The sequence below is a fragment of the Peromyscus eremicus genome, chromosome 2 (genome assembly GCF_949786415.1).
Source record: "Peromyscus eremicus chromosome 2, PerEre_H2_v1, whole genome shotgun sequence".
Lineage (NCBI taxonomy): Eukaryota > Metazoa > Chordata > Mammalia > Rodentia > Cricetidae > Peromyscus > Peromyscus eremicus.
The window spans coordinates 98,740,628-98,812,716 of NC_081417.1; the positions used below are offsets into that span (position 1 = coordinate 98,740,628).

General features: G+C 39.8%; 1 protein-coding gene across 5 annotated transcripts; it reads right to left on the bottom strand.

Moving 5' to 3' along the window:
• Positions 1-2,709: 2,709 nt before the first annotated feature.
• Positions 2,710-42,572, bottom strand: Psip1 (PC4 and SRSF1 interacting protein 1). Of its 5 annotated transcripts, XM_059254486.1 has the most exons (16): positions 42,433-42,572; positions 41,861-42,079; positions 38,470-38,546; positions 26,937-27,075; positions 24,132-24,236; positions 22,461-22,523; positions 16,329-16,425; positions 15,161-15,236; positions 12,882-13,107; positions 10,693-10,811; positions 8,085-8,140; positions 7,353-7,423; positions 7,047-7,148; positions 6,729-6,942; positions 5,204-5,315; positions 2,710-3,473 (listed from the first exon to the last, which is right to left on the bottom strand). In XM_059254486.1, exons 2-16 carry the CDS (start codon positions 41,930-41,932, stop codon positions 3,413-3,415), a joined length of 1,590 nt encoding a protein of 529 aa, XP_059110469.1. In that variant the 5' UTR covers positions 41,933-42,079; positions 42,433-42,572; the 3' UTR covers positions 2,710-3,412. The 5 variants fall into 5 exon arrangements, with proteins under 5 accessions (XP_059110469.1, XP_059110470.1, XP_059110471.1 ...); XM_059254487.1 differs by lacking the exons at positions 2,710-3,473; positions 5,204-5,315; positions 6,729-6,942; ... (1 more) ...; positions 7,353-7,423; positions 8,085-8,140 and adding an exon at positions 8,887-9,388 and having other exon boundaries at positions 42,433-42,568; XM_059254488.1 differs by lacking the exons at positions 2,710-3,473; positions 5,204-5,315; positions 6,729-6,942; ... (1 more) ...; positions 7,353-7,423; positions 8,085-8,140 and adding an exon at positions 8,887-9,443 and having other exon boundaries at positions 42,433-42,567.
• Positions 42,573-72,089: the final 29,517 nt, after the last annotated feature.

Here is a 72,089-nt window from a genome sequence, read left to right on the forward strand (position 1 = left end):
TCATAATACTTTTGAGCATGTGAAAATCAGTAAGAAGAAAGAAAATCGTTTCAGTTCAGTGCTTCCATTCTTCTGTCCCCTTGCTGTAACAATCATAGTTACATTTCTAATTCAGAGCTATAGAAAAACAAAAACTGCTAAACAGATTTTATCAAAATATTTTGTGGAAAATTTTAGGGTAGAAAATGAACATTTATAATAATAATAATATAAAATAGGCTTTTAACCATTACTTTCTCTGTCCTAGGTTTAATTTAAATTCAGCTGAATCTTCTCTAGATGGCTGCAGAACAGATAATTATCTTATAAATAAACCAATGAAGCCTACACATCTGTTTAAGATTGTGAAGTTTAAAAGAAGGTGAAGCATGTATCGTGGACTTAAATGTCACAAATCCAATTATGGCGACTAACATGGAGATGACAAGTGCCTGCATGTGGTATGTCTAGAAGTATTCTTGTTTCGCCAACACAGGGTACCATTTACTCACCAGGGCTAACGTACTATGTGACTAAGTTTCTTACTTTCCTGTATTGAATGGTGTTAACATTAAGTACACTGAGAATTCTTCTGCAGAATCATACATTCATAATGAAAGATTTACTCAATATCTTGATAAATATAGCAGTTCATGTGGGTCTTGTTCATACCAAGAAGTTAGTTATCCCTAATACATGTGTAATGCCAATTACCTCATTTTAATAGACAAAGATGACATAAGAGATAAACATTACTGTATGGAATCCTTATTGTTTATTAAGAATGCTATTCTTCCTTTTTTTACCAAAAGTTCACACCTTCCATTTCATTGATGGTGGAAATGAGGAAATGCTAACCAGGTTACTGCAATTATCAACTATATAGGTATCCCAACTAGTTCACATAAAAAGAATTTCAACTTTATATTAACAAGTATAAAGCCCCTGACTTCAGTTTTTGTTATGCCAATATCAATCTCTTAATACAACATAATAAATTTCACGTATCACTCTAAGGACAGAGGTAAATATGAATGGCACAACCTTATCAGTGAACGTCCCTGTGGATATACCTGTACAAGATCACTGTATAGAAAATGGCTGTTTCTTTAAGCATCTTGCTTATGCTTCACAGTTCTTTTAAAGATAACTATACCTTGTAATTTCACAGAATGGGCAGTCATACCTAGTATTTATTGGCGAATTACTCAATGCAAATTTAAGGATATTTTGCTATTTGCGGTAGATAGTCCATGCTCTGACCAATGGAATAAAGTTTGTTAACTGAAGCCTTTGCTCTGCATACAGGAGTAGATGGCAGACTCCATCTTCACCTGGCATTTTTAATCAGGTAAGTGGATATGAATAGCAACATTTTTAGTGTACCACATCACCATCTTAGTAAAAATCTATCATGCTATAGAATTCCTAGTTAGAATAGCAAATGTGGTCTAATGAGCTCTGGTCAAATTGTTTATACATACAGACTTGCAATCAGAATCTCTCATTAAGGTGGAATATCCAAGCAGCTGAGAAAACTAACATTCAAAATAGGTATCTATGCATGCATGTTACACAGACACACTGTACACAGCAGAGGTGGCTATCACATTGAATAGATCTCTCACTTCAGCTGTAGTTTTGTTTACAGAGTTTTGAGAGTGATAGCTTGCCTGTGAATTACTTACAACAGATAATTCCAAGATTAAAAAGAAGGCAGCTGTGCTTCAAAAGAACATACATGGTCAAAGCCAGACAGCTTACCCAAGAAGGGACCTAAACTGACAGTGCTGCTAACATTCTGAGGTGGAATATTCTAGAGCTGCTTCAGGAAGCTAACACCTGTGCTTAGGGAAGAAAGGAGAAGTCAACACAAGGCAAGTAACAGTGCTTTCCTGAGCTTACTACTGCATAGATCCTGAGCCCCTAACAGGATCTCGGTGACGGCTAAGGAGGACACTACTTTCTTAGCAGGAAATCAACAATTCTTTCAGTAACTCTTCTCAATTAGCAGTAATAATAATTTACTAATAGAGTTTGGTAGAAAACAACTTTAATTAAAACAAGTTTACACATTTGACACTTATGGCTTAACTAGAATAATTTTTGTCCAAGTTAAAAACATACTAAGGACAAAACAGAAGACTGGTGTATATATAATGTACAGCATTGCCCACAACAGTAGAGAGCAAAAGTCCAATTATTGAATAATTCAAAATCCTTTACATAAGTGAAAATAATTATCTGGGAAGTCAAGATCATATATAATCACACCACACACAAACACTGGTCTTACGTCACTTTCCCATTAAATTTCAAAGCATAGTGATGAACCTTTCTTCCTCCTGGAAGCCAATAACTGACGTGATTACGTGATACCTTTGAAATGTTATTCCATAATTTAACAGGCTATCTAGTTACTACCTTGGAGCAACTGATGTTTCTACCTTTTATTTTCCTAATCCTGTGATGTCTGATACAGAAACTAAATACAAGTCTCATTCTAATATGGCCCTGTTTGCAATGAAATTAGTTTCCTTATTTATATTTAACGCTTATAAGCATCATGGATTGATTACAATTTAAAAAAAAAAAACCTACGTAGATAGACTTTAATGCATGTGACCTTCTTAATGAGTGTAAGATTAAAAACAATTTTATGTTTTTGTGATTAGTAGCTATAAAGGATTATAGATGAACTTCATATATATATATATATATATATATATATATATATATATATATATACTCAGTCTGTTCTCTTTAGTACTGACTCCACTGAATTCCCAGCCCTAAAACTAAATGACTTGCCAAAGTTAAGAAATTTGTACCTTCTAAAACAATCAGTTGGACATCTAGTTGTCATACAGACTACACATTATTAGAAAGAAGCAAGCTAATGCAGCACACAATAGATTGAGGTTAAAGTTAACTTCTGATAAAAAGGAGTGAGTGCTTAGAAGTCACATTCATTTTATCAACCATAAAAATGCTCCACTTCTAAAAAACCCACAAACAGTGAAAAGACAGTCTGGTAAATCCAAGATTTGTAAAAACTATGCACAAAACCCACGGTACTTGGGAGAAGAGGAACAATTTACACAAGGAGCAGTTTTAAAATGTAACTGGCCTACTACCACATGGACACACACTCTCTAACTGTAATACACTAGTCATGTCTATAAAGCGGGTGAACCTTTCTAAGTAGGTTTCCCTCACATTTGAACTAGATGATGGAGCTGTTAATACTGCACACGGAAAATAAGCAATAAGTTTTACTTTTACACAAACATAAAGGGATTTTCTTCCCCCAAACTACTTAAACATCAAAACCTATGCTTATAAAAATTTAACCCTTTCAGCAGCCTAAGGATTTCAAATGAAGCCACTCACAACAGACTTCACATCATCTTTACACCCCACGTCTGCCAACTTAGTTATCAAGTGGTGACTCCTTCAGAGATAGTTCGGCCTCTCTCTCTTCTCCAGGGGACCTAAAACAAAGGGAGAAATGAAAGCTGTCACAAGACTTGAGGGTTTTCTTTTGAATAAAAAGGGCTTTAAATCCTATTTAAGAAAAAAAAAAAGTCCTATTTAAAAAAAATGAAATCACAAAACACTTGTGACATATGTTAAAGTAATGCATAGATCTGGGGAGATAACCCAAGGAGGCATCTAACTTTAAACAGAATTTGTATCTGTGATGACAACATAAAATAAGAACTAGACAATGTAGTATAAAATAGTGATACTTGCGATTTAATGTTCTAACAATTTAAGAAAGTGCGAAGAAAATTCAAAGAAAACTAGTTTTCTTTCAGAGTTCCTACTGAGATCCATTTTCCTGAGAAAATATAGGGGTAATAATTATACAATCTGTAATCCCAAACAGACTACGGCTGGAGAACTGCTACAAATTCAAGGCTGACCTGGGCAATGTAGGGAAACCTTGTCTCTATAAACCATTTTAGGATGTTGGGGATGAGACAGGGTCTCACTATGTAACCTTCTATTTTCTGGTGCCAGGGTTCATTGAACTCAGCCTTAGCTAAGAGCACTACTACTAAACACCTCCAGTTCTTCCTACTGTCTTTTATTTCCTTAAATAAATGGGAGTGTTCTTTCTACGTGTTCCCCTGCACACATCAGAAGTGGGTAGCAGATCTCATAGATGGTTGTGAGCCACCATGAGGATGCTGGGAACTGAATTCAGGACCTGTGGAAGAGCAGCCAGTGCTCTGAGCCACCTTTCCAGCCCCTCCTGCCTTTTTTATTCATGACTTTAAAAAAAGAAAATTAATGAGGCTGATATAATGGCACCCATCTTTAATCAAAGCACTCTAGAGGCAGACTTCTCTGTGGGTTCAAGACTAGCCTAGTTTACATAGCAAATTTCATGACAGACAGGGATACAAAGTACAGAGTGAGATCTTGTCTATTACTGGGCATAGAGCTCAGGGATCCAGTGTTTCCCTAGCATAGTTAAGTCTTAGGAAAAAGTCTGGGGCAGTATTATTGTGCTAAGATCATGAGTTTAAAAAAAGCCAGGCGTGGTGGTGAATAACTTTAATCTCAGCACTTGGGAGGCAGAGGCAGGTGGATCTCTCTGAGTTTGAGGCCAGCCTGGTCTACAAAGCGAGTTCCAGGACAGCCAAGTCTATACAGAGAGAAATCCTGTCTTGAACCCCACCCCCAACCCCCAAAAAAGGGACGGATGGTGGTTGCATACACCTTTAATCCCAGCACTTGGGAGACAGGCATACGAGTTTGAGGCCAGCATGATCTACAGACCAAGTTCTAGGACAGCCAGAGCAACACAGAGAAACCCTGTAAGGGGGGGAAGGGGGGGCAGAGAGGGGATGGATTTTTTTTTTTTTTGAGCCAAGTACAATGGTACACCTCTGTAGTCCCGACAACTGGGAAAGCCGAGGCAGGAGGCTCTCTAGAGCTCAGGAGTTTGTAGCCAGACTGAGCAAAAAACCATGACCCTTCAAAATTGTCCTATTATTTTTGTATGAGTGTTCTTCCTGAACCTGCTTCTGTGTGCCATGTGAAGGTCTGGTGCCTGAAAGCCAGAAATGGGTAATGGGTCCTCTGGAACTGGAGGTAGGACAGTTGTGAGCCGCTCTATGGGTGCTGGGGATCAAACCAAGTCCACTAAAGGAGTGCTCTTAACATCTGAGCCATTTCTCCAGCCCCACATTACTTGTCTTACTGCCCTTACTTTTTCTTACTGCTGGCCTCATGGCTGTCTTTGCTGTCTTCGTTACTGTCACCATTGTGTTGTGGATGACTACTGTCTTGAGTGTCAGATCCTCCATTTAAGGTCTTTGAACCTTTAGAATACAAAAACTGTTAGCGCATACAAAATAATACACTAAATTATCTTCAATATTCAAGGTCAAAGCATGGCCCTTACATTCCTAGCACTTCAGCCTTTTGATGAATTTCAGGGTTAGGTTTGAAGTCATTTCAAAAAAAGAGGAATGAAAAATGTAATGTTAACTTGTGTCATTCAAAGGCTAGAGTAGCTAAGGCACAACAAGAACCAAGTTTTGTTTTCTAAGTGGATAGAGGACTTGAATTACTAATCTCATTACATTACATTTAGGGAAACTGAGTGGTAGAACTTTTTAGTCACTAGCATGTAGCTTTTTTGGGGGGGGGAGAGAATTATATTTTGTATTAATAGTATTTTAGAGCATAAAGTGCTCAAAATATCCAATTGACATGACTGGGCATTTTCCTGTAAAATCTACTAATAAACTGGTCTTTACCACAAGCAATGGCAGTTATGGTGTTATGGAATTGGAGGCCTCTATTCTAAGAATCCTCAGTAGGTAAATTCTAAACTACAGTGGAATTATAGTTCTGGACTATAATTATGTCTGGAATTTGTTTTTTTAAATACATCTGGGTTGGCAAAAGGCTATACGAGACCACAACATGCATATATTTAGCACTCCTTTATCCAACATATTTGGACCCAGCAGTGTTATATCTTGACTACAAGACTCAATTTCATGTGCATCTAAAACACAATACCTGAAGACAGTTTTATACATAGGTACATCAGGTGTCAGCCATCCACTTGGATTGTCTGATCAACTGTCATCACTCTTATTCCTGACTCCATTTAGATGCTACTGATAAATGACTGTTTTCTTATAATACAGTAGAATACAGCTTATATCCACACATAAGCACTCAACAGTTAAAAGTTATATAATGTTACTTTAACACAGTACACAACAATCTCAGGGTAACTAAGCAACACTGAAAATCTGTAGGTTGTGATGAGAAAAAAATAAGCAGCATCTTTGCCTCCAACCTCAAAGCAGCAACTCTGGTTGTATACCTAGTGTACATTGTAATTTTGGCAAAAAGAAAAGGGTGGAGGGTTGGTTCTCTAGAAGACATTCTGATGGACACCTTTTAAAAACTTTCCCTAAAACTTAACTGTCATTAACAATGTCTTGCTGCTCTGCTCCTTCAAACACCCAATGTAACATTCTTACCAGGTTGTGTACAAGTACTGTGTTAATGTCGTTTCCACTGTTACTAATAATCACCTTGACTAAGAAACATGTCAGCTGTTCCAGAGCCAGTGACTATACAATGCAACCTCATTACTGATAAAGGTTTCAGTGTCTACTTTTGCTAACATATGTAACAAAGCCTTTACAGCAGCAGTTAGTCCTGGCAAACACTGAGAAGCAGAAACCCAGCTAAAAGTTACAAGCACATACCGGTTTGTTCTTTTTCTAGCTTTTTGTTTGGCCCTTTCTTTCCTTGGTCTTTGGTTTTATTTGCTTCCTCATGCTGTCTTTGTTCAGCAAGAGATTTGTTCAGCACTTGGGTGATGACCGAATCCCCTTCACCAACCAAAAACATATTCTTAAACTTGTTATATAACATTGTGGACTTTTCCATGATAACTTGACTAACTTTGAACCGCCGTATCTGAGAAAACAATAGTCAGAATTAGTTTCTGTAAATGATTTACTTACACTTTCTTTAAAGAACTGAGAAAAGATGTTAGATTTACAGGTCTTGAAGCCACTTACTTTCTTCAGGGTTGTGATCATCTCTGTGTGTTTCTGAGCTTGTTGCATTGTTACCTGAAGTGAAGCAAGTTCATCCAGTGCCTCAATGCATCTGTTCACATCCTTCATGACAAAACAGCAATTTCATAACTGTTAATTACCAAAACAGCTAAATAATCTACTTTTGAAGATTTTTTAAAGCTCTTAAGGTAGTAGGTACAAAATGGCCAGGTATTGTTCCTTTTATTTTAAACTTACACACTAGTCATGTGAGAAAATATATAAAGCTATTAAAGCAGTGCATTTTAAATGAGGTTGAACACTTACTAGATTATCAATTTTGAGTGAATTTTTAATTTCAGCATGTATCCTTTGAAGTCGAGAATCCATTGATGTTTCTATAAATTGAAATATGTGAAAAACAGTAAATAGTTTTTCCCCCACACCGTATCTCTGTACAGTCTAACAAATAAATGGTGGTTATGAAGTAATCTTTAAGAAGCCCATATAGATGAATAGTATAAAAAGTTACTAAATTTAATATATGGTCTGGAGAAGAAACACGCAGCATAAAAGCACAAAATTACTACCATGCTGCATTTGTTTTCAAACTCCTCTGTCTTAGATGATGAACTCCTATATGTCAGGTCTTAACTCCTGTTTTACCTTATCCATTAACTGCAAGGTATTTATCAAAATGGGCAAACCTCCAGTGCTTATCAAGATTGCAAAACTGACACCAAATAAGCATTAAAATATAAAGACATTAGCAAGGTCACTTTTAATTGCTTAAAATGCAATTTAAGATAGAATCCATCAGACTTGAAAAATTATGTTTGTAGGATGTAAGAACATGAGATGGAATTCAAAAAAATATTTTAATCTATGTACTTTGGTCTTTTAAGCCAGGGTCTCACTTTGTACCCCTGGTTACCCTGGAACTTGTGGTTCTCCTGGCTCTGCCTCCTTAAATGCTTGGATTACAGGCATGTGCCATCACACCCAGCTTCCATAGACTGTCTGTGTCATTTGTATGTCTTAGAAAGTAAAGTAACTAACCTCGCTTCTTCTCCACTTTCTTAACTTCTGGCTTCTTTCCTTCATCTTTATTCTGCCTATCAAATGTTAACACAAATATTTCAAAACACTGGAACTTTGTGACTAAGGTTAGCAGATGCCCATATTCCCCTATGTAAAGGTTTAAAATATGTTCCTTAAAAATAATAAATCAGCCTACAACACAGGACACTGACTAATTTCTAGAACTATGCAGCTCTACAGCATTTGCATAAGTACAGGCAAAACTCAAACATGCTAAGTTAGCCTTAGCATGTTAGTATAACTTTGAAGCAGTCACAGTGAAATGTGACGCTAAAAATCCAATTTCAAGATCACTGGACAAACAAGCCACAATGGGAAGAGAACACCTATAAATGCTAAATGAATTTTTATCAAATTCTTTTCTTATAATTATTTTTGAGAGCTATTAAAGTAGACCAATTAAGTTGTTCCCCACATCTCCAACAGGTAGGTAATTGGAGAGACTTTGAAATTCGCTTCAGTAATGATTAGACCTGCTTTAAGCTGATACTATGGATTTTATTTTAAAATTGGAGAGGATGCCATCATCATCAAACTAAATGACATCCACTAATATTTACATACCATTTCATAAATGAAAAAGAACCATATTACTAAGATTAATAAAAATAACCTTTCAACTTAGAAATTTTAATTTCTAGTACCTTGGCTTGGCATTCAGGCCTTATTATGAACCAATTAAAATAGACAAGAACAAAAAATACCTAAAAATCAGTTTTTTTTAAAAAAAACTTTATTTTAAAATTTTGGTTACAGTTCATTTTTTTTTACTTAACAAGTCTAATGTTTAATCTCTCAGGATTAAAAAAAAAAACAAGACTAAAGAATTTAACAACAAAAGAATGTCAAGGGAAGGGGCACAACTGCCCCATTTTTCAAGAACGTAATAGCTATTCCAGTTTAACACCTAGCTTCAAAACAAAATGAGTTTTCATATTTTCTATAGAAGAAATAATGTACAACCACCATCTTCATCTATGTTTGTTATAACTTTCAAACACAAAGCTTCATTTTAAGCTTGGTTTAAAAAAAAAAAAAGGCAGGAATGATGGCCACCTTAATATGTAGTGTGTACCTTACAGGATATTTTGTTAACAATCATAACACAGTTAATGCCATTAGTAATGAAGTCCTCAATTTAGAATCTGGAACATTTCTTCCGTCAAGGGGGGGAAGGGGAAATTCAGTCCAATGAGTCTGTCTCAAGATCTTCATCGCTTGTATGCTCCACTTGTATTCTCTTTTCAGTTACTGGATTAATGCTTTGAGCCCAAAATGAGATATATTTTTTATTACTGTAGATTACATGTTGTTTGGCTGGGAATACAATACAATAAACTTTATTTTGCATAATGCATTTCACACAAGTTGCATCTGAAATGCTTTACAGAGCAAAACTGTCCAAGTACAAAGTTTTGTAATAACAGGAGAAGGAAAGAAAACACAAATATTAGAATTTGAGAAAGTTACATTGGAGGACATTCAAAAGAAACTAATATACAAAAAGATTATCTTGAGATTCTGAAGAAGGATTGGGCTAGATTTACTAAGCAACAACTAGTTTATGCCTTAAGTCAGGGAGCACAGTTAAAAGCAAAAACAGTCACAGTTATGCAGTGGAGAGAAAGGACAGGAATAACGGCATTTACAGATGTGCCCATGGTCTGGCACTTTAATCACTTTTAAACTCCCTCAAGCAGCTAAACTGCTATGTATCCTACAAACCACTACAGAAGCAGAGACAATGTATCTGTAAAGTTGTTCAGCTTGCAGATGCATCATAAAAGCAAAAGAAAACTGTTTTTACTATTTGCCACACTGTCTTATTGACCTACAACATGTTTTCAAAATCATCTCACTCACTAGCAATAAAAAGCCCAGTATTCTGATACTTTATAAACCAGGGAAAGTGACAGTCTAAAAGAGTCTAATGATAAACTAGGAAAGAACTGTATAATAAAGACATGAAGCCTAATTATCATAGCAATGACTACTCCTTGTACTTATAAAATGATTGTATACAATAAAGGAGGAAGAAATCCCTCATGGTAAATATATATTGTTTCCAAGTGTCAAAATGTAATTCAAACTTAATTCATAATGTACACATCAAATGTAAGCCCTGCCAGCCTTTGGGTTTCTTTCTGTTGGCTTCCTGGTTTCCAAGTGTGCCTTTGTTATTTTTACTGATTTCTACACAGGCTTGCTGGTGGAATGATAAATATTAATAGTTACTACATTCTTTCTCCACCAATATTTTCATCCTTCTATGTTTAACATGTTATACAGATAGATAGAAGTACTTTGTAAAGCACTAACAAAACCTAACTGTACTTTCACTTTAAATTACAAAACAGTCCACCGGAGGACTACCTCAGTGAATTTCATCCTCTAAGAAAATACTAGAGCCTGAAATAGCTCATTCAGAAGGTTTTATTCCTAATATGGGAAGTTGCTTCAAAAGGCTTCATGAAGTCTGGAAAATGAGAGTCTACTTAAAAACTTTCAAACTAGTCTTAAAACAAGAAACCAACCTAAGATTTATAGAACTGAAAAGAACACTTACTGCTCAGTTTCCATTTGTTCCTCTTGCTTGCGTTTCCGTTCTGCAGCTTCTTTCTCATGTTGGCCTTTCAGCATGTTCCTCCTGTGAGCACTCTGGAAGTTTCTTCCACCCTTCCTCTTCTGTGGATTTGAGAATCAGGATGGACTTAGTTCACTCTCAAGTCAGTGATTCCTGACTAATTAATCGTGGTAAGAAAAAAAAAAACTACCCTTGAGAACATGAACACAGCTCGACTCTTCTCTGACTATGGATATGAGTCTACTACTCTCCTGTACCACAGTTATTTTAACTTGAACACTGCGAAGCTACTGAATAAAAATTTTGGCCTTGAGCATGGTATGGTAGCACACACCTTTAATCTCAGCACTTGGGAGACAAGAGGCAGTCCCTGTGAGTTAAAGGCCAGCCTGGTCTACAAAGCAAGTTACAGATCAGCCAAGGTTGAATAGTTAGACCCTGTCTTAAACCTATCCCTTCCCCCCAAAATTAAAACTTGGTTTCTAAAATATTCAGACAAATCAGATATAAAAGCCCATATTTAAACAATTCAGGGCAATTAAAATTTATATGTTTTCACAGATACAGCTTATAAGATGTAATGGCATCCAAATAAAATTACACTTTATAAAGTGTACAATGGGAAAAGCTTAAAATTTTGTGTATAAATGCACCCCTCCTGTGTCTTTGCTGATCACGGTCATCTGGGTTATCTACAATCTCTGTTTACATAGCTGGGTTAGAAGTATGTCTAATTCCTAGAAATTATAAGGTCAAGATAAAATTTAGGATATAAAAGAAAGTTTCACATAAGCCTTTTATATTAGGTAACAGAATTCTACTGGGAAAGATAAAAACCATGTAAACTTTCATAAAAGTAAATGTTCACAGCATAAGAATTATACTATGTATTAAGAGGCAAGGAATCTCTGATTTTGAAGACAGCCAGGACTGCTGCACAGAGAAACTCTATCTTGGGAAAAAACAAACAAAAAACAAAGAAGGCCTTTTAAAAACTAAATAACTTGCAAGGCATGGTGGTAAACACTTTTAATCCCAGCACTCAGGAGTCAGAGGCAGGTAGATCTGTGAGTTCGAGGCCAGCCTGGAGTTCAGAGCGAGTTCCAGGTCAGGGCTACACAAAGAAACCTTATCTTGAAAACAAAAAAAATTCCTAAACTAAGAAACAAAATTACAAAATATTTGGGGAAATAGCTCCTGAGTTAAATGCTTTATGTTCAAGAATAAGGACCTGGCTCCAAATCCCTACCAACCACGTACAAGCTGGGTATAACTGCACACATCTGTAACACCTGTGCTTGGGGTGACTGGGATGGGGAACAATAGGAAAAAAAAGTAGATAAAAAGCTGGCTAGCCAGCTAGTCTAGTTTCAGATTCAGTGAGACACTGTCTGGGCTTAACAGGTAACAATGTTGAGAGCGCTGACCGCTCTTGTAGAGGACCCAGCCTCAACTTCTAGCACCTACTACAATCCATATCTCCAGTTCGTCTGACTTTTAAGGATACCAGCACACACATGATGCACACACATACATGCAGGCAGTTTTCACACATGAAAGATAAAATATAAAAATTAATGCTGGAGGGTGGTGGTGAACACCTTTAATTCCAGCACTCAGAAGGCAGGTGGACTCTGAGTTCGAGGCCAGCCTGGTCTACAGAGCAAGTTCCAGGACACACAGGGCTACTTACATGAAGAAACCCTGTCTTAACATCACCACCACCAACCCCCACGGCCAAAAAATTAGTCTAAGGTGGAGTGAGCTAGGGAGATTGTTCAATAGTTAAAGTGCCTAGTATGCAAGCAAGAGGACCAGAGTCTGTATCCCCAAAACTCAAAAATTCTAGATAACTGTAGCTGGCCGACCTATAATTAAAGCCTTTGTAGGCAAATACAAGTGATCCCCAGAGCAAACTGGCTGCCAAGATTAGGGAAGTGGGGAGCTCTGGGTTTGCTTGATAAACGCTTCTTAAAGAATCAAGTTGAGAGCAACTGAGAAAGATTACACACAACCCTGGGCCTCTACACCCAAATGCACATACAAACCACACAGAAACACACAGAATAAAGCTAGCACCAAAAGGAGGACACCTGATGTCCTCAGTGCGCTACCTTGCATATACACAAATATACCACACAATTGAGGGGAGTCTGAATGTCATTTTCTACCTTTTCACCTTCTTGATCATCTTCCTCTTCGGAATCAGAGGTTGATGTAACCCCTGGTTTAGCTAAATTTTTCCGTTTAGAGTCCACTTCTTTCTTCCCCTCTTTCTTATCTGGTTCTTTTCTTGGCTTATCCTCTTCCTTTTGACCTTCTTCATCCTTTTTAAGCTGCTTTTTAGGTTGTTTTTCCTCTGGCCCCTTTTTTTTCCCTTTGTCTTCATCAATAACCCTATGTTAGAGCACAGCAATGGAAGGTGAACAATTCATTTATACTTTTTCTGTTTTGAAAGACTTATTTGTATTTATTCATGTGTATGTATGTGTGGAGGTAAATACTCCTTCCTTTAACAGCTGAGCCATCTCTTAAGCCTTCATTTATACTCATTCCCAAACAAATATTTCAGGGGGGAAAAAAATCATAGCCAATTGTTATGTAAAATAAAATCTAAAACATAAAAGATGGTATATGTCATCCTATCATAAAATGGAATTCTACAACAAATATTATAAGATACAAAATTATAGTAGCACCAGGTCAATAAGATGTGATCTCCCTCAGTTTTCCAATTTGCTTTTAATGTAACTTTTTTGTTTAAAAAGGAGATTTTATTCTTCTAGAGGGCCCAGGTTCATTCCCGAGTACCCACATGACAACCCAGCCCCCATTTAATAGAATTATACTTTACTTTACATATTTATAAGAATATTTGTTTTAGGGACTGGAGAGATGGCTCACTGTTTAAGAGTACTGACTGCTCTTCCAGAAGACTCGGGTTCAATTCCCAGCACCCACATGGCAGCTCACAACTGTCTGTAACTCCAGCTCCAGGGAATCTGACACAGATATACGTGCAGGCAAAACGCCAATGAACATAAAATAAAAAAAAAGAGTATTTGTTTCACAAATACAATCACAGTCATTTGTGGGGATTGAAAAGCATATAATGGTAAATATCTCACGAGTTACTTTTATTAAGCAAATGATCATAGAAACCATGAAATTAACACACCGACTCCTTGTGGAATAGTGACTGTAAACAGACTGCCACTATTTTTTAACTGGCAAGTAAAAATTATATATATTAAGTATATATGTAAATATATGTGCTATTTCAACATTAATGAATCAATCAGGCTATTTAACACAGCATTTAATAACCTTAAAATTTGAAGTTTTCAAATATATTAAGCAGACACACACGTTACAAGTGTGTCTGCTCTACTGCCATTTTTTGTTGGTTTCCCCTTTGAGAATATCCTAACAACTAGCTTGGAAATAAAGGTCTTCTGTTATATTTTGGTTAAAAAGTACAGCCCTCCAATAGTACTCCATAACCAACAATCCTTGACATAGTCAGTTGAGTTGTGAACACATGGCTTGGTGTTGAAGAGTACTTGGTTGCTCTTGTAGAAAACTACGGCTTTGGTTCCCAAGCCAACCTCAGGTGGCTCACCATCGTAAACTTAAGCTCCAGTAGATCTGATACCCAGTCTGACTCTAAGAGCACCTATGTATACATACATGTGTACATAGCACACACAGTGTTGATTAAAAAATAAATCAGTAAATTAAACAAAACAGGGTTTCTCTGTGTAGCCCTGGCTGGCCTTGAACTCATAGAGATCACCTGCCTCTGCCTCCCAAATGCTGGGATTAAAGTCATGGCCACCATGCCACTTCTTAGTAAATCCATCCTTAATTGAGCTTTCCCTACAAAACCTTTAGATACAATCATCATTTCCTAAATATTCCATCCCTTCTCAAGTTTTTCCAAAAAAGCCAAAGGGAACAGGATTTGTAAGAAAAGATGACAAAGGGAAAAAGGAAAAACAAAAACAAAAACAAAAAAAAACCCCAAAAAAACCCCACTTCCTTGGTAACTAAATATCATTCTAAAATTAACTTTTACACTCTTTTAAAGAACTTGTTATACAGAACAGAAAAAAGTCTGAGGACACTACTTCAGATATAATCTGCCCAGAAATCTCTTCAGCAATCTACCCTGCCCAATTTCTCCTTTTAGCCTACATTACCAAAGTTTGTTATCATACACCACAAAAAAAGCTTAACCAAATAACCAGATTTTGAATCCCAAGAAATCTTTACCATTTACACAAATTCTTCAATCTCCATAATTTTCAGAAACAAAATAGCAATACAAATACTATGTAAGACACAAAAAAAACAAAACAACAACAAAAAAAACTGTTAAAAACAAAAAGTATTTTCTACTTATTTACAAAGGGCTCAATAACTAATTTTATATTAAAAATAAACTCACAGGTCACTCTCTGAAGCACAAGGCTGTTTTACCACTTTAGGTCTGCCTCTTGGTTTTGGAATCTTGACTTCAGTAGCTAATTTTCATATAGGAAAAAAAAAAAGACAAATTTCCCTTTTAAATGCAAAGCTTATGTAGAATACAATGTTGCATAATACACAACAGTATTATTTAAGGGCATAACTAGTGACCCCATGCATCAGGAAAATTTCCATTTGTCCTTATGTTTCACAGATTAAAACTGGGAAGAGTAGAGGAAGGGGAAACTGCAGTTCATACGTAATGTATGAGAAGACAATAAGTTTAAAAGTACATATCTTTTTTAAAAAAGCATTTTTCATTGCTGTTTAAACAAATGTCACAAAACAACTTTAAAAGTATCACTCATTCAGAATTCATATTTCTATCACAATAGTTTATGTATACTTTACATACATCTTTGGAACTTGTATCAGTATTCCCCAAGATCTTTATCATCACCAGTTTGATCCATTAATATTACAAAACATGTAAATAGATTTTAATTTTTCTTTCCAAATTGGACTATCCCCTTAAAAGTTTTCTGTAAGGATCCTATTATGATGTAGGAAAAAAAAAAACCAGCTCTATTTTCAGCATTCTACTCTGTATTATGAAAAACAACTCAACATTATCTCCAAATTGTTAAGTCAATACTTAACAAATATCCTATCAAAATGCAGTAATTTTAAAGTGAAAAAAAAAAATTAAAAAGCCCACTATTCAAGGTAATTTAAGCTCACCAGCTTCATTTAGCAGTATAAGTCAAGTCACAATTATTTCAAACTTAGTAAGTAGCTGTATCCAGCAGAAACCATTTCTTTCTCCTTTGATACTGTCATTTCATACAGCCTCACATCTGCATGACATTTTCTCAAAGGCATGTAGCACATACTGCGGTAGTCCTGTAAGACTGCATGTCCTAGTGACACCAGAGAGCTTAGTTTGTGTAAGTATACAATACTGTTCACACAGTGAAACTGCCTAATGACTAATTTCTCAAGCCTCATCTATATCCATGTTTAAAGTGAGACATGACTGTCTTTAATCAACTGCTGTTCATATTATTCCAAAACACTTGAGCCAGCAATGTTTTAATGGACGGAATATTAATAACAAGCCAAAAAGTATTTAAGGATTAAGGATCTACCTGCAGGTCGTCCTCTCTTAGGACTTGCTTTCAAGTTAGCAGAAGCTGTTGCTGCAGCCACCATTCCTGCTTCTTCAGTTTCCACTTGTTTTTCAGCCTGAATCACAAAAATTTAATTAACTTATATTAGCAAGACCTTGCCACTCCAAAATAACATAAACAGCATTAATTTCGATGATTTTTATTACTTTTGAACAATCAACTTACAAGTATCATCTCACTTTTTCCAATCATCTTTTTTAAATTTCCCATTTGAAAAAATAAGGCTAACATTTCTTGATACAATGTGAGAACCAAAGTATAATGCAGTTATGCTGTAACAAATCACATTGCTACTTCTAATTCATTAACTTTGCTAATATACATATACTTCATCTTTCAACTGAGACAGACATCTGATGCTCTCCTATAGAAGTTACTTTTATTTTCTCATAGAAAGCTTTCCAAACTACAAGGCTGAAAAGTTAATGGGCCCAAATGAGAATCAGTTTTTACTGATTTTATTTTAGGAAAATAAAAGAACCACATATTAGATAGGAAATGAAATCATGAGGAAATAGACGGTGGTGATTATCATCACAAAGAGAGGTACAAACCTAGAAAGAAATTCAATTGAAGGACCTAAGAACAGTAAAGAGTCACTTGGACTTCAGTATTAACTGTGCCAAAGAAAAAGCAAGAATTTATCCAAAAGCATATAGAACCCAATTCAATAAATTAAAAAAATTCAAAATATTTACTTTTGGTCCTGAGTAAGAAACAGCATTCCTTTTTTTTAAAAAACTTTTTGAGGGGAGAGGCAGAGAAATACAGCCCAGAAACCCAGACCAGCCTTAAAAACTCTTTCTTCCCGCCTCAGCCTCCGAAGTTGCCTTCCCTCTGTGATTACAGGAATCACCACCAAGCCCAGTTCCATCAGGATGCCCAGGATGGATGATAAGGATAGCCATCTCTAAGAATTTATGCATAATGCACTCAAAATATTAAAACTGATGAAGGTTACCCTTCTGATTGTTCTCAGAAACAAAAAAATTCTGCATTAAGAGCTATGTTAAGATTGAGCCAGATCTCTGTAAGTTTGAGGCCAGGCTGGTCTACAAAGCTACAAACAGTTCCAGGACAGGTAGCAGCTATTACACAGAAAAACTCTGTCTTGGGGAAAAACAAAAATGCATGAGATCATGCTGCCCTATTCCAAATCTGATCCTGCAATTCCATGTTAAGGAACTAGATGGCTGTATTTCCATAAAGCTCCACAGGTGCCAAAGGTTAAACTCTTCCTACTGATGACTTAATAATAAAAGGTACTTCAAAGTTAGGTTCAAACAGATCAATCAGCTCTTCAGGGCAAAAAGAACTTATCCTTTCTGCATTTGAAATAAGTTGAAAGCAAGTAAGAATTACAGGTACATGGATCATTTGGGAACATACCAACAGACAGTAAATGACATATTCATGACTATTTAATATAGTAAAAAAGATAACTCTAATACTAAACCAAGATTGGTCCTACCATGGATATTTTATGACTATTAGTGCAAAAGCATGCAAGTAAAAGCCATTACTCATGAAAATATTTTGACCAGAGAAAGGACTGATTCAGTTATTTGAAATATATGCATGAATATTTTTAATGTTCACATTCTAGATTTTACTTATAATTTTAGTATCTGACTGAAGCCTCTAACGCTGGATTCATTCTTTCTCATTATTATCACGATTTTCAGCTGTACTATCTTTTCTCTTTCCTAGCGCCATTCCATATGCATTATGGATCCACTATTCATAGCCCTTTTGATGACTTTGCTACATCTGTTTCACAAATCCCAGAAGAAGGTTACTAAACTGATGAGCCCTAGGAGGCAGGGTGGGATGGGGTACAAACATGAAATAATTTCCTTTAAAATTGGCATCTTAAATCTGGTGTTAATCCTTTGACCTTCTACTACAAGCCCTGAATAGCTAACATAAACTTTCAGTCACTTATCCATTGAACTAAAGTCTTGATCTAACTGAATGGGGGAGAAGGAGAAATACAGCTAGAAAGAATTCCCTTGATTTCCAATTGCCTTAAGTCAAAGTGAGCACATCTCTTCCTTCTTAAATCAATCCCTTTAACTATCAATTTTTCCTAGTTTTGCTAGGAAAAATGGAAAGATTTTTACTGTTATTTCAGATTAAATGTTTCCCTTTATATGCACTGTTATAGTACTTCTTTTGTTTCTCGAGATTTGAAATATATAGTACCATTAAACATTTATTCTCCAATCTACTTCATCTCATTTCTGTCCCTAGCACTTACCTCAATGAAACTGAAATCTCCTGAATAGGCTAATTACCAAACATCTCACTAGATCCTTTGTACTGGGCACTGTTGTTAACTCCCTCCCTTATTCAAATTCTTCTCTCCGTTGCTTATAGACAACTTCTGGTTCCTCTTGATGGTTCTTCCAGTCACCATTTTGAAAAGGCACCTTCCCTCATTTCTATTATATACCATTCCAATTCTAGTTTCTGCATCTACCTCCTCTAACATTTTACCTTTATACCAGTGGTTGTATCTTTTCCCTCTTTTGTACTATTATCATAGGTATTATCAACTTTTTCTTCTGACCCCAAACCAATATGTCTGTGTCCATATCTAGTATACAGTCACTCAAGCAAACACGTTGGAGGCTTCCTACATTCTGCTCCATTCTCTTTACCATCTTATTTCAATCAGCTATCATTTAAACTTCTGAAAGTATTCTAAATTCCATCTCTCATACTAACAAAAATAAATAACTTGATATAAGGTCTGTGTCTTTGGAATTTAATGCTAATTCCTTACAAAGGCCTTTCATGACCTACTATGATCATACTAGGCCACTGTTACATCCCCTCACCTTAACAGGCAATTAAACAAATACCCAATACTTATATAAGTTACATGTACATTATGCTATAGTCTATTAGATATATGAAAATATTGTCTTAAAAAGAACAATGCACATACCTCAACTTGGGGATACTTAATAGGGATGGGCATGTAACTCAGTGATGGACCTCTTGCCCAGCATGTGCAAGCACTGGCTGAGTCCCAGCACCACAAAACAAAAACACTCATTGGTTTAAAAGTGCTAGCAAACAGGGCTTTGGGTATTCACTCAGGGGTAAAGTTTCTGCTTATAACATGTTGAAAGCCCCAGGTTTGAGCAACACACACACAAAAAAAATTCTAACAACTCACCTATGCCGTCAGTAAGCCATATTACCAAATAGACAGCCTTACCTTGGTGTTGATGGCTACAACTTAATCAGCATGGTAGAGTTATTAAAGGTAGAAGAGGTGTGGCAATGTCTTAAAATGAGGCAAAAAAAAGGAAATCTGTCCCATCAACTGATTTATTCCATGCACAAAATGTTTCTTTGTACTATGCAGTGATTGTTTTTTAATATTTTACCCTACATACAGACTTTTCAAAATTGCAGTCAGCTTTCTCAAAATCTGCTGCTGCTTTATGAGTCATTTAATATCCTAAATCCTTTAGTGTCATTTCAACATTTATAGTATCTTCACCAGGAGGAGACTCTACCATGAAATCACTTTCACTGCTCATGCACAAGTGTTAATTTATTCACAGGTATGAAAATATTCTGTCTATTTGTACATTTCCATTACATCACAGCACCTGGAGAACCAGGTGCATTGTCACTGAACAACTTTAGAAAGTAGTCTTTTTTCCCCAGAGCAGTACTCCACAGTGGGACTAAGACATTCAGCAAACCATGTGAACAGCTGCCATCCAGGCTTTCTTGTTTCATTTAAAATGAAGAATCAAGGTTCATTTGGTTTAAGTCCTAAATGTCCTAGGGTTTTCAAAATGGGTTCATATTTAAGTAACTAGTAGTTCCAGACCCTAATGATCAGTAGTCTGTCTTCTGAGGTTTTGAATACAGACACTGATTATTCCTAGATGGCATTTTCTTCCAAAGTAAGGCTGTTTACACTTAAGATTTCATTGAGCGTGGTCACATTCTTCAGTTATCTTAGCTACATCTGGGTAACTTAATGGAGCTTCTCCATCAGCACCTGCTATGCTACTTCCTGTAGCTTTATGTTGTGGAGGCAGCTTCTTGCTTTGTATCTCATGAACTGACCCAGGATAGCTTCATCTGTTCATCTGTACTTTTTTCACTTCCCCCAGCCTTGTTGTGGATTGGGCTTTGGCTTACAGCAGCATTCTGACTGGCTTAATCTTCTATCTTGACCATTAACACTTTCGCCTTAGCAGCAGTGAATCTGTTGCACTTTATCATTCCAGCATTCACTTGAGCAGCATTCTGAATTTTGTAGAGAACTTTTCCTTTGTATCTGCATTCACAATGTGGCTTACAAGCCCAAGAAGCTCAGTTTTCAGCATACTTCAGCCTTTAACATGCCCTGCTTACTAAGGTTAATCATTTATAGTTTTTAGTTCAAAGAGACCTGTCTGTGAGGTTTTCCACATGAAGACCTAGAGGCCTTTTACAAACAGACTAATCTCAGTATTATTCTAAGACCAAGATTGGCCCATAGGGGAGCAGTCATTAATTTATCAATTAAGGATGCTATCTTATATTAAGCAATATATGGTACCTTTTAAGCAATTTGTGGTACCTCAAAAAATTATCAAAGATCATTAGACCAAAGTAACAAATATAACAAAATTTACGAACAGAATAGCGAAACATGACACAAAGTAAACACATATTGTTGGAAAGACTAGCTCTGCAGAGTTGTCACAAACCTTTATAAAACAATAGGTGGGCCAAGCATGGTGGTGCATGCCTTTAACCCCAGCACTCCGGAAGCAGAGGCAGGCAGATCTCTGTGAGTTTGAGGCCAGCATGGTCTACATAATGAGTTCCAGAGCACCCAGGGATATACAAAAAGACCTGTCTCAAAAAAGACAAAAGAAAAAAAAAAACAAAAAACAAAAACCACCACCACAACAAAAACACTGTATGGCAAGTGCAATACAGCAAAGCTCAAGAAAATTAAGCATTCCTGTTTTTTTCTATTTTGATTTAAAAAAAAAAAAATCAACAAGAAACCTGTTTCATTTGTTCACTATGCCAGTGAAGTCAGTTCTAAATTTCTGACTTTCTCACTGATCTGATCTCACTTCCCTAATACAATTTCCTGTCATCACACTGTCTTAAAAAGGGAGTCATGTAACACTGTAACATTTTAAACGATTCAGTGATTTCCCATAATTTCATTTCTTCAGAAAAACATTGTAGTTTTATTGTCATTTCCATCCAACTTTAAAGCCTATCAATAATAAAATATGCATCGCAAGTCTTGAAACTCCTCTGTATGTGTCTGAATAGATACCCTCAGATGACCTGCTCCGTTATTTGCTTGCCCCTTGTTTAAAACTGTACACCAGAGGACAAAAAGCCACTGTAATTGTTTTCTTCTATTACTTCCTAAGACATTAAATTCTTGACTTCATTTCTGTCTTTGGCATACAAATGTCTAGGATGTAATAACCTGGTCAGAGAAAGGTGTGAACAAAACCTAACCCTGAATTCAAAGCCGCCGAACTACCTGGGCTCTATCTACTGTTACCCCACTCACTTCTCACAACAGTAACTAGCACAATGGACAACAGTCACGTGTGAGAATTGAAGAATCAGGAATTGACGATTTCACTGCATTAAATAACCAAGAATGTGATTATATACTTTTCATTTCACAGAGAAAATGAGGCCTGGCGGTGGTGACACACGCCTTTAATCCCAGCACTCAGGTGGAAGATCTCTGTGAGTTGAGGCCAGCCTGGTCTACAGAGCGAGTTACAGGAAAGGCTTCAAAGCAACACAGAGAAACCCTGTCTTGAAAAACCAAAAGAGAAAAAAAAAAAGGAAAATGAGGCAGAAGGTTGAAAGGAGTGAAAATTGTTTCACTTTACTCTTTCATCATTCAGCTTAACTTAAGGATGCCATAATTTTATCACCAAGAAAAAAACTTCACTAAAGTAACCAGCTTAGCCTTTAAAAATGAAAGGGCATAGATCGGGTGTGAATAAGGTTTCCTTATCTCCATTCTTCCTCAGTTTAAGTAAAGTTTCTTTTAAAATTCTTATGGTGTATTAAAGAAATTACCTTTCTCTTTCTTCCTCGCCTGGCAGCTTTTGGAGTGGTTATGTCAACTGCTTTAGTCACATCCTAAAACACAAAACAAAAGCAGGCAAAACTAGCAAAAACCACAAGTGAAACTGAATATATTATACAAGAGTGTGTAAGAAATTTTCTTTCTTTTTTTTTTTTTTGGTTTTCGAGACAGGGTTTCTCTGTGTAGCTTTGCGCCTTTCCTGGGACTCACTTGGTAGCCCAGGCTGGCCTCGAACTCACAGAGATCCGCCTGGCTCTGCCTCCCGAGTGCTGGGATTAAAGGCGTGCGCCACCACCGCCCGGCTAGAAATTTTCTTAAACTAAGTCACAACCATGGTTCACTGATAGTGCAGGATGAAATCTCTTATTACTCCAACCTTTGGAAGCAAGTCTTACTATTATAGTGACAACAATTAGTATCTTCAGAAAAAAAAAAATCTCATGGAATACCTGCTGCTATTTTCAGAGGTTTAAATATGAATGGCCTCCATAGGATCATATATTTGAATGCTTAGTCATCAAGTGTGGCACTACTTGAGAAGGAACAGGAGGTGTGGCCTTGGTGGAGAAAGAGTGTCACCCAGGATGGGCTTTGAAGTCTCAGAAGCTCAAACCAGGCCTAGTGTCTCTCATTCTTCCTGCTGCCTGCAGATCTAGATATAAAACTCTCAGCTACTTCTCCAGCACCATGCTCCCCGTCATGGAACTGTAACTAAGTCACAATTCAATACTTTCTTTTGTAAGAGATGCCTTAGTTGTGATGTCTCTTCATAGCAATAGAGCAATGACCAAAACAGCCTACAATGGCTGAGAATCTCTACTCAAATAATGATGCGAGCAGGAATAAATCGGGTTTAAATGTTTTCAGTCTAATGTTTTTTAAGCACTTCCAGCCCACAATACTTTATTTTTGGTTTGGTTTTGAAATTTATTTTCATTTTTGGTGTTTTGCCTGCATCTATGCCTGTGTGAGGGTGTTGGGTCTACTGGAACTGGAGGAGTTAGATAGTTGTGAGCCGCCATGTGGGTGCTGGGAATTGAACCAGGGTCCTCTGGAAGAGCAGTCAGTACTCTTAGCCACGGAGCCATCTCTCCAGGTCCATTTTTTTTTTTAAAAGAAAAAAACAGTATCTCTAATAAACAGTAACCTACCTTATAGTTACACCTGTTTTGAACATAAAAACAATTTCAAATGAAAACTTCCATCCAAAGACTAGAGAGAAAGTTTAGTGGTTAAAAAAAATTGCTAGTCTTTACAGGGCTCATGTTCAGTTACCAGGACATGGAGGCTTACAACCATTTTTAACTCCAGTTCCAGGGTATCCAATGCCCTCCACAGGCAACAGGAATGCATCAAGTGCACAAGCATAGATATAGGAAATCTAAAAACTATTTGAAAACATGCATATTAAAGATGCATAAGTTATTTTATATAAAGTTGTAATATTTGAGGAAATTAAGCTGTTTTCATTCACTTTTCAAATAATTCAAAGATTACTTCCTAATTTGCCAGTCAACTGACTTTATAATTTCTTTCTTGCAATAACCGTAAAATCCACAGGCAGTATGAGACAGCCCCATGCCTATTCCTCCCTTACAGTATATGCAATAACTACTATCTATAAATACATTTTCTTAGATCAGAAAAGATATAAAACATACTTCATTGCTGGCTTTTTCTTCATGATCAGTATCTTCCTTTGAAACACTAGTTTCTTTTTCTTCAACTTCAACATCAGATGATGCATTTGACTGTTTAGTTGATGCCTATGAAGAATAAATTATTAATTTCTAAAAAATGGCTTACCCAACTTGAAATTTTTCTACTCATGCAAAACAAAAACTTACATAGTTAAGGGAGTACCCCAATTTCTGTTGCAAAGGGTATTTAATATATAGAATTTTTAGAATTTAAAGCAGGGAGTGTTGCTACTGTATTCCCAGCATTTTAGGTAGGAAGATGGCTACAAGTTTGAGACTACCCTAAGCTAAACAACTTGTAAGCAAGCTAGGATATGGAGTGACACCTTGCCTCAGAAAATTTTAAAACGGCAAATTAAAATAATCCGTTTTGGTAAGACATAGTGGCACTCAGGAGAGTGAGGCAGGTGAATTCTAAGTTGGAGGCCAGACTGAGCTTTACATCAACACAGTAGGAAAGCTGGAGGTGGGAGGTCTATCATCACCTAAAATACTACTGAAGATTGAACATGCCTAATCAGAAATCCAAACGTTTCCAAAATCCACAACTTTTTGATCATCAATTCTTTTGTAAAGGAACAAAATAATGTAAAATCTCCTTGAATATTACTCCTAACACTACACAATGTTTTAAGTCACAGTGGCCAGATTTCTTCGTTTTTCTTGGTTTTGTTGTTGTTGTTTGTTTTTGTTTTTCAAGACAGGGTTTCTCTGTAGCTTTGGAGCCTATCCTGGAATTTGCTCTGTAAACCAGCCTGGCCTCGAACTCACAGAAATCCATCCGCCTGCCTCTGCTTCCCAAGTGCTTGGATTAAAGGTGTGCGCTGCCACCACCACCCAGCTGTTTTGAACTCTATCAGACATCAGTTGATCACACTGTAAGGACGGACTGAGGCAGTAACATGATACTATGTACAGAAGCAATTACAGGATACTATGTGGAGTACCATAACATATACTAACTAGATGTTAAGACCATCTAAAGAAGGCTTGGTATAACAAGGGAAGATATCAAAACTCTACAGAACATCTAAAAATTTGCCAAAGGCAATAAACAGTATGGCATGTAAAAAAACATCAGATTTTTTTTATTTTTTTGCCCCCCACCCCACCCACAGGTTTCTCTGTGTAGCTTTGGCTGTCCTGGAAATCACTCTGTAGATCAGGCTGGCCTCAAAGTCAGAAATCCACCTGGCTCTGCTCCCTGAGAGCTGTAATTAAAGGCATACAGCACCACACCAGCTTCATCGTCAGTTTTAAGAGTTGAATAATGGTCACTTTTTTAAGAGTGATTCATACTTTTCCAGTTTTTTGCTACCTAGAGCTTTAAAAAGTTTCTTGTTGATGAATTAAAAAGTGAACCATAGTTTCATAAACATCTCCTTTGGCAGTTCTCTGGCCCTAGTATAAATAGTGGTGCTTTTTTTTTCTTTGTTTTCCAAGACAAGTTTTCTCTGTGCAGAGAAACTTACTATCCTGAAACTTACTCTATAGACTAGGCTGGCCTTGAACTCACAGAGATCCACCTGCCTCTGCTTCCCAAGTGCTGGCATTAAAGACGTGTGCCACCATTGCCCAGCTATAGTGGCTCATTTTACCTAAGTTCTAAAGCTTTTGAATATTCACAAGTGCAACTGGCAATATAGGAACACATTATTAAAACAGCATGGGGAACATAGATGGTTTAGCAGGTGAAGGGACTTGCTGAGCAAGCCCAACACCAGCATGGTAAAGTGGATAGAGAACCAATGCCACAAAGTTGTACTCTGACCACTACACATGCATACATTATGCATACACCCATATAAACACAAAATAAGTAAAATTTAAAAAATCTGTATCTGTACCATGACAGGAAAAAAATGTAAGAAAAACAATCATTTCTGTTACAGAATAAAAACTGAACAAACATGGAGTGGTGGCACATGCCTTTAATCCCAGCATTTGAGATACAGCGGTGGGCAAATCTCTGAGTTTGAAACTAGCCTAGTCTGCAAAAGAAGTTCCAGGACAGGCAGGGCTATACAGAGAAACCTTGAAAATAGAAAAAAGGAAAATAGAACAAACCATGTACAAAGCAAACCACTCTATGAAAATGTAATGCCACATATAAATTAAAAGCTCTGGCAATAGGCTGTTTAGAATTGGTAGGAAAAAAATTAATAGGTAGAATTTCCACTGGGGCTATAAATACTGTTACATATTAAATTCATGAGGTCCATTCTAGTAACATTCTACAAATCTGTAAAAAAGTAAAGGGCATATGCTTTAAGTTTACAAAACGATTAGGTCATTGAGATAGCTCAGCTTACACTAAAGGTGTCTGATGTTCATTGATGCATGCCTGCTGACCTGAGTTCCATCCACAGAACCATGTAAAGGTGAATGGAGAACTTCACAAAGATGTACTTGACCGCCACACAAGCACTATAGTGTACGTCCCCACACATATCAAACTTGTAATAATAAAAAAATTTTAGAGCCCTGAATCTAACAAGACATTGAATTATGGCTTTAAATTCAATAATAGTTTAAATGAACTTTACTGTCAATCAAAAAAAGCTAAGCAGCCAAGTTCTTCCCAATTTTTGAGATCTATTTAGTCATTCAATTAGGAATAAATTTAGACACAAAATGTCAACGTTCAACCAAAAAAGAGCACAACAATCTGAAACTTATAAGGTACTTTAATTGGATGTGTATTTTACAATGACAATATTTTTCCTCTAACACTAAATAATAGTAAATTTTAATAGAATGACTCACCTGTTGACTTGAAAATTTCACCTTTGGATTGTTATCTATCTCCCATAATCCTTCATTAAAACCTTTTCGTTTATTTGGTTTGCCATACTTTTCCTTATTTTCTGAGTAAGGAAAGATGTCCTTTGGTCCTAAAAAAGCACTGTAACAGAAAGAAGAAAGTGCAAAGCAACCTCCATTAAATATGTATTAGGCTACTAGGTAACACGTGCCAATAAACTTTATATATACAAACTAGTTTCTTGTATTTTGTTGTTTTTCAACCCAGGGTTTCTCTGTGTAGCCTGGGTGACCTAGAACTTATTGGGTAGACCAGGCTGGCCACAAACTCAAGAGATCTGCCTGCCTCTGCCTATCTAGTGCTGGGATTAAATGGGTGCACCATCATAGCCAGCTCATACAAACTAGTTCTAATTCCTAGTGATCTCATTAGTGAGAGCAACTTCACCAGGGTAAGAAGGTAAGAATGCTCTTACTAGAAACGTTCTTCAGGTGCTGCTTACTTACAAATTTTCCCTGTGTATGTGGGGGGTGGGAGTGGAGATAAGAGGAAATCTATACAAAGTCATATCTAATGCCAAACCCTATTTTTCTTTTATAGCATTAATGATTGATTGGCAAGCTCTCTACCACCAAGTTACACTCCCAGCCTAGAAATACTTTTATAAAATCCACTAACAATTACCCAGATCCATAATTCTATTTTTAAAGTTGCACAAAAAATGAAATGTATTTAACATCACTGACTGGTTGTACACTTAAAAATAGCTAAAATAGCACATGCACTTAATCCCAGCACTCAGGAGGCAGAGGCAAGCAGATGGATCTTTCTGAGTTTGAGGCCAGCCTGGTCTACAGAGCAAGTCGCAGGACAGCTAGGGCTACACAGAGAAACCCTGTCTCAAACAACCAACCAACCAAACATAAAAGGCTAAACTAGACTAGGGAGATGGTTCAGTGGGCCTGAGTTTGAATCCCCAGAACCCATATACAGTTAAATGGGGCAGCTCAGTTATCTCTCATCCCAGTGCCCTATGGTGAAAGGAGAGGAAGACAGAAGAATCCTCCAAAGTTAAAAGGCTAGTCTGGCATATGCAGCACAAAAACATAACCCCAGAAAGATGCTGTCTCAAACAAGGCAGAGAGAAGGGACCAACACCGCAGGTTTTCCTGGCCTCCAGACAAAGGCCAGAGTACCACAGAGTGTCTGTACTCAAATACATATAATGATGGTAATAATAAATGATTTAAATATAATTAATAATACCATGTATATTTCAAAATAACTAAAAGGGATTTCAAAGGGTCTTACCAAAGAAACAGATAATTGATGCTACTTACCATGACTTCCTCCACTGTATAATATTCACATATCAAAGAACCACACTGTATCCCAGAAACGTCAACAATTATGTTAATAAAAACCTGGCTATTTTCCACAACAAACTTAAACAAGATTAGTATTAAGCATTTAAATGCATCAAAATGTGTTCATTTCAACATCTGGCACATTACATAATTCCTAAAAGTATCAACAAAGCATGTCATATAAATGTATGTTTAAAAAGGAATAGGGCTGGGTGGTGGTGGTGGTGGTGTGCGCCTTTAATCCCAGCAATCGAGAGGCAGAGCCAGGCAGATCTCTGTAAGTTGTAACTCGCCTGGTCTACAAAGCGAGTTCCAGGACAACTGGGACGGTTACACAGAGAAACCCTGTCTCAAAAAAAAAAAAAAGTGTTACGAAATTCATTTATTCAGTCAGGCATGGTGGTTCACACCTGTGATCCCAGCACTTGGGAAGTGCGAGCAAGAGGAGTAAGAGTTCAAGGCCATCCTTAGCTACTAAGCAAGTTTAAGTCCAGCCTGGGCTACATGAAATTCTGTTCAAAAAATAGTTTTCCTCAATGATGGAATCAGACATCACCTTTTATTCATTCACATGTACAGTCAGTCAGTCAACTCTTATCCTTGACAGAAAAAGTAAGTGAATATAAACTAATACCTCTTCAAAGTACACACATGATTAAATTCCTGTAATCAAAACATTTTCAAAATCCAGTCAAATACCTAGCCTTCATTAATGTGTGTTTCAGTTTAAAGACGGCTTATTTAGGCCAGGTCAGTGGTGGTGCATGCCTTTAATCCCAGTACTCAAGAGGCAAAGACAGGCGAATCTCTTTCAGTTTGAAGCCAGCCTGGTCTATAGAGTGAGTTCTAGGACAGCCAGAAATGTTACAAAGAGGAACTCTATCCTAAAAAACCAAAAGATAGCTTATTTAATGATTACTGGTAATTTTTTAACATTAAATTCATAGCCAAAGCTTATTTAACATGGATTTAATCTAAAATAAAGCATAGCCTTCAAGCACTTAGAAACCACTAAACAGCATTTTATTACTGTAAGACTAGTTTAAAAATCAAAATGACTCTAGAACACACAAAACTCCATTCAACCAGACAGACTATAATGTTTTTGTAGTATGAGCTGAAATAAGAACATTATTTTAATTAGGAATGTTTGTATCAGATACTTTTTTTGCTCATTTGGTCATATCTATGTGGTCTGTGGTTACACTAAATTTCAAAGTGATCGAGCAATTAAAAAATAATAATCTGCACCAGGTGTAGTGGCAGATGCCTTTAATTCTAGCACTTGGGAGTCAGAGGCAGGAAGATCTTATAGCCAGAGCTACATAATGAGACCCTGTTTCAAAACCCCAAAGTAAATAAAAATCCATGAATAATGAGCATTAACTGTTTTAATGTACTTAGACCCACTCTTCAAGATATCCCTTTTATCTCCCTACATGTTCTTTAGAAAGTCTGTCAATTTGGAGCTGAAGGGATAATGACTCGGTGGTTAAGAGCACTTGCTGCTCTTGCAGAGAACCCAAGTTCAGTTCCCAGTAATCACACAGTAGCTCACAACTGTTTCAGCTCCAGTTCTAGGGGACCCAATGCCAATCCCAATTTGCAAACACCCATACCCAGAAAATAAAAATCTATCTAAATAAAAAGGTACATCAACTCTGTAAAGATGGGCACAGTATGACTGACTGCTCTGCTATGATGGTTATACACAAGTATTTTACTCAAAGCAAATACTGTTTATTTCTTCAAAAATGTTTAATATATCCAACGAATTACTTCTCTGCTGAAATTCTATACTAAAGAACTAATAAAGTTATCCCTGGTAGAGTATTGCACAAAATTTTCATGAAAATGATTCTTGGTAGGTGGGAGGTGGTGGTGTACGCCTTTGAGTTCAAGGCCAGCCTGGTCTACAGAGCGAGTACTAGGACGGCCAGGGTTACCCAGAGAAACCCTATCTGGGGGAGGTGAAGGAGGGGGAGAGAGAATGACATTGCTGGATGTAATCTTAAACTGGGAAATATAGCATATTTTTAAAATTTTGTATCTTTAAATATAGAAATAAAGTTAAAAACAGTTAAACAGAGGCCAGGCATCGTGGATGGCACAGGGGTTTATAATCTATAACTCTAGTTCCAGGGGATCTGATGCCTTTTTCTGGCTTCCATGGGTACTGCACACATGTAGTGCACATACATGCAGGCAAAACACATATACACTATTTTAAAATAAAGTCTTAAAAAAAAGCCTCAGTACTAAGTAGTATGAAGATTAGTGATATGGGATTGAGTCAGTGTTTGGACATTGCCTAGTATGTGACACTTAAGTTTAATCTTTTTTTGGGGGGGGGGGTGAAACAGGGCTTCTCTTTTTACCCTGGCTGTCCTGGAACTCCTCTGTAGAGCAGCATGCCACTTTCACAGAAATAGTTAAAAATTTACAGCCTTTCCTTCTACTTGGTTAGTGTTTAAACTTAAATTCTGCTGCTTTCTAAAAGTGCTACCGTCCCTTTGATCCCTCCAACCTCACAGACCTTTATAAACCTAAATAACTCATAACTCTACAAAGGTTTTTTTTTGTTTTATTAATTCCATGTAGATGTTGGGGAAGGGGTAGCTGTGCATGTGAGTACAGTACCCAGATGTCAGAAGAGGACATCAGATTCCCTGGAACTCTACAAAGGTTTTTTTTCTTGTTTTATTAATTCCATGTAGATGTTGGGGAAGGGGTAGCTGTGCATGTGAGTACAGTACCCAGATGTCAGAAGAGGACATCAGATTCCCTGAAGTAGGAGTTGCAGCGCTTGTGAGCCACACAACATAGGCGATGGGAACTTGGGTCATCTCTAAGAGCAGTTATGTTGTCTTAACCACTGATGCATGTCTCCAACACTACCAGCCCCACACAAAAATGTTTTGAGACAGGGTCTCCTTAAGTAGCCCTAGCCGGCCTAGCACTCTCTCTGTCTATCAGGCGGCCCTAGAAATCACAGAGATCTCAGGCCTGTCTCTGCCTCCCGAGTATGGGATTATAGACGTATCCCATCATGGGCATCTCTCTGTAGCTCTGGCTGTCCTGGAACTCACTCTGTAGACCAGGCTAGCCTGAAACTTAGTGATCTTCCTGACTCTCGAGTGCTAGGATTAAAAGCGCCACCACTGCCCAGCCCAAGATCTTTTTTAATTCACACATAAAAGACACTCAGCATCACTCGCCAATCACAGAAATATAAATAAAAACAACAATTTATGGCTGGGATATAGCTGAGCTGGTATAGTGCTTGTCTAGAATGTAGGAAGTCCTAGGTTCATTCCCAGCACCACAAAACTCCATGTATGGTACCATGACAAAGGCCTGTTAATTCAACACTCTGAAGGTAGAAACAGGAGAATCTATTTAAAGTTATTCTCAGCTCCGTAGTCTGAGGCCTTCATGACATACATGAGACTGGTTGCAAAAAAGCAAAAACTAAAATGAAGAATTTGGGATATTTATACATGAATGTTCTGCAAGCAGTCTGGAAGTTTCTCAAATGACTAAACATTAAGTTGTCAATCAAACCAAGAATTAGTTTCTAGAGAGGTGAAAACATATGTCCACACAAATCATACACAATGGATGACTGTATAGAGTTCAGGAGTAGAGAGCTTGCCTAGGATATGCAAAGCTCTGGGCTAGATCCCAACATCATCAAAAAAATAATTATGTATAAGTGCTCTTATCAACACTATTCATAACAGCCAAGAGTGGGAAACCATAGATGTCTATTAAGTCATAAATACAACATGGTAAAACGAGACAAAGAAGTATTAGTTGGCAGTAAATAAGAAAGGGAAGCATGGCTAAAGTATTAATCTTGAAACGCTATATTAAATAAAAAATTAATAGTGACTGAAGACCTCATTAAATGGTTTCATTTACATGAAACACTCAGGAAAGCAGTTTGAGGGTTGCCTCAGCCACAGCAAAGATGGAGAAACAGAAGGTACCTATCATTAGGTAGGAGGTTTCTTTTGAAATGATAAATAATCTAAAATCTAATGTGATGTCTCTAGTACTTTCTGGAAATGCGGAACTACTGAATTTATAGTTTTAAGTGGGTGGACTGAAAGACAAATTATCTCACTAAGGCTGCTGTGTTTTCTTTCCCAGAACACAAACCAGGCATATGGCACACACTGTAATACTGCACTCGGGAGTTGGGAGATAAGAGGGTCAGAAATTCAAGGTCATTATTACCTACATGTCAAGATCAAAACCAGGCTGGGCTAACATGACAACTGTCTCAATTTTTTTATTGTTTTTAGAGAACATCATATCCTACCAAAAAATGATCTCTAATTTTATCAATTATACTATTCTTTCAACATATATATATACACACGTGTGTGTACATACATACATACATACATGTGTGTGTCTGTGTGTGTGTGTGTGTGTGTGTGTGTGTGTGTGTGTGTGTGTGTGTTTTTCTGAGACAGGGTTTCTCTGTGTTGTTTGGGAGCCTGTCCTGGAACTCGCTCTGTAGACCAGGCTGGCCTCGAACTCACAGAGATCTACCTGGCTCTGCCTTCCAAGTGCTGGAATTAAAGGCGTGCACCACCACGGCATGGCTTCGGCTTCTTTCAATATTTTTAAAAATTCACTCCAAGGGCTGGAGAGATGGCTCAAGTAGTTAAGAGCACTGGCTGCTCTTCCAGAGGTCCTGAGTTCAATTCCCAGCACCCACATGGAGGCTTACAACTGTCTATGGGATCTGATGTGCAAGTGTACATGCAGACAAATATATATAAAATAAATAAATCTTTAAAAAAAATTCATTCCAAGACATCATACTTAATAGTTACAATCTTTGTACCTAGCCAATTCTAAAATGAGTTGAGTCAAAGGATTATCCTGAAAACATTAATGCATGAAAAGAAGAAAGAAGAATCCCTCCCTGGGGACAGAACCTCATAGAATCAGTAAAATGGGGTCCAGATTAGTTTGTAGATATTATTACCAATTCCCAAGAGACACTTTATGTGGTGACAGCTGACTGACTGTTCAAAAAACATTCAAAGGCTGGGTGTGGCGACAGAAACCATAAATCCCAGCACACTGGAGGCAGAAGCAGGAGGATCTCTGTGAATTTAAGGCCATCCAGGTCTGTCCTGGTCCTGGACAGTTGGGGCACTGAAGAGAGACCCTGTCTCAAAAAATAAAGAAAAATTCAACTGTAGTATGACATCAAAGGCTGCAGATGCAGAACAGCTTAATGTCTGCCTCCAATACATGAAGCCTTGAGTCCAATCTCCAGTGCCACATCAACTGAAATTTGTTACGCCAGCATAAGTGAAGAAGAGACAGAAGAACCAGACAGAACAGAAGTTCAGTCCTACTTGTCTACACAGCAAGTTCAAGGTCAGCCTGGAATACAAGAGACTCTGTTTCACAAAGTACACAGAAGAGGTTAGGGAGGTGGCTCAGCAGTGTAGAGGACTGGCTCGAAACAGGTTTTGATTCTCAGCACCCACACGGTGGCTCACAACTCCAGTCCCAAGAGATCCAATGCCCTTTCTGGCTGCTACAGGCACCATGCACACATGTGGTGCAGAGACAGGCATGCGGACAAACATCCATAACCCACAATATGAACTTTTTAAAAAAACTTTAAATATTTTATACTACATAATAGCATTTAATTTTATAGAAAGAAATGCTTCATTAGACAATCAAATACACAAGTATAGTAACACTAAGTGCCATGAACCTGCTGCTATATTCAGATTAATCACATAGTCCATCTTATGGTGTGGTGGGAGTCATAATACACACCTAACATTGCCACATGTAGCTATGGTGGTAGGAGTTAAGAAAGAAGTTGGATGGAATTACTATTGTAGAAGGAAATAAAAAATTCAATTCTATGACTCCTTCCTTCATTTCTTCCGCGTGACCACCATTAACTCCCCATGTACCTTCAATCTTGAAACTGAATTAGGCAGGTTTTAAAACAATTTATACAACATATATTTTTAAGATTCCTACAGCTAAACATTCAACTTTTATATTAAAAGCACTAAGAGCAGCAAAATAACTATTACAATTTCAGATTTCAGAGAAATTCAGCTAAGAGTACTGCTTCAGATAGCCAGAATAGTTAAAAAAGAAAACAAAAACAAAAACCAAAAAAAAAAAAAAAAAAAAAAAAAAAAAACTCAGAGAAACAACTGTAAGTAGCAGCTTCAAAAAAAATATGTAGTACCAAGTGGTGATGGCGCACACCTTTAACCCAGTACTCAGGAGGCAGAGGCAGGCGGATCTCTGTGAGTGTGAGGCCAACCTGGTCTACAAAGCGAGTTCCAGGACAGCCAGGGCTGTTACAAAGAGAAACTTTTTGTCTCAAAAAAACAAAGGAAAAAAGGAAAACAATATGTTACTATTAATTTTAAATTTATATAAATATACATTTATTATATACTTATACATCTAATATACATAATTATATATGCATATATAATAAATATATCTTCTATATATAACACAAAACATGAGTTACTATTAATTCAAATAAATCCAAGAAAATATTATCATCAAAAACCTGTCAAAGCTTTACAATATGTGTTGTATGTGTGTGTTTGAGTATGCCTCTGTTCAGGTGGGTGTGCAGGTGTCAATGAGGATGCCAGGCTGTCTTCAGTTGTCCTCTACCTTGTAACCAGTGCTAGTTACAGAAGCACACCACTGCCCTCGGGTTTTCACACGGGTATTGGGAACTGAGCTCAGGTCCTCACGCTTAGTCCACACTTTACTGACAGAGCCATCTCCCCAGCCCAAAGTGATACATTTTTAAATACTTAATGGTTAGCACATGCCAAACACATTACATGTCCATTTTATGTAACACCCTGTATGCACTCCAAACTTCCAAGGTAGATTCTATTATCATTCTTACTCTGCAAATTAAGAAAAGGCCTGCCCAAGGTCATGTAACAAGTAAATGACTAGTTTCTAATCTAGCTGTATTTAGTATTGTCTAGTATGTTAGCAGAAAATTCATAAACAGAGGACTTTAGCACAAGAGCTTTCCATTATCAAATATTTAATAGCTAGGACATGTCAGCCCCTTAAGTGATAAGACAGGGTCGTTTAGGCTCTCTAATTGTAGTCAAAGAAAGGGAAACAAAATTCACGCATCATTTCAATAGAGAATATAAATATAAACAGGATGAACTGAGCTAAGCTCTGACTGACTTCAATATCTGATAGCATAACCTTTCCAGAAAAAAAAGCAGAAAACTCTCAGGCAAGGTGAAACAAAGCAGTGGAAAAAAAAAAAACAAACAAACAAAACACTGTGGGCTGGGTGGGGAGTTGGCTCAGTGATTGAAGTCTTGCTACACAAGCCTGAGAACATGAATTTAGGTCCCCAGATCCCACATGAAGGTAAAAACAGAAAAACCGACCCCACAAAGTTACCCTCTTTGTGCCCCCCCCCACACACACACACATAAACCATGAACTAACATACAATCAAAACTTGTAGTTAGAAACACCGACTCCCTCAGGCTGGAGAGATGGCTCAGAGGTTAAAAACACTGGCTGCTCTACCAGAGGTCCTGATTTCAATATCCAGCAACCACATGGTGGCTCATAAACCATCTATAATGAGATCTGGTGCCCTCTTCTGGCACAACACTGTATACATAATAAATAAATAAATTTAAAAAGAGAAACACCAACTCCCATGTTTTTTTTTTTTAATAGCCTTTTTGTTTCATTATTGTCTGTTTGCTTTTTGTTTTGTTTTAGCTGTGAGAGAGAAAACAAAGTTGAGTGGGTAAATACAGGTTAGTTCATACAGGGCCTCATAACTAACATTCATTGCTAGCTCGTCATTTAAGTTATTGGTAATATTAATAGGGAGTCAGTGAAGATTTTTGGACCAGGAAATGGCATGATCTGATTGAAATACAAAGATAACTTTGATTATATATCTGGAGTACACCAAAGTAAAAACACTTATAGGAAGGATTACAGCATGAACTTGAGCTTGAACTTGAGGCCAATCAGGAGTTTGTGGGAAATGAGAGAGATTATCTACTATGAAATCAAGGTTAACAATATAGACCAGTGTTTCTTAACTTGTGGGTTGCATCAGATATCCTGCATATCAGATATTTACATTATGATTCACAAAAGTAGCAAAACTACAGTTATAATTTTACAGTAGCAACCATTTTATAATTACAGTAGCAACAAAATAATTTTATGGCCGGGGTCACAACATAAGGAACTGTATTAAAGAGTCATTTTACAAAAGTTGAGAAGCACTGACCTAGACTTTTGAGTCTGGTAATGCAAAAGTTTTTTTAACTGGGTCCATATCAGAACCACTTACTAAAAATCAGTTTTGACTAAGCTAGGTCTAAGATACCATGCACAGTCAGTATATCTAAGAGGTCAGGGTCTAGTATTCAAAACTTGACTTCCGCAAAAATATAAATGACACAAAAGGCTTAAGGAGAATCAGATTTTTGTACATTGGGAAAATAATACAGTAACCACTGAATTCTACTCTAAATGCATACAAGCAAATCCTTAAGGCCAGGAATGGTGATACACAATTTTAATCCTAGCTATCCAAAGACAGAGGCAGGTCAATCTGTGAATTCAAGGCCTGCCTGGTTTACACAGCAAGTTCCAGGCCAATCAGAGCTATAAATAAATTTCAAAATAAATCACTTATGAGTTAGTACACTTCTCCTGAATTACTACTTCTTTTTATTTTCCTTCCCCATCTCTCTAAACTCCTGGTTATTACAATAGACTTCTATCTTAGAAAAATCCAAATTTAAAAATTCAAATAAATAATTACCCTCCCAAATTTTGGGAACACAAAAGACCATCATACACCTAGTTCATCATTAATTTATTTTAAAGAATTGTTTTTTAAAAAAGTTAAATAACCACAACAATATGGATATAGCAGCACTGTCTTTCCAAAGGTAAATGGTATGTATATCCACTGTAGATTAAAATATTATAAATCTACTTTGAAATAAAAATATTATTAACTTCCCAGGTGGAGGTGGCGCACACCTTTAATCCCAGCACTTAGGAGCAGAGGCAGGCAGAACTCTTGGAGTTCGAGGCAAGCCTGGTCTACAATAGCCTTCAATCAGTTTCATGTGGTTACAAGAAAGAAAACAGTTCAACATTCCACTGTATAGAATACTAACTTCTTTTACCCAATCAGTTCTCTAGGCATACACCCACCTGGGGCAGGTCAGACAGACTGCCTCTGGTGGTCACAGAAACACACAGGACACTCTAGCGTCCTGCTTCTCTTCTTCACACCATTCGTGTGGCTAGTAAGACCTAACACAGTGCCAGGTAGTCCTTATTTTACTAACAAAGAATTCTCAAAGCCTTGCTACTTACATCCATCCATCACTCTTGAAAAAGTGGATATTACTAAGAGGATAACTTTTTGATCACATAACATCTATTTTTTTTTCACTTTTTTTAACTCTGAAAACTTCATACATGTACATAGCATGCACATTTTGATCACTTCCACCCCTCATTCCCTGTGTCCAACTTCCCCTTTAATTTCTCCCTTAATGTCTTTAATGTACTGTCTTTAATCTCTACCTTAAAATGAGAGTGCCCAGTCAGGCATGAGGGCACATTTATATCCCAGCACTTCAGAGGCAAAGGCAGATGGATCTCTTTGAGTTCAATACCAACCAAGTCTACACAGTGAGTTCTAAGCCAGGGATACACAGTGATATCCTGTCTCAAAAACAACAACAAATGTCCCCAGCGTTGAATTGAAAAATAAATTTAAAAATTTTTAAAGGGGACTTAAAGGCTTATTATAAAATTTCAATATCACTTGTAAGTTTACTATCTCAGCCCAGATACGGTGGCATTTTATCCTCAAACATGAGAGGCAAACACCGGCTGATCTCTGTGAGTTCAGGCTTGCCTGGTCTACATGGAACAAAAGAGGCCAGCCAGGGGTACATAATGAGACCCTGTCTTTGAAAACATAGTAAAGTTTTCTACTTCATCGTGACTTCCCCTTTAAATTTGAAATCTCCACTTGCTTTTCGTTCTATGCCTAACCTCTGCAAAATGAACTGTCATTAGAGCTGAAAATGCGAACAGGACTTACGTCTCATGGGTTCCAAAAAAGAAAATGGGTAGTTTGTTTGTGGGTGGTTTCACTGCTCCATCAGGAACTTCATCTACCTAAAAGAAAGATCAAAAAAGTTAAAAGTTTTTTAAATGTTACACATCTCAGCACACGAGTGAACTCAGAATGAAATACTCTAAATGGATCTGATACAAAATCAAGTCATTTTAGAAATCCATTCAAGTAAGTTCTAAAAGGCAAGGTTTTTTTCCCCCAGAACTCATTTGGCAGCAAAACCTGTACCGCACCCCCTCCCCCTTTTTTTTTTTTTGGTTTTTCGAGACAGGGTTTCTATGTGAAGCCCTGGCTGTCCTGGAACTCTCTGTAGACCAGGCTGTCCTGCTGTCCTTGAACTCAGAGATCCACCTGCCTCTGCCTCCCAAGTGCTGGAGTTAAAGGCTGTGGCACAACTATCCAGCCCAATAGCAAATCTTAAGGCAGTGTACCACAACTAGCTTTCCTAAACCCAGTTACTTAATTTTTAACCACATCTGACACCAAGCATTTCCTCTATAGAGCGTCTCAATCCTGCAGGAGGGCTATAAAATCTAAGAGTAATGTGAGGCTAGGGAAGTGGCTCAGTGGTTAAGAGCACTTGCAACTCTTCCAAAGGATCTGGGTTCACACCCAAATAAGCCCCTTTCGATCACTTCTTCTAGGGGTCTGTCACCCTCTTCTGGCCTCCTCAGGTACTCACATACATATGGCATACAGGTACTCACATACATATGGCATACAAACATACACACAAAAATAATTTTTTTTAAAAATGTAAAAGACAGGAAAGCATTACTTCCCAATGTTTGAGTAACAGTAAGAGTCAGAAAAATGCTGGGCTGTGGTAGAGCATGCCTTTAATCCAGGACAGCCAGGGCTGTTAAACAGAGAAACCCTGTCTCAAAAAAACAAAACAAAACAAAAAACACATTCAGCTGCTTCTAAGAAAAAGAAAATGAGAGGGAAGAGATAAAAACATCCTATTCCAATCTAAATGAACTCATTAAAAGCAGAACTTGTAACTGGCGAGATGGCTGAGTGGTTAAGAATGCTTGCTGATCTTTTCTAGAGGATCCAGGTTTAATTCCTAGCACCCACATAGCAGCTCCGAACTGTCTAACTTGAGTTTCAGGGATCTAAAATCTTTTGTACAGTACAAGTCACAGAAGTAGTGTACAGACACACGTGCAGGCCAAACACCCATAAGTATAAAGGTTTTTTTAAATTACTAATTTTTCAACTGGCGGTGGTGGCACATGCCTTTAATCCTAGCACTTGGGAGGCAGAGCCTGGTCTAAAGACCAACTTCCAGGACAGCCAGAGCTACATGGAGGAAAAATAAATTTTAAAGAAAAGAAGAGACCCATTTAAATCAACAGGAAAACATTCTGGCCCTTCAAAGGCTATTTTTACCTTTAGTAGCACTAACTCTTAATCACCTAAGATATAGGGAGGATGGTATAGAAAAATAAAAAATTGTTTTTTGTTTTTCAAGACAGGATTTCTCTGTATAACAGCTCTGGTTGTCCTGGAACTCAATTTGTAGGCCAAAATGACCTCAAACTTACAAAGATCCACCTGCCTCTGGAGTGCTGGGATTAAAAGTGTGCAACACCACCACCACCACCACCACCACCACCACCACCACCACCACCCCCAGTTGAAAAAAAAATTTTTATTTTTTAAACTATTTTTTAACTAAATGTAGGTGTATATGTCTGCATATGAGTATGTGCACATGTGTGCAAATGCTGAGCTGGAGTCATCTCCTGAACATTGTGGTTTTAAGCAGCCTGATGTGAGTGCTGGGAACGGAACTTAGATACACTGGAAGAGCAGCAAGTGCTCTTACCCACTGAGCCACTTCTCCAGCCCTCAAAAGCAGAAAAATTTTAAAGTATTTATACCTGGCTTCTAACTAGATGGAACTCTGAATATGGGTATCAGATAACCCTGGACTTTATGACACCTCAAAATAAGCACGGATGTCTTGGTATCCATAAAGTGTCTCTGGGGGGGACCTTAAACCTTCTCAAGTCTAGCAAGCCTTAGTTAAAGTTGAAATACAATGTTTCAGAAGTGCATGGTTATAGAACTAAGAGAACCATATAGGAGGATAAAGAAATTCAACTTTAGGTCTAAAGATGTCTGCAATATATGTAAAAGTCAAAGCATGCACAAAGCAGTAGTTAAAAGGGTTTCCTGTAGGAAACAAGTGAGAACACCAAATACAGACAAAGTTTATGACTAAGAATTGTTCAAGTAAGGCTCTACCCAAAAGGTCTACCTGTGGACAGGGGGAAGCTGGGGAAGAGGGCAGTAGTACTCTGGGGAATGACTCTGTCTAACCAAGGGATTTCCCCATCTTACCTGCTGACAGGATTAAAACAGGATTAAATGAGATTTATCATTTTTAAGAAAACCCTTTCAAAGATTAGTTACGTATAGGAAAAAAATAAATGAATCAGGCAGTGGTTGTGCACACCTTTAGTCCCAGCACTTGGGAGGCAGAGGCAGGTGGATCTCTGTTCCAAGCCAGCCAGGGCTACATAGAGAAATTGTCTCGAAAAACAAAACAATGAAATAAAAACAAATAAACTGTATAAAAAATTACAATGTCAGAACACCACAATTTATTTTTTTAAATGATTTTGAATTATCTAGTCAAAATTCTTGAAGTACTATCCATCAATGTTCTGATCCTAGGCACCATTATAAACTTTTTTTTTTTTTCTTCCTGAAAATGGAGCTTGGGTGTTTCATGTCACATCTTGAGTCCTTAAGACTTCTCCGGTTACAGTTAACCCAGGGTATGGTCTAACACCCCCCCCCCCTTTGCCTATGGAGAACAAAAAAACGTAAAACAACTTCTTCAAGGTCATAAGGCAAGGAATGTGAATAAAAAGGTCCAAGTGCATCACCAAGTGCAAATCTCGTATTAAATATGTACAAATGTAGTTTAATCACATCTGACATGCAAGGGTTTGTAAACTGCATATTTCGTTGACGACCTGTATTTTATTCAAAGATTCCAAAATTTAAGGAAATCTCAAGGTTTCACTCCTTTTTAAACATAAAAATCATACTTGATTATTTCATCTACAATGGAACATGAACTGAATGTCATCTCTAAACATTTCCTAGGAAGAACACCTGTCAGACAGAGGCTCAAAAGCAAGCCGGAGGGAAACCGCGGGTGTGAAGGAAAACCGAGAATTTTACAATTGCACGGAGGAGTACTGGAAAAAAAGAAAACTAAAATGAAGGGTTCCAAGTAACGGTAACGGGAAGCGAGGGAGAAGAAACGATGGGAAGGAAGCAGGCCTCTGGAAAGGGCTGCCGCACCGCTACACCGGAGCTACAAATCACTTACTCGAGCTGGCCAATGAGGATAACCTTTCATCTTGGCGAAGATGAGGTCTCCAGGTTTGAAATCGCGAGTCATGTTGGAGGGGCGACGCCGGGAGTCCCAAGACCAGAAGGGGGAGCAGCGCAGCCGCGATCGGGAAGATGCGAGCGAGCGAGCGCGGACACGAGCTGCGCCTGGCGGGCCCGCGGGCGGGGGAGGATGCCTCGGGGTGTCCCGACGCGCCTGCGAGGGACAGCAGGGAGGGCGGTTAAAGCGCAAACCCCAGGGAGGGGCCGCGGGGAGGAGGGCAGGGGGAGGGGAGGCCGCGGAGGGGGAGGGGGAGCCGCCTGCGCGCCTCCTCGGAGCGCGGCCTCGGCCCCGCGCAGCGCCGGGGCCTGCGGTCGCCGCCACCTGAGGCAGGGATGCTGCCCGCCGCCCGCCCGCCTGCCCGCCCGCCGGCCTCCCACCCCATCGCTCCCAGGGCTTTTCCCACGGGCCGCAGCCCACGAGGGAGGGGCGCGGCGGGAGAGGAGGGAGGCAGCGAGCGCGGCCGCCCGCTTCCCACCCGCGCCGAGCGGGGGCGGGGCGGCCCTCACCTGCCGGGCGGCGACGCTGGGGCTGCGGGGCGCGCTGGCCGCCTCTGCCCACGTCCACGCCGGCCACCTGCGCCACCAGCTGCCGCAGAGGCGTCTCAACGGCTCCGAGCTGCAACCGCCACCGCCACTGCCGCCGCCGCCGCCGTCGCTGCGCCGCTCCCGCGCGGCTCCCGCTCGGCGCCCGCTAGCGCTGGGCCGTACCAACTGCTCGCCCACGTGGGGGTGGCGCGCCGACCGGAGAGGACCGTGGCTCGCAAGCTGAGCTCTTGGAGACCCGAGGGCCCACAGGTGTCCCTTCCTACAGGGAATTGAAAGCAGGTGCGGCGGGCCCCGAGTGAAGGGAAGGGCCTCGGGGCGACGCCCGCGCCCGAGCTGCCCGCCTCCTCCCCCCGCAGCCGGCACAGTGGTCGCGCCCGGCCCGCCCCTGCTGGCTGCTCTGCGTGTGTGTATTTGTATGTGTACTGTATGTAAAAGGCGGGGAGGGAGGAAACGATTGTTGTGGACCCGGTTTGGGGGCGGGTATCCGGGCCTGGAGCCCACTCCTGCAGGTTTAAGAGAAATTGGCAGTCCAAGGTGCTTGTTCTCTCATCCTTCTCCAAGGTGGGGGTACTGTAATGCTCCTGCGCGGTTTACATCATCCAAAAAGAGGAGCTGTGCAAAAAACCCAGAGATCAAATTGGACTGTGAAGCAGTTGCAGGGTGTGCACCTTGTAGGCCTCTCAAACATCGCAGAATGGGTTTTGCAGTCTCCTTTTCCTGGGGATGTAACATGAGAAAGCCCTATTTCATTTCGTTGACATTTCAACCACAGAGAACCGTTAAGAAAAATGCAATCCCAATGGATGTAAAACGCGAAGGGTACAAAACAATGACACCGAAAGCCTAGGTAGCTTGTTAGGATATGGATTTGGGCCCAAACTAAATTTTAGCTGCACTTAAAATTTTATTTCCTTAAAAGACTGGTAGCTAGTAGGTGGTACACGAGAGAAGTGTTGCTAACCCCTACATATTTCGTCTCTTAAAATACCCTTAAAGGCTTTCTAAAGGTGATCTTAATTTTGATTCTTTAGCCAATGCATATTTTTAATATTTTGTAATATACCCAGCCTTCTGATATGGATTGACATGTCATGATTTTTACTGAACCAGAACCATCTAATTTTACTTATCCATTAACACCCAGGTTCCCAATAAATATATGGTAAATTAGGAGCCATTTAAGTATTTAAAAAAATGAATCTTTTCTCTCATCCTTCATTGAATCTCCCCAAAATGCTGTTATAATAAAGCACTGTTTGGTGTTGAATATACAGCCATGAACAAGATAAGATATTTCCTAAATAAAACAGGCTAAAAAATATTAAGAACATTAAAAATATTAAAATATTTAAATATTGATATCTATCTAGTACTGCTTTTAAAAAAGAGACTCACAGTTGAGAATAAATCAGGAAAGCTTTGAATAAGCAAAAATTGAGGAATTTCAGTTTTTTAGAGGAATATTCCATGCTTTCAAAGGAAATAAGACACCCCAATGTTAAATGTGCTGCAAGGGGGCATCTGTAGATCTGCATTGTGCAGAGGGTTCCATGTGGAGCTAAATGAAATAAAGGGAATTACTAGTGACATGTCTCCAAGCTTCTCATTCTGAACTCGATATTTTGTATTAGGGGGCGAGGTTGCATGGCAAGAAGGAGGTAAAACTGATTCTTTAAAACTGGCTTATTGCTGGCCATTGGGGACACACGCCTTTAATCCCAGCACTCAGGAGGCAAGCAGGTGGATCTCTGAGTTCAAGGCCAGCCTAGTCTACAGAGCAAGATCCATGACTGCCAGAGCTACACAGAGAACCCCTGTCTCAACAAAAATAACAACAAAAAACTGAATTATTGATGTTTCAATGCAGATGTGAGCAGAAAGACACTTTTTTATGTGACTGTTGATTAAGAAGGAAGGGGAGGAAGGAAGAAAATGCAAAACTAAGCAATTACCAAAGCAACTGTCAGGTGTGGGTGGTAAATCATGGACCCAAAGAGGGACAGAAAATTCTAAAGGGAAAGCTTCTAATCCTGAGTACTAAATATCAAAGCAGCACCAGGCTGTCATTTTTTGTGGACCCCCACCCCACTCCATTGTCCTCAATTCTACAGGGCCTTGAAACTGCACTTGTGCTCAGGCTCCGCAGCATGGGCTTCACCTGAGGACTAGCTTAGCAGCTCAGCCCTCCCCCATCTACTATTCTGAATTTTAACTACATCCTGAGATGGTTTTTTTTTTTTTTTGCTTTGTTTTATTGTTTTTGTTTTTTAGTTTGTTGGGTTTTTTTTTTAGCTCTGGTGGGGGCACTGCCTATGGAGATCAGGGGACACCGTGTTCCAGCAGGTTCTCTCCTTCCACCACGTGAGTCCCAGTATTAAACTCAGGTCACCAGGTTTGACAATGGGGTCCTTACCTACTGAGATACCTTGCTGTCCCTCTCCCTGTCCTAGGTGATCCTTACAAATATTCCAGTTGTAGAGAAAATTTACAATCCACTGGAAGTTCCCCACGGTGGTCAAGTCTATAATCCACGCAGCAGTAAAACTCAGGCTGGAGGATGAGAAATTAGAGGCCAACCTGTAGGCACAACCGTTTCTGAAAGAGAGAGACACACACAGAGAAAGAGAGAATATCAGATGAAGATATATATTGCTAACGGAGATGTATGTTGTGTTAGTGCTAAATGGCCGTGACAAGAAGTCAAGGAGGTGGTTATTGTGAGTGGGGATAATCAGGAGATAAACAAAGAGAAGGGACACGCAGTTGATGTATTAGGGCTGAACCAATATGATACTTACACTAACTAACTACATTTTGGCAGTTTTAGCTAGTGGTAGTCTAAAACACAACAGGCGATACCTTTTAGACAACAAATCAAGGCAAAACAGGTGGTGGTTCCAGCCTCTAGAGAACAAAGGGCCATGATCCCTGGGAACAACAGTTCTGAACCTAAGTGGGAGGGCAGAAAAGGGGGGGGGGGATGGAAATGACTGGGTGTGTGAAAACCACTGGCAAAGCTTTGCTCCTTCCCCCACGGGAGAAAGAATACACTTTCTAAAACTGTAAGCAGCTGGCCAGAGAGCAGGCAAACCGAAATGTGTTTGGCAAAACACAAGCTACATTCTTCCCATTCTACAGATGAGAAAGGAGGCTTATAGAAGCTAAGCAACTTGGAGTGAAGGAGTCGGGGCCAACTTGCAGCCCTTCTGTTCTCTGGTCTACGCCCTTTTGTGATTTTACAAGCCCTCTAGGTTGCGCAGGAAGGCTGGAGGTTGCAGAAGAATGAGAATGGCCCGTAATTAGAAAAAGATGCTGGAAGTCGATGCAGGCCAGTTCTCTTATTGCAGCTTCAAATTCCCTAACAATCTCCCCCGACCCCACCCCGTTCCCCAGATGGTCCCATCTACCAGCTCTTCTGTTAACTCTTTCTGGGCCTAAATAATTCCACCCCAAAATCACACCTAGCTATCATCTTCTAGTGACATAATTTCTTATTTACGATCTTTCTAGTCTTGAAACTACTCAGAACAAACACTGTCCTCATCAGTGCCTGTGTTTTACAGGTACTCAACACTTTTTTTTCCAAGATGGAGTTACTGAGTGAACGGTAAGAATAGACAGATGATAAGCCCCCACACAACTCTAAATCTTTAGGTTAAAACAGGTCAGAAACACATGAGGCTGTGGCATATGCTCCTGAGGAAGTTGAGGCTGGAGCAGTGGTTCTCAACCTGTGGGTCGAGAAGGGATCAGATATCAGAAATTTACATTAAGATTCATAAAATCACAGTGATGATGTAGCTACAAAATAATTTTATGGTTGAGGTCACCGCAACACGAAAACTGGATGAGAGGGTTGCAGCCTTAGGAAGGTTGAGAACCACTGGGCTGAAGGATCAGAAGTTGGAGGACAGCCTTTACCCAGCAGGCAGGAGCCCTGAGGTCAATCTTCAGGGCTGGAAATAAAAAACTAAATGAAGATATTCATATTTATTTTATGATTTTTTTTCATCTACTTTAAGATTGACTTTAAAAGCAGTAATGTTTTTTCTCTACAAATCATTTAATAGGACTAGAGAGATGGCTCAGTGGTTAAAAATGCTTGCTGCTCTCCCAGAGGACCTGTAATCAGATGCAGATACCCAAACACAGACCCTTACATACATCGTACATACATACACACTACATACATACACAATACATACTACATACATACACACACCGTTTTAAAAATAAATTTTAAAATATATTTTAAATTTTAAAATATATTCAATGAATGAAACTTGATGCTTATTACAAAAATATTCCTTCATACTTTCACACAATTCTTCCCTTTCATACAGACTTGCTAACCTACCTTACACTTAATAGTGATTACTGATCTGTTTTATTATTGCTAATCCCAAACATGCAAGGAGAAAGACCAGCAACTCAAATCATATTGGCCAAATTAATTAAAACAAGCTTTTTGTTTGTTTGGCTCTTGTTTTGTTGGTTTTTTTTTTTTCTAGATGGGGATTCTCTGTAGCCCTGGCTGTCCTGGAACTCTCTCTATAGACCAGGCTGGCCTCAAACTCACAGAGATCTGCCTACCTCTGCCTCCTGAGTGCTGGGATTAAAGGTGTGCACCACCACCATCCAGCTGGTTTGGATTTTTGCTCTTACATTTTTTTAAATGTAAATATCGCTGGCTTATTATTGTGTTTTCTACAGTGATCAGCAGAAAATTTTGGCTTAAATACATCTATTTTCAAGATTTATTAACCTAGAATAACATGAAAATTAAGAGCTTTTGGAAAATTGAGTTCATGTACAGACTGGAAAATACAGAGTAGTTGAAATGGATTTTTAAATTTTCTGTGTTTATTAATTACCCTGCTGGGGCGGAGGGAGTAGCTCAGTAAATAAATACTTCCTGTGCAAATGAGAACATGATTTCAATTCTCAGAACCCATGGGAGAAAAAGCCAGCAAGGATGGCAGGCACATGGATGTGTTGCCAGTGCTGGGAGGTAGCAGACGATCCTTGGGACTAGCCTAGCCTACTTAGAGAAAAGGCCAGCAGCATTTTTTGTCTCAAAAAAATAAGGTGCATATAGCTAGGCAGTGGTGGAGCATGCCTTTAATCCCAGCACTGAGGAGACAGAGGCAGGTAGATCTCTGAATTTGAGCCTGGTCTACAGAGTGAGTTCCAGGACACCCAGGGCTACATAGAGAAACCCTGCCTCAGAAAAACAAAACATAAAGTAAAATTTTTAAAAAGTGCATTGTTCCTAAGGATTGACACCCAAGGTTGACCTATGGCCTCTACATGCACACTCACACACATGCATGTGCACCACACACACACACACACACACACACACACACACACACACACACACACAAATAGACAGATACACCGTACACAGAACCATGCACTTTCAATTTACATTAGTATAATTTTTTTTCTTTTCCTGTCCTTTTCTTCCCTCCCAATTCCCTTCCTTCCTTTCTCTCTTCTCACCTGTGCTGTGGGATGATCCTTTTGTACATTGTGAATATGTATTACTCTCATTGGTTAAAAATAAAGCTGTTTGGCCCATGTCAAGGCAGCATAAGTTTAGGCAGAACAATCAAACTGAGGACTCTGATGAGCCAGCTGCCCAAGATGCAAGATGCCGGAGGACCAGTAAAGCCATGGCCACGTGGCAATACATAGACTAATAGAAATGGGTTAATTTAAATGTAAGAGCTAGTTAGCAATAAGCCTGAGCAATCAGCCAAGCATTTATAGTTAATATAAGCCTCTGTGTGGTAATTTGGGAAGCAGCTGCTGGGTATTTGGAAACAGATAGTCGGAACAAAACTCTGCCTCTGTTTACATTCCTGTCTTTCCTTTTTTCCTTCAACCTTTTTTGCTTGTTTTTTGAGACAAGGTCTCATGTAGTCAAGGCTGACCTTGAACTGCTGCTCCTCTTGCCTCAACATCCAGGATTATAGGTGAATACCACCACATGCAACTTCATTTGTGTAGTTTTTTAAAATACTTCGTAAATATTTGTTTTGCGGGGTTTTGTTTTATTTTGTTTTAAATTGGCCTGAAGTGGTGGCATACACCTTTACTCCCAGCACTCTGGGAAGCAGAGGTGGGTGGAACTGTTTCTGTCCCACCAGCAACTCCCAAATACCCAGAAACCACTTCCCAAATAATTGACTCAGAGGCTTAATATTACTTATAAATGCTCAGCTGGTAGCTTAGGCTTATTACTAACTAACTCTTACACTTAAATTAATCCATAATTCTTATCTAGTTTAGCAACATGGCTGGGCACCTTTTCTCAGTACGACATTCTCATCTTGCTTGCTCAGCATCTGGCTGGCGACTCCTGACTCCACCCTTCTCCTTCCCAGCATTCTCAGTTTGGCCTTCCCACCTAACTTTTTGCCCAGCTACTGGCCTGTCAGCTTTTTTTTTTTTTTTTTTTTTTGGTTTTTCGAGACAGGGTTTCTCTGTGTAGCTTTGCGCCTTTTCCTGGAACTCACTTGGTAGCCCAGGCTGGCCTTGAACTCACAGAGATCCACCTGGCTCTGCCTCCCGAGTGCTGGGATTAAAGGCGTGCGCCACCACCGCCCGGCCCGCCTGTCAGCTTTTTATTAACCAATGAAAGCAACACATATTCCCAGCACACAGAAGGACCATCCCACTGCAGAGGATATCTGTAAGTTCATGGCCACACTGATTACACAGTAAGTTCGAGATCATCCAAAGCTACACAGTGAGATGCTGTCTCAATAATTTTTTATTATATTCTTAATTATTTATTAATATGTATGTGAGGTTAAAGGACAATTCCATCTACCATGTGGGTCCCAGGGATCAGTTGAGGTTGTAGTAATAGTTTAATTGCAGAAGGTATCATTAGCAGGTTTCAGCCAAGGGCGACCACAAAGGCATACCATGCAACAGAGCTCATGTAGGGTTTTTTTTTTTTTTGTGGCAGGGGAGAGTGCAGAGATGGCCTCTAGGTGAGAGCAGAAGGAAGAGAGAGTGGGGTGAGAAGGTCTTGCTTTTTAGAAGGGGATACAGCACATGTGAATAAGGAGCATGCAGTGTCACATCTTGGCTGCTGCTGCTGACATGTCCTGCTAGGTCCCCAAGGGCAGGCCTGTGTAAATGCCTGAATGCTAACAGTTGTCTCTGGTTATTAGGCTTCGTGGCAAGTGCTTTTACCCAGTGAGACATCTCACCAGCCCCATTAGATGGGTGTTTCAAAAGAGAGCAAATGGAGGTGCAAGGGAGGGTTTGAAGTGAGAAAAAGGGAGGGGGAAATTATGTAATTATATTAATTTCAAAAGATAAAAAAATTTAAAAAGAAAATTTTTAAATAAAAATATTAAATGGAGCCCATTTAGGTAGTCTATATTCTTTACCTAATTTAGGTGTTTGGCCATTTATAATCAGGTGGGTGGGGTTGTTTGTTTGTTTTATTTACTTATTTATTTGTTAATGTGTGTAAGTGTTTTGCCTGTGTTTATGTGTACTACATGTGTGCTTGGTGCTCATAGAGATCAGAAGAGGGTTTCAGGTCCCAGGCACTGGAGTTACAGATGGTTGTGAACTACCATGTGGATGCTAGGATCCAAACTTGGGTTTTTTGCAGGAGCAACAAGTGCTCTTAACCACTGAGCCATCTTTCCAGCCCCACTAGATGGGTTTTTAAATCTGTGTTTGTGTGTGCGCGATAATAAGTATAGACTTTTCCTCATGTTACTAGCATACTATTAATACAAAAAGTGAATTTTATTGCCATTTTCATATATGTAAACACACACTGATCCTGTTTACCCCAAACTTCTCTCTCATCCCTCTTCCATTTCCTTTACCTTCAGATGGGTTTTGTATATGAATGTGAGGGTGGTATATGTACATGTTCATGAGGAGGGTGCATGTGCATGTATGTATGCTTGTGAAGGCCAGAGGTCAACTTCAGGTGTCTTTCTCTATTGTTCTCCGAGTGTGTGTGTGTGTGTGTGTGTGTGTGTGTGTGTGTGTGTGTGTGTGTGTGCATACATGCCATGGCATGTTGAAGTTATAAGACAACTTGTGAAAGTCAGTTCTTTCCTTCCACACTATGTGGGTGTTGTGAATATTCCTTTACACTGTGTGAAGACGTGTCAATGTGATTGGTTTAATAAAAAGCGAAACGGCCAATAGCTAGGGATGATTTTTCGGGCAGAGAGAATGCTGGTGTAGCTGAAGTTTTCCTGGTCCTGCCTGACCCACGGTCAGGGCAAATCTCTCCCACTCACATCCCCCAAGTAAACACACAGACATGCTTCTATTATTTATAAAGTGTATGGCTGCAGCAGGCTTCTTGTTATCTGTTCTTACATCTTAAATTAACCCACTTCTATAAATCTAGACCTTGCCACATGGCTCATGGCTTACCGGTATCTTACATCATGTTTCTCCTCGTGGCTCGCAGCGTCTCCCTGCCTCAGCCTTCCACCTCCCAGAATTCTCCTCCTCCTTGTCCTGCCTACACTATCCTTCCTACCTGGCTACTGGCCAATCAGCATGTTATTTATCAATCAATCATAGTAACATATATTTACAGCATACAGGACATCCCACAGATGGGAAGAAAACAGGACATACAGGAGGAGAGGTAAATGTCATGAGTCATGTGGTAACACATAGATGAATAGAAATGGGTTAATTTCAGTTATAAGAGCTAGTGAGACAGGCCTAAGCTATCGGCCAAGCTTTCATAATTAATAATAAGTCTCTGTGTCATTACTGGGGAGCCAACAGTCCTAATGAAAATGTCCCACTACATGTGGGTCCCAGGAATCAAACTCAGGTTATCAAGGGGCTTGGCAGCAAGTGCCTTTCACACTGAGACATCTCACTGCCCTCTGCCTTGTTTTTTGAGAAAGGGTTTCTCAGTGAACGTGGAGCTCACCAATTAGGCTGGCTAGCCAGTGAACTCCAGGGATCTTCTGGTCTTGTCTCCCCGCACTGGGGTTCCAGATGCATTGTGCCCACCGTTGTTCTGTTTTGTTTCACATGTGTGCTAGGGGGTCTGAATTCAGATTCTGGTGTTTGTGTGGCAAGTACTTTACCAACTGAGCCATTTCCCCAGTTCTTCAGAGAAGTTTTGTTGTTGTTGTTGTTGTTGTTTGAGACAGGGTTTCTCTGTGTAGTTTTGGAGCCTCTCCTGGATCTCGCCCTGTAGACCAGGCTGGCCTTGAACTCACTAAGATCTGCCTTGCTCTGCCTCCCAAGTGCTGGGATTAAAGGTGTGTGCCACCACCACCTGGCCAGATAAGTTTTTTATAATACTTAATCATGCATAACTAATCAAATAATGTGGTAGTTTGAATGTGAGTAGCCTCCATAGGCTCATGTATTTGAATGCTTAGTCACTAAGGAATGGAACTCTCTGGAAGGATTACAAGGATTAGGAGGTGTGGCCTTGATGGAGGAAGTGTGTCACTGTGGGTAGGCTTTGAAGTTTCAAATGCCCAGGCCAGACTCAGTCTCTCTCTGTCTCTGTCTCTCTGTCTCTCTCTGTTCTCTGGATCAGGATGTAGCCTCTCAGCTGCTGCTTCAGAACTTTGTGGGCTGCTGTGTTCCCTGCCATGATGATAACAGACTAAACCTCGGAAAATGTAAGCAAGCCTGAGATAAATGCTTGCTTTCATAAGAATTACCATTGTCACGGTGTCTCTTCACAGCAATAGAAGGGTGACTAAGCCATATAACAAATATAATAGATTTTGATAAAGTATTTGTTCATCATGAGAGTTCTTTTGAAACTACTTCTGTAAAGCAGAGGCATCATAATCAAGGAATAATATTTAATGACTGTATTGAAATATTCAATTACAGTCTTTCATTTGTACCAGTCATTAGATGAGGACAATGGGAAGCTGGCGAGATGACTAAGCAGTAAAGAGCATTTACGGTTTTCCAGAGGACCCAAATTTAATTCCAGAATCCAACTTGGGCAGCTCATAAGTGTCTATAACCCCAGCTCCAGGAACCTAATGTCTTCTGGCCTCTGCAGGCACCTGTACACTTGGTTGGTAGAGTTCCTGCATAGAAGGCAGATAAGGCCCTGAGTTTGATTTCCTGTTCTAATACAACATAAAAACTCCTGTCCCATTTTATGCCTGTAAATCCAGCACTTAGGAAGTAGAGGCAGGAGAATCAGAAGTTCAAGGATGTCCTTGACTACATAGCAAGTTTGAACAAGCCAATCTGGGTTACATGAGACCCTGTTTCAAAAAATAAAAAGTTTGTTTTTATGGCAGACACACAGACACATACATAAACTTTAAAACAAAAATCACAAAAAAGAAATTTCATATGTCTCTGTATATTTAATTAAAGGGATATATCTATATATATATATATATATGTTTCAGTCTTACAGTTAGCATATATTTACATTTTTTACAACACGTTAGGAATGTTTTAATATGTTACAGGATAAAAGCATTCTAAAGGTTAGCTAGAAAATGTTATAATACATTTGAAATATATTATTATTTCAGAATACATTCCATTTGACAGAATCACATTTCTATCGTGGATTTGAACTGACATATTTGGAAATAGTAATTTTGGAAACTTCCCCAATATGTGTTAAAATCATGGTTTGCTAAGTGAGTGAGAAATCAAAGGGATGTGGAAAGAGAACACTGAGGGGCTGGAGATGGCCCTGGGTTCAATTCCCAGCACCCACGTGGCAGCCCACAACTCTCTGTGGCTCCAGTTCCAGAGGATCCAGTGCCCTCTTCTGAGCTCCGCAGGCACCAGGCATGCCTGTGCAAAACACTCATTACACGTAAAATAAAACCACTGGGAAGAATTATTTCTTTGAAGGAACGAGGAGACACTGGAATAGTCTGTATTTCTTGTCAGTGCTATGCCTGCTTTGCTCAGGTGAGATCCTTTCATGCTCTTTTTCTATAATTTGAGAGGTAGAAGAGACAGAACTGGGCCATTGTCTGCTGTTGTTAGGAAATAAATGCTTATAAGAAAAATAGAAAAGCCACAAGTAAAGATCCAATTAATGCCATAAGCTTGAATTTCACAAACTTTTTATTTTTTGAGACAAGGTCTCATGTAACCCAGATTGGCTTGTTCAAACTTGCTATGTAGTCAAGGACATCCTTGAACTTCTGATTCTCCTGCCTCTACTTCCTAAGTGCTGCGTTTACAGGCATCAAATGGGGCAGGAGTTTTTATGTTGTATTAGAACAGGAAATCAAACTCAGGGCCTTATCTGCCTTCTATGCAGGAACTCTACCAACCAAGCAACATTCCCAGTTCTCCAAACTTTAATAACAAATATCTGGAGTCAGGTTTGATGGTCTCTTTCCACAATCCCAGCACCAGAGAGACTGAGGCAGAAGGGTCAGGAACTATAGGCTGGCCTAGGAATAAGGGAGAGACCATATTTTAAAACAAACAGAATACAAAACCACAACAAAAAGGTTACTCTGACTCCAGAAATACTGACTCTAGGAAATTCAGTCACACGGTGAGATTTGCTTCTTCCTTCTAGAAGTTCACAAGAAACCAGTAGACTATGTGTGCACAAATACATGCAGAAGCCTTCGCATCTTCAGGTCAAAAGTATAGACCATCCAAATTCAATGAATTATCCTGACAGACAGTGGTAGCACACGCCTTTACTCTCAGCACTCTGGGAGGCAGAGGCAGGTGGATCTATGTAAAGAGAAGTTACTGTCCCACCAGCAACTCCCAAATACTGTGGTGATATTTTATTTGTGCTGAAATGTGATATTTTATTTGTATGTTAATAAAGTTTGCCTGAAGATCAGAGGTCATAGGAGCCATAAACAGAAGTCAGGTGGTGGTAGCCCACACCCTTAATTCAATCACATGGCAGGCAGAGTTTCTGTGTGGTCAAGGACACAGCCAAGCATGGTGACACATGCCTTGAATCCCATAGAGGCCTGGAAGTCTGTATAGACAAGCAGTGATGAGGAAGTCATGTGGCTGGGCTTAGAACCAATGAGAAGGCAGAACAGAAAGGCAATAAAAGCACAGGTTAGACAGGAAGAAGCTTTCTCTGGGGAAGCTACGGTGTGGTGGTAAGCTAAGGCTAGTTATGGCTATTTGCTATTTCTCTGATCTCTTCATCTATTACCCCTTTATTTGGCTCCGTGTTTCTTATTTAATAAGACTGTTTAGAAATTCATCTACCTGGCAGCCACTTCCCAAATAATTGACTTGGAGGCTTAATATTACTTATAAATGCTCAGCTGGTACTCAGGCTTATTACTAACTAGCTCTTACACTTAAATTAACCCATAATTCTTACCTATATTTAGCCACATGGCTTGGCACCTTTTCTTAGTACAACATTCTCATTTTGCTTGCTCTGTGTCTGGCTGGCGACTCCTGACTCCACCCTTCTCCTTCCCAGGAGTTCTCAGTTTGGCTTTCTGGCCTAACTTCTTGCCCAACTACCAGCCTGTCAGCTTTTTATTGACCAGTGAGAGTAATACATATTCATAGTGTAGAAAAGGGTTATTTCACAGCAGATCTCTGTGAGTTCGAGGTCAGCCAGGTCTACAAAGCGAGTTCCAGGACAGCCAGAGCTGTTACACAGAAAAAACCTGTCTCCAAAAGCCAATAAATAAACAAATAAATAAAGTATCCTATTGCTTTCTCATTGAGCTTTATTTATACTCAATTGACCATTATTTAAGTATTTGTGCATGTGTGTCTATGTGCACATGAATATGTCTATCAAGGCCAAAGCCTGGAGGTGGAGTTATAGGTCATTGTGAGCAGCCTGACATGGGTGCTTGGAAACTGAACTCGGTTCCTCTACAAGAGCAGTACTCGTTCCTAACTCCTAACATCCCCTCCAGGTATCTATTTGATCTTAGTTTGTGACAAAGGAGCAGAACCAAGACTTTCCCTCATATTAGCTCCATCTGATCTCAGCTAAAACAGAACATTGGCAATTTTTTCCCCTTATGGCTCAATATGCACTTTGTGCACAAAAAAAGGAATGGGGAAAGGGAAAATGAAAGAATAAAGAACACTATACTCCAGCTTGTGGGGAATCAAGTTGCTTCTTTCAAGCTGAGAACGTATTCTTAGTCAGCAACAAAATTCTAGAATAAAGTAATACTCTCCACTTTCAGGGGAAGCTTCCTGCCCGCTGCAGTAACATTTTGGTTGTGTCTTCATCCTCTGCTTCAACTGAGTGGGCGTGTCTGTTTCATTGATTGGCTGTCCATCAGACAGGAATCTGAGCTGCCTGGTTCACTAACCCTGTCGTTCACAATAAGCTCTCATTGCTTTACTAAGCGGTTCAAGCTTCTTGGATCTTAAATTGTACCACAGAAGCATCCTGCCCCACTCCCTTCAAAATAATATGATCGCTGTTCTCAGTCTCCACGCCTCCCTTGGGCTTCTTGTGGAGCTCAGAGACTCTCTCCTCAGCTGCGTCTTCACAAAAGAGGTTGGAGGTCCTTACCGATGGAGTACAGCAGCACCAGGAGGTGAAGGGAGGCGGCCGCGGCAGCAGCTAGCAGCAGCCGAGCATCAGGCAGAGGCCACTGCCGTTTCCCACCCCCACCCCCTACGCTGTGCGCGAGCATCTTTAACATTTTTAATTTCTTACGTATTTTAAATTTGTATTATGAAAAACGTTGCATGTAAAGAAACACCACACGCAGACATTTAGAAATCTTTAAAGGAATGGCTTAATTAAGTGAAACATTCAACAATTATGATTTCTGGTTGATAGTATCGGATTCCGGTGGTGGTGGGGGAAGGGGGTTTTGTTTTGGTTTTGAGACAGTCTCACTCGGCAGCCTTGGCTGGCCTGGAACTGGCTGTGTAGATAACATTGGCCTGGAAACTGCTGCTGTCCTCCAGACTTGGGTCTGGTTTGCTGGGATTGCAGTGTGCTATCATACCCCACAACCCTCCCCCCACCTGGTGTGTGTGTGTGTGTGTGTGTGTGTGTGTGTGTGTGTGTGTGTAATGAACCTAAGGCTTCGTACACGCTAAGTAAGCACTCTACCACTAAGATGTCTCCCCAGCACCCCCTTCTTACAGCTTTCTGATTCTGTTAATAGTTGAGAGAGGTGTTTCAGTCTCTAACTACAATCATGGGTTTAATCTTTATTCCATTTCAATTACATAGGTTTTGCTTTGTGTCTTTGTAGCTTTGTGTGTGTGTGTGTGTGTGTGTGTGTGTGTGTGAATGCTTTTTTTTTTTTTTTTTTTTTGAATGGCTGTCGTCTTTGCCCTGGAGACCTGCTTTATCTATAGTATAGCCACTCCTGCTTACTGTAGTACTTGTGCTTGTCTGTATGTGGTACTTGAACTGAACCTAGTCCCTTGCCCATGCTCCTTTGGAGGCATTCTACCACTGAGCTACATTCTCAGCCCTTTCTTCTGTGGTTTGTAGTTTGAGACAGTCTCACTAAATCACTCAGGCTGGTCATGAACCCTCTCTTATATCCCAGACAGGCCTTGAATTTGTGATCTTCCTGCCTCAATCTCCTGGGGTTGGGTATATGCCTGGGCCACTTGGCCGCTGGGCCCAGCTTCCTGCTTACTTTTTTGTTTTTGAGAGGCAGGGTATCTCTGTGTAGCCCTGGCTGTTCTAGAACTTGTTCTGTAGACCAGGCTGGCTTCAAACTCAGAGATCTGCCTGCCTCTGCCTGCTGAGTGCTAAGATTAAAGACATATCACCATGCCCGGCCTTCCTGCTTACTTTTGATAAACATTTGCATGATATGACTTTTCCAGTCATTTACTTTTTAATTTTAATACATATATGGCTTGACCATATTCCTCACCCCCATTATCCCTTATCCCTCTTATTTTAAACTAGCCTGTCTATATGTTTGAGGTGTTTTTTAGAGACACACTGTAATTGGGTCATGTTTTGTACCCATGATGCTCCTCTCTGTCCTTTAGTCAGTGGATCTAAATGGATTGTATCTAATGTCATCATTGCTATGTTAGGACTTTATTCTGGAGTTCTGCTTTTTCTTCTCTGCCCTTTTCCTTTGTTTCCATTATTTGCTTTGTCCTACCTTCCTGCAGGATATTTCTCTATTAGAATTCCATTTTAGTTTGTCCTTGTGCCGTTGAGACTCTGTTTAGACTGCGAGACTGAAGCTGCTACTGCTGCAGTTAGAAGGCAGGTGGAATGTGTGTCTTTCCACAGGCACTTGCTCCAAACGCTCTGCTGCATACACATAATTGATGTGGGACAGAGAAAAACCTACCCTTTTGAAAAAAAGAAAAGGGGAAGAGCTGGGGATGCTGCGAATGTGTTGCTCTGATTGACTGATAAATAAAACACTGATTGGCCAGTAGCCAGGCAGGAAGTATAGTGTAGGCGGGATAAGGAGAGAGGAGAATTCTGGGAGATGGAAGGCTGAGTCAGGGGATGCTGCCAGCTGCTGCCGCTGCCCTGAGAAGCAAGCTGTAAGGTACCAGTAAGCCACAAGCCACGTGGCAACTTACAGATTAATAGAAATGGGTTAATTAAAGATATAAGAACTAGATAGCAAGAAGCCTGCTGTGGCCATACAGTTTATAAGTAATATAAGTCTCTGTGTGTTTCTTTTATAAGCGGTTGTGGGGTCCATGGGGCTGGGCAGGACTGGAGAAAACTTCAACTACAGATAGCCTGCTTGGTTGACATTCAGCAGTTCAAAGGAAGCACAGAATCCTTCCTTATTTTAAGTCTCCTTGGCATCCCCATTGTGTCCATCACTCTGACAAAATGACCAGGCGATCACCTTAGAGGGAGAAAAGGAGTTTTTTGGCTCATGACTTCAGAGATTGTAGTCCACGGTCACATGGGCGCCTTGATTTGGACCTGTGGAAACACAGCACAGCATGACAGGAGTGCATGGCATAGGAGGACTGATGACGTCATAGTTGTCATGAAGTAAAAACAAAGAAGGAGGAAAAACAAACCAACAAAACCAGAGACAGCGAGACAAGCACGGTAATGTCATCCCAGTACTAGGGATTACTAGGGATGCTAAAGCAGAATTTCCACGAGTTTGAGGCCAGATAAAGGGCTGTACAGCAAGACCGAATTTCAAAATAAATAGAGAGCAGAGAGAGAAAGAGAGTAAGCACATGCACCATGACCCTTTTCTGCCCTTCGCCCTTGCCTCTTAAAAGTACTACTGTCTCCCAATATTGCCATGGGCCTTTGAAGAACATTTTAGATCTAAACTGTAGTACCTATTTATATTTTCTAAAACACATGTACTATCCATCTGATTGGCAAATTGGTATGTGCTATTTGTAACTGTTGAAAGCAGACTCTGAGGCCAAGGAAGCTTCCTGCTCCTTCAGATTTTGCATATTTATTTCAAGTGTCCTCTGAGACTCTTTGTGCCATGTAAACACTTTTATTAAGAAAAAGAGGCCCAGCGGTAGTGGCGCATGCCTTTAATCCCAGCACTCAGAAGGCAGAGGCAGGCAGATCTCTGTGAGTTCAAGGCCAGCCTGGTCTACAAAGTGAGTTCCAGGACAGTCTCCAAAGCTACACAGAGAAACCCTGTCTCAAAAAAACAAAAACAAAAAAAAAAAAGAAAAAAGAAAAAGAAAGCTTGGGGCTGGAGGGCTGGAGAGATGGCTGAGCAGTTAAGAGCATTGGCTGCTCTTCCGAAGGACTCGGGTTCAATCCCCAACACTCACATGGCAGCTCACAACTGTCAGTAACTCCAGTTCCATGAGATCCGACACTCTTACACAGACGTACATGCAGACAAAACACCAATGCACATAAAATAAAAATAAATAAATTACTTTTAAAAAAAAGAAAAAGGAAGCTCAGGGTTGAGACATGGTTCAGTGGTTAAGAGCACTGGCTGTCTTCAGAGGACCTGGGTTCAATTCCCAGCACCCACATGGGTGATCACAACCATCTGTAACTCCAGTTCCAGGGGATCTGATGTCCTCTTCTGACCTCCAGGGGGATCGGGCATACACAGGCTCACTGCATAGACGTATGTGGAGACAAATAGCTACACTGGTAAAATAAAATAAAAATAATTTTAAAAAAAAGGCTGGGCATGGTGGTGCCCGCCTTTAGTCCCAGCAGAGGTAGATCTCTGTGAGTTCGAGGCCAGCCTGGTCTACAAAGTGAGTTCCAGGACAGCCAGAGCTACACAGAGAAACCTGTCTTGAAAAAACCAAAAGAAGAAGAAAAGGAAGAGGAAAAAGAAAAGAATGAAAGAAAAAGAAAGCTCATGGGGAGAAAGTAAAGGATACTACATTTTTAAAAAATGGTTTTTACTTTGTTATGTTTGTGATTGTTTGGCTTCCATATGTGTCTGTGCACTGTATGCATGCCTGGTACCCCGAGAAGCCAGAAGAGGGTACCAGACCCCCTAGGGCTGGAGTCATAGACGACGATTATAGTTATCAAGTAGGTGGCAGGACTCAAACCTAGGTCCTCTGGAAGAGCAGCCAGTGCTCTTAACTGTAGCTTGAGTTTTCCTGCCTGGCCCACAGTCAGGGCAAATCTCTCTCACCTGCCAGTCCCACAGCCGCTCAGACCCGACCAAGTAAACACAGAGACTTATATTGCTTACAAACTGTATGGCCATGGCAGGCTTCTTGCTAACTGTTCTTACAGCTTAAATTAATCCATTTCCATTAATCTATACCTTGCCACATGGCTCGTGGCTTACCGGCATCTTCACATGCTGTTTGTCATCATGGCGGCTGGCAGTGTCTCTCTGACTCAGCCTTCTACTTCCCAGCTTTATTCTCCTCCTTATCCCGCCCATACTTCCTGCCTAGCCAATGGCCAATCAGTGTTTTATTTATTGACTAATCAGCAACACCTTTGCCATACAGAACATCCCACAGCACTTAACCGTCTCTGCAGCCCGGGATATTGATTTCTTTTTTGTTTGTTAAATTGGGTTTGGCAAATGGGTCAGCAGGTAAAGGCCCTTGCTATCAAACCTGATGGCCTGAGTTTGACCCTGGAACCCATGTAGTTGAAGGAAAGAATCACCTCTCACAAGCTGTCCTTTGAGTTCCACATACACACACACAAATAAATAAATAAACGCAAGGAAAGAAAAGGAGCTACTTCTGAAATTTTAATTTACTATTATTTCATGCATGCTACGGTGTGTATTTGAAGGCCAGAGGACAATTTTATGGGGTAAGTTCTCTCCTTCTACTTTTTTGTGTTGTTTTGTTTTGGTTTTTTGAGACAGGGTTTCTCTGTCTAGTTGTCCTGGAACTTACTCTGTAGACCAGGTTGGCCTTGAACTCAGAGATCCACCTGCCTCTGCCTCCCAGGTGCCTCGGATTAAAGACATGCACCACGGTGTCCAGCACCATTCTGCACATATTAAACATTACGTTCAATGACATTTGACTCCATGAGGGTAGGAACTCAGTTTTCTTTTAATTTAAATTTTAATTTAAAAGTGTACACAGTATTCTGCCTACATGTATGTCTGCACACCAGAAGCAGGCACAAGATGGTTGTGAGCCACCATGTGGTTGCTGGGAATTGAACTCAGGACTTCTGGAAGAGCTGGTGGTCCTCTTAACCTCTGAGCCATCTCTTCAGCCCAAACTCAGTTTTCTTTATAACTATCTTCCAAGGATAAAATATCTAACACATAGAAGACCTTGGAAGCTAAGGTCCATAATCTCCATGTATTAGTGATTTTTGTTTTTCTTTCTTTTTTTCTTTTTTTCTTTTTTCTTTTCTTTTTTTTTTTTTTTGAGACAGAGTTTCTCTGTGTATTCCTAGCTGTTCTGGAACTCACTCTGTAGACCAGGCTGGCCTCGAACTCAGAGATCTGCCCGCCTCTGCATCTGCCTCCTGACTAAAGGCATGCGCCACCACACCCAGTTTAGTTTTGTTATTACCGTGACAAGTGTGCTAGGGACATGGCTCAGTGGGTAAGATGTTTACTGAGCAAACATAAAGACTTGAGTTCCAGTCCCCATCACCAACATCAAAAATACAGGCATGGCTGTGTGTACTGTAACCTCAGTGTGGGGTAGCAGAGACAGATCCCAGGAGCTTGAGAGCTGGCCAGGCAGCCTAGCAAAATGGCCGAGTATGGTTGTGTAGGATACTTGATATCCCTCTCTGGCCTCTGTATGCATACAGCCCCCATGTGTACACACACACATACACACACACACACACACACACACACACACACACACACTTGTGCTTGGGGAAAAATGTAAACAAACAAATGAACAAAAAACCCAGAACAAGCCGGTAGTGGTGGCACATGCCTTTAATCCCAGCACTTGGGAGGCAGAGGCAGGCAGATCTCTGTGAGTTTGAGGCCAGCCTGGTCAACAGAGTGAGTTCCAAGATAGACAGCCAGGGCTATTACACAGAGAAACCCTGTCTCAGAAAAAAAAAAAAAAAAAAAAAAAAAGAGTTGCCATGGTCATGGTGTTTCTTCACAGCAATAGAAACTCTTACTAAGACAACTGATATTTAGTTATAACTGTCAACTTGATACAACCTACCACCTCCTAGTAAGGGTGTACTGGTGAGAAATTATCTAGATCTTGTAGCCCGTGGCATATGAGGGAAATTGTCCTAATTGTTAGTTGACACAGGAAGACTAGTCTGTTGTGCGTGGCACCATTCCTTAGGCATGGGGTTCTGAACAGTCTAAGAGAAGAAAGATAGCTGAGAGAAGCCAGCAAGGATCCGAGCATCTGTTCTCTCTCTGCTCTCGCCTGTGGATGAGATGCTTTAAGCCACTGCCTTGACAAACCTGAAATCATGGACCATACCCTGGAATTGTAAGTCAAGCAAATCCTTTCTTTCCTAAGATGCTTTGTGTTAGTGTGTTTGTCACGGCAACATAAGCGAGACCAGGACACTGTCTCAGTCACTGTTCTGTTGTTTGGTCAAGAGACACCATGGTCAAGAGACACCATGGTCCAGCATTTTGTTGTTGTTGTTGTTGTTTTTGTTTTTTAATTGAGGGCTTACCAACAGTTTCAGAGGGTTAGTCTGTTATCATCATGGTGGAGAACACGGCGGTGAGTAGGCACAGTGCTGTGGAAATAGTTGAGCGCTACATCCTAAACTACAGGCAGAGAGAGACAGCCTGGGCTTGGCATGGGCTTTTGAAACCTCAAAGCCCACCCCCAGTGACACACTGAACACACTTCCCCCAACAAGGCCACACCTCCTAATCCTTCTAATCCTATCAAAGAGTTCCACTCCCTGGTGACTAAGCATTCAAATACATGAGCCTATGGGGGCCAATCTTATTCAAACCACCACATTCCACTTCCTGGCCCCCATAGACTTGTAGCCTTATCATAATGCAAAAGTGCATTCAGTCCAACTTCAAAAGTCCCCATAGTCCGGGGCTGGGGAGATAGCTCAGTGGTTAAGAACACTGACTACTCGTCCAGGTGGACCTGAGTTCAATTCCCAGCACCTACATGGCAGCTCACAACTGTCTGTAACTCCCATTCCAGGTGATCTGGCACCCTCACACAGACACATATGCACATAAAATAAAATAAAGAAATCTAAAAAAGAAAAAAGTCCCCATAATTTAACAGAGTTTCAACACTGTTTAAAAATCTGAAGTATCTTCTGAGACTCATGGAAATCTCTTAACTGTAACAACCTGTAAAATCAAAATAAAAAATCAGATCACATACTTCTAACATACAATGGCACAGGATGTACATTACCGTTCCAAAAGGGAGGAAAGGCAACATAGTGAGGAAATACTGGACCAAAGCAAGACTCAAAACCAACTGGGCCAACTCCAGACTCTGCATCTCCAGCCTGATGTCAAAGTACTCTTCAGATCTCCACTCCTTTTAGCTTTGTTGACTACAACACACTTCTCTCTTTTGGGCTAGTTCCATACCCAGTCTGTAGCTTTTCTCAGCAGATATCCCATGGCTCTGGCATCTTCAATATCTTGGGGTCCCCAAAGCAATCCAGCCTTTACCTTCACAGCTTAATAAAAGGACATCCCTGACATATACCTTTCCCCAACAGCTCTCCTTAGCCATAGAAGGAGACTCTACAACCCCTTTCTTGTATCCTTGACTCTAAAATCAGAACCATGTGGCTGAAGCTGCCAAGCTCTGCTGCTTGCTGGGCCTGGAACTTGGTCCCCTCATTCAATTACATGTGCATCAGCTTTCTGTCGTTTCCTTCACCACTTAAGGTTTCTTTTAATTCCTTTTCACAAGTTGGAAGCTTAGCTGGGTGGGGTGTTTTGCTGACATCACCACTCCCTTTATTCCATTTAGCATCAAGCCTTTCTTTAAACTTTTTATCTCCTTGAGCACTGGACTTGGCTCTAACACTACATTTCCTGGTGTTCCTTTTCTCCTCAACCTGGACATTTTTTATTTCTCCTTGCCTCATTTGCTCTTTTTCACTGTTGGTCTGCATAAGAGTGACTACTAATAACCACACAACATGGTCAGTACCACGCAATCTTGAAATCTCTCTGCCAATGCTATTAATTCAAAACTCTTCCATTTAGCCTTAGGCAGGATTTTAGGACAAGGACAAAAAGCAGGCATAGTTTTTGTCAAAATATCACCAAGAATGGTCTCTAGGTTACATAGTAATAGTCTTCTCTTCTGAAACCTCTTGAGCTGGGCCACATCAGTCTCAGCATCACTGTCCTTCATGTTCCTACTAGGAAGGCCCAGTAAACTCCATTTAAAGTGTTCAACTGCTTTTCTAATCCAAAGTCTCAAAGTCTTTCATATTCTTCCAAACAACAGCATGCCCAGGCCTATCAAAGCAGACATCTAGTGTCTTAGTTAGGTTTTCTATTGTTGTGAAAAGACATCACGACCACAGCAGCTCTTATAGAGTAAAACATTTAATTGGGGTGGCTCACTTGCAGTTTCAGAGGTTCAGTTCATTATCGTCATGATGGGGAGCATGGCAGCTTGCAGGCAGATGTGGTGCTGGAGTAGTTGATGGTCCTACATTTTGCAGGCAACAGGAAGTCGACAGTCACACTGGGTGGTATCCTGAGCATAGGAAACCTCAATGCCCACCCCTACAGTGACACACTTCCTCCAACAAGGCCATATTCACTCCAACAAAGCCATACCTCTTAACAGTGCCACTCCCTATGAGATTATGGGGGCCAATTACATTCAAACTATCATACCCAGTGAAGTTGAACATTTTCCTATATTTATTGGTCATGTATATTTTGTCTTTTTTTTTTAAAGATTTATTTATTATATATACAATGTTCTGCCAGCATGTATGCCTGCATGACAGAAGAGGGTGCCAGATCTCATTACAGATGGTTGTGAATCACCTTGTGGTTGCTGGGAATTGTACTCAGGACCTCTGGAAGAGCCCCCAGTGCTCTTAACCCTGAGCCATTTTTCCAGCCCCCTGCATTTCATCTTTTGAGGACTCTATTAATTTCATTAGCCCATTTATTGATTTGGCTGTTTGGTTTTTGCTTGTTTGTTTGTTTTTGTTTTTTGAGACAGGGTTTCTCTGTGTATCCCTGGATGTCTTGGCACTTGCTCTGTAGACCAGTCTGGCCTTGAACTCAGAGATGCACCTGCTTCTGCCACCCAAGTGCTGGGATTAAAGGAGTGTGCCACCACCTCAGTGGCAGCTGTTTGATTCTTGTTTTGTTTTAATTTCAAAAGTACATTTAGTCAGGCAGTGGTGGCATAGGCCTTTAATCCCAGCACACTGGAGGCAGAGGCAGGCAGATCTCTGAGTTAGAGGCCAGCCTGGTCTACAGGGTGAGTTCCAGGACAGCTTCAACTACATGGAAAAACTCTGTCTCAAAAAACCAAACGAAGAAAAATAAAAGCTGTCTTTTCTCCAATACGTATTTTTGGCATCTTTTTTTTTTTTTTTTTTTTTTTTTTTTTTTTTTTTTACTCCAGCAATAAATACTACTTAAATTTACTCTCAGACAAGACAAGCTGCAAAAAAGACTCAGAAAAGCCAACCTGCAAAGAAGGCTCTGAGAGCAGACCAGCTGCCTGGAAGAAGCAGACACCAGCCATGCTGCCTGGAAGAGATTTAACACCAGAGTTACTTGGAAAGGGCACGGTCTAACACACTGAGCTGCCTCGGGCCGTGCAGTGGACTCCCGGTTTCTCAGCTTCTGAGAGCTGCTGCCCATGTTGGGGTGGCCCTTGATGATGCGGCTACTTCTCAGTTATTTCTATCTGTAAGTTACCCCTCCCCCATGTTCCTGTAAGTAACCCCAATAAGACTCATTGGTTCACCAAGTTGGACTTTGCTGGTATCAGCACTTTGGTCTGTCATGGGTTCTCTGTTGGGGTGAGTGTTGTGTATGTGTAGCTTCTCCTCAGGAAAAGTTTTGTCACACAATGGTTTCCCCAGAACTGGAGTTACAGACAGTTATGAGCAGACATGTGGGTGTTAGGAAGTGAACTCAGGCCCTCTGCAAAAAAAAAAAAAAAAAAAAAAAAGGGCTCTTGATCTCGCCAGCCCCAAGTTATGGACTAGTGGCAAAAAATGCAAGAAACCTAATGATGAATAGGGACCTGTAGATGCCAGAGTTAATTCAAAGCCCTTTCAAAACAACCAATAAGAAACAAAATAACAAATAACAGTATGCAGACTGAATCATCAATCTCTGGGTCCAGGCACACAGATCTGGTCTCACCAGTCTTGGATGAGGTCTTCTAATTCATGCACACATCTTGATCTGACCAGTGTAGGTAGGGTCTGTTTACTCCTTAGTTTGTGGTTTCTGGTTAGTAGAATTTTCCAGTAAATTAAAGGATGACTAAGTCTCTTTAGTTGGAAAAAATAATTCTAAGCACCAACATTCTAGAATTTTCTAGAATATTAGTGTTTAAAGTAACTGGCATGGGTCTTTTCTATGAGAGTTACAGACCATTTATTTTGGAACTCTCTTCTTTGATATGAGAAACATCAGAACTTTATTAGAATAGAAGACAATATAATTTTCTTTTTTTTTAAATTTATTTTTAGATGTATTTACTTTACTTGCATGAGTGTTTTGTCTGCGTGCACCATGTGTGTGCATACATGCCCCATGTGTGTGCCTGGTGCCATCCCCTGAAACTAGAGTAACATTACAGATGGTTGTAAGCACCATGTGGATGTGGGAAACAAACTTGGGTTCTCTGCAAGAACAGCAAATGCTCTTAACCACTGAGCCATCTCTCTAGCCCTAGAATTTTCTTGAAGTTAAAAATAAATAGGTGTGAAGCCAGGTGGTGGTGGTGCACTCCTTTAATCCCAGCACTCCTGAATTAGAGGCAAGTGGATCTCTATGAGTTTGAGGCCAGCCTGGTCTACAGAGTGAGTTCCAAGACAGCCAGAGTTGTTACACGGAGAAATCTTGTCTCAAAAAACAAGCAAGCAAACAAACAAACAAAACAAAAAGCAAACACACAGAACAAACAAACAAACAAAAACCAAAACCAAAACAAAAAAAGCAAAAATAAATTGGTATGTAAGTTTATACTCAGTAATTATGTGGGAGTACATATGAACAGAGAGAAGCCTCTGAGACTTTAATGACTGTACTAGGTGTATTACAATGGTCCTTGATTGACAAAGACATGGCAACCTAACCTAGAAATAGAATCCTTTTAAAGAAAGCTTTGTACCCAGTTGTTTGTATATAAACAAAAGTATAGTTCTACACCATGTCACTGAGAGATCACTCAGGGGAAAAAAGAATATTTTAATTTATTCATTTCTCTAGGGTCAGGACGATACTTCCAAGGGAATTCGGGAAGAAGGAGCTACCACACCCCTATAACTGAGCCTGAGACTCCTGGAAAGGGAACATGTCTACTGCATACACAGCCATACGCCTGACAAGTGGTGAAGAAATGCGGTAGAGGTGACTGTAGAAGCCGGCCACCACTGCTGGAGAGAAAAAACAAGCGGCATTAATCTGTAGAAATGGCCATCCGATGTAGATGGACTGGATCTGGCAGAAAGTAGCCTCAAGGAGAGGGAGGTTAGCTGGAAGACACACTTGGGCTCCTGAGGCAGTCTCCTGCACTGAAGAATTAAAGTAGAGCCGGGAGTAGTGGTACAGGCCTTTAACCCCCGTACTTGAGAGCCACAGGAAGGCAGAACTTTGTGAGTTCAAGACCAGCATGGTCTACATGGTGAGTTCCAGGACAGCCAGAGCTACATAGTGAGACCCTGTTTTGGGAGAAAAAAAAATAGAGGAATGTGGCTGGAGAGATAGCTCAGGAGTTAAGAGCACACGTTACTCTTCCATAAGGTGCCTTACAACTGCCTATAACTCTAGCTTTAGGGATTCTTACTCCTTTGTTCTCCGTGGGTACCTGCACATACACCACACACACACACACACACACACACACACACACACACACACACACACACAAAATTAACAATAAAATAAATCCTTAAAAGAAAATAGAGGGCTGTCTCAAAAAGAAAAAGGTGGAGTGCAGTGGAGGAGACACTGATATCAGCCTCTGTTTTCGATGTGCACATGAACCTGCACACACATATGCGCGCGCGCACACACACACCCACCCACCCACACACACACACACACATCTACACTACACACACACTAAAGAAAGCAAAGGCTGGAGCCCACACTGTCCTCCTGCTGTTTGTTTATCAGGAAGTGTCACTCCAGTGCCCTCTGCTGATGAGCACGAACATTCATGGGGGTGGGGGTGGGGTGTCCTAAGGGTCAGCGCTAGGCTCGCAAATCAAGGCAAAAGGGTAGGTTTACAACAATAATATTAAATTAATTATTTGCACAGAAATTCACAATTATCCAAAGATAGCTGTAATTTTATTTTTCCCCTAAAGTTGATAGTTCCCACCACCGTTTTTTAAAAAAAAAATTATTTTTATTTTATGTGCATTGATTGACGTTTTGTGCATGTATGTCTGTGAGGGTGTCAGATGCCCTGCAACCAGAGTTACAGACAGTTGTGAGCTGCCATGTGGGTGCTGGGAATTTAGAGCAGCCAGTGCTCTTAATTGCTGAGCCATCTCTCCAGCCATGCCACCCCGCCCCACCCAAGTTTTAAGTTAATTAAAAATTGGAGAGTGTTAGAAAGGCCTAATCAAGTCTGGCTGCACTTGTGGCTATCCTAGTCAATTCAAAGAAAGTTCTGATTTGTAAGAAATAGTAACCTAATGTGATTATTAATTTGGGACAGATAATTGAGAAGAGTTGTCTGTAGGCTATTTTGTTCAAAGGCAAGAGATACTTATCAAAGAGTCTGGGGTGTATCCCAGATAGATTATGGGCTTAGCATGTATGGCTTAATCTCCAGTTCCCAAACAAACATTAATAATTATAATAGTAAATATCAACTATAACAATTAATGGTAACAATTGTTAGTTTCTCAACTCTTAAAAAAAAAAAATCTTGCCAAGTGATTTAAAAGTATGTCAAAAGTCTAGAGAGAGTAACTCATTTGTTCGCAGGAAGAAAAGTACAAATTCTCACTTTTAAAATAGCAAATTTGGGGTATTAGAGGTGACACAGCGGTTAGAAGCATTGGCTACTGTTCCAGAGGACCTGGGTTCAATTTCCAGCGCCCACATGGAGGCTCACAAACTTTTCTAACTCCAGTCCCAGGGATTCCCTCTTCTGGCCTCCGTGGGCACTGCATGAACACGGTGCATAGACATACACAAATAAAATGAAAACAAGGAAAAATAAATAGTAAATTATGTATAAGCCCTTAAATTTTGTTTTTACTTTTTTTGAATTTACACCACTCTATATAGGCATTGAGGTAGCCACAAATATGAAACTATAGAAACATATGATTAAATAAGGCTTTAAAATATATTTAACTTTATTAGTTTCTTAAATTGGACAGGATTTGTGTGTCTATATAAATATACATATATATTGTAGGCAGAGTTTTTCGTCAGGACCACTGGCTCCCAAATAACCACACAGAGACTTATTAATTATAAATGCTCAACCAATAGCTTAGACTTGTTTTTAACTAGCTCTTATAACTTAAATTAACCCATATTTTTATTAATCTATGTTCTATCATGTGGCTTTTAGCCTTTATCCCATTTTGTGTGTCTGACTTGTCCTATGTGTGGCTGGCTTCTCCTGCCAACTCTACCTTTCTTCTTTACAGCATTCCCTCCGCCCTGAAAACCCTGCCTAGACATCAGCCAGTCAGCTCTTTATTAATGAATGAGAGTAATACGTATTTACAGGGAACAGGAAGATTATTTCACAGCATATATGGCCATTTAATTTAATATCTTTATAAACCTCAATAGTAATCTTACAAGGCAAACAGGTATACCATATTTATTCAATTGTGTTTCATCCTATTTCTTCTCTTCTTTGTTGGGAGGCTTGAGACAGGGTTTCTCTGTGTTGCCCTGGTTGTCCTAGAACTCACCCTGTAGACCAGGCTGGCCTCAAACTCAAAGATATGCCTGCCTCTGCCTTCCTAGTGTTAAGGTTAAAGTCGGTGTCGCCCAGCATCCTATTTCTATTTAATAAGCCTTATTAATACAAACTTTGGCCAAAGTGATTGACTTTGAGAAATTAAAAGGTAGAGAATCAAGAACTATTTTGCTAAATTTTTGATTAGGCATATATACATTACCTTAATTATATTTTAAGGTACTTGAATGATAAATATGAACATATAGACTCAGGTTCATTTGTATATATAATCATTACATAGTATTTTTTTTTTTTGAGCTGAGGACCGAACCCAGGGTCTTGTGCTTGCTAGGCAAGTGCTCTACCACTGAGCTAAATCCTCGACCCCTGCATATTTCATTGCTCTACATTTTGCTATCGCTATTCATTATATAAAAATGAAGCCCAAGAGTAACTTTAAACTATGTTTAGTAATTAATGCTTATTTAGGTTTGGTTTTTGTGCTGGTGACTGAATCTTTTAGCCTTGCACATGCTAGAAAAGTGTTCTACCACAGAGGCATATCCACGGCCCCATTTTTCTTTCAATTTTTATTTGAGTAACCACAGTAAACCTGTTAACTAACTCACTTTAATATTAGTTTAAAGTCTTAAAGTTGACTGAACATAAGAAGCTTACAATTTAAATCAGTGCATTAAGTCTTTCTTATTTGTAGGATTATAGCACTCCATGCTACTAAATTATTTTAAAAAGTGTTTCTGCACACGTGTGTATGCCAAGGTAGGTGTATGCCATGTTACATATGTGAAGATCAGAGGAATACTCCTGGGAGTTGGTTTTCTTCTTCCATCATATGTGTTGGGGATTGAACTCAGGTTACTAGGCTTGGAGGCCAGAGTCTTTACTCGCTGAGCCATTTTACTGCCTGGGAACTTTAAAGGCACTATCATTCATGCCAACATCTCTGAGGATAGCTCTTGCTTATTATTATTTTTTTAATCTTTGTGTGTGTTCATATGTGTGAGCATGAGTATACACTACACATGTGTGGAGGTCCTCACCTTCTGCCTGGAGACAGTCTCTTGTCCACTGCTGCAAGCACCAGGCTCTCTGGCTCACAAGCTTCCAGAGATTCTCCTCTCTCTGGCTCCCACCTGGCTCCTACTGCTATTACATATGCTCACTAAGGCATCTGATTTAACATGGGTCCTGGGGATCTGAACTTTGGTCCTTATCCTTGTCGAGTAAATGCTTTACCCACTGGCTTAGTCACTGTTCAGTAGCTGTGAAGAGACACCATAACAAAGGCAACTCCATGAAAGAAAGCATTTAACTAGGGTTGGCTTACAGTTTCAGAGGTTGAGTCCATTATCATCATGGTGGAGAACATGGCAGCATGCAGGCAAGTGCTGGAGCAGTAGCTGAGAGCTATATCCTGATCAACAGGCAGAGTCAGAGAGACAGAGAGAGAGAGAGAGAGAGAGAGAGAGAGAGAGAGAGAGAGAGAGAGGAGAAAGACAGAGAGAGAGACAGAGACATAGAGAGAGACAGAGAAAGATAGATGGACAAACAGACAGAGACAGACTGAACCTGGCATGGACTTTTGAAACCTCAAAGCCCACCCCCAGTGACACACCCTCTCCAACAAGGCCACACCTACTCTTAAAGGCCATACCTCCTAATCCTTGTAATCCTTTTAAAGAGTTCCACTCCCTGATGACTAAGCATTCAAATATTTGCACCTCTGGGGGCCGTCCTTATTCAAACCACCACATCCACTGAGCCATCTCCTTAGCACAGCTTTCCTTCTGCTTGACAGAGCTACGATCTAAACTCACTTCAATTAGTGTCTCACAATGAGTAGGTTAGGGGAAGGGCTCTCACGGGGTGATTTTTAAGATAAGTTCTGTTAGCAAGGGATTTGTGAGGATAGTTGATTGTTGGGTACAGTATAGTATAATTCTAAGTTGTCTTGTGTTTGACACAAGGTCTCACTATATAGCTCTGGCATTCCTGGAACTCACTATGTAGACTAGACTAGCCTCAAACTCACAGAGATCCACCTGCCTCTGCCTCTTGAGTGTTAGGATTAAAGTTGTGAGCCACCACACTTGGCCTCAAGGCAAGTCTTTTTTGTGGTTGTTGATTTTTGAGACAGGTTTTTCTCTGTGTAG

Excerpts from the sequence above, each read along its gene's own strand:
- Psip1 (XM_059254486.1), bottom strand. The coding sequence starts at position 41,932 with ATGACTCGCGATTTCAAACCTGGAGACCTCATCTTCGCCAAGATGAAA. Across the intron at positions 38,547-41,860 it reads ATCCTCATTGGCCAGCTCGA|GTAGATGAAGTTCCTGATGG; the intron begins GTAAGTGATTTG and ends TCTTTCTTTTAG. Across the intron at positions 15,237-16,328 it reads TAAGAGAGGACGACCTGCAG|CTACTGAAGTCAAGATTCCA; the intron begins GTAGATCCTTAA and ends TATGAAAATTAG.